Source organism: Aquarana catesbeiana, linkage group LG02 (assembly GCF_042186555.1).
Source record: "Aquarana catesbeiana isolate 2022-GZ linkage group LG02, ASM4218655v1, whole genome shotgun sequence".
NCBI classification, from domain to species: Eukaryota; Metazoa; Chordata; class Amphibia; order Anura; family Ranidae; genus Aquarana; species Aquarana catesbeiana.
In genome coordinates this window covers 796,872,519-796,930,673 of record NC_133325.1, presented here as the reverse complement: position 1 = coordinate 796,930,673, position 58,155 = coordinate 796,872,519, and the positions used below count along the sequence as shown (strand labels likewise).

The window sequence follows — 58,155 nt, the reverse complement described above, 5'->3', positions numbered from 1 at the left end:
CTCCACATCCCCCCTATATATCATCTCTATACCCCCACATCCCCCCTATATATCATCTCTACACCCCCCACATTCCCCCTATATATCATCTCTACACCCCCCACATCCCCCCTATATATCATCTCTACACCCCCCACATCCCTCCCTATATATCATCTCTACACCCCCCACATCCCCCCTATATATATATCATCTCTACACCCCCCACATCTCCCTATATATCTCATCTCTACACCCCCCACATCCCCCCTATATATCATCTCTACACCCCCCACATCCCCCCTATATATATCATCTCTACACCCCCCACACCCCCCCTATATATCATCTCTACACCCCCCACATCCCCCCTATATATCATCTCTACACCCCCACATCCCCCCTATATATCTCATCTCTACACCCCCCACATCCCCCCCTATATATCATCTCTACACCCCCCACATCCCCCCTATATATCATCTCTACATCCCCCACATCCCCCTATATATCATCTCTACACCCCCACATCTCCCCTATATATCATCTCTACACCCCCCACATCCCCCCTATATATCATCTCTACACCCCCCACATCCCCCCTATATATATCATCTCTACACCCCCCACATCCCCCCTATATATATCATCTCTACACCCCCCACATCCCCCCTATATATCATCTCTACACCCCCACATCCCCCCTATATATCATCTCTACACCCCCACATCCCCCCTATATATCTCATCTCTACACCCCCCACATCCCCCCCTATATATCATCTCTACACCCCCCACATCCCCCCTATATATCATCTCTACACCCCCCACATCCCCCCTATATATCTCATCTCTACACCCCCCACATATCATCTCTACACCCCCCACATCCCCCCTATATATATCATCTTTACACCCCCCACATCCCCCCTATATATCATCTCTACACCCCCCACATCCCTCCTATATATCATCTCTACACCCCTCCACATCTCCCCTATATATCATCTCTACACCCTCCACATCCCCCCTATATATCATCTCTACACCCCCCACATCTCCCCTATATATCATCTGTACACCCCCCACATCCCCCCTATATATATCATCTCTACACCCCCCACATCCCCCCTATATATATCATCTCTACACCCCCCACATCCCCCTATATATCATCTCTACACCCCCACATCCCCCCTATATATATCATCTCTACACCCCCCACATCCCCCCTATATATCATCTCTACACCCCCCACATCCCCCCTATATATCATCTCTACACCCCCCACATCCCCCCTATATATCTCATCTCTACACCCCCACATCCCCCCTATATATCATCTCTACACCCCCCACATCCCCCCTATATATCATCTCTACACCCCCCACATCCCCCCTATATATCTCATCTCTACACCCCCCACATATCATCTCTACACCCCCACATCCCCCCTATATATATCATCTCTACACCCCCCACATCCCCCCTATATATCATCTCTACACCCCCCACATCCCTCCTATATATCATCTCTACACCCCCCCACATCCCCCCTATATATCATCTCTACACCCCCCACATCCCTCCTATATATCATCTCTACACCCCCCCCACATCCCCCCCTATATATCATCTCTACACCCCCCACATCCCCCCTATATATCATCTCTACACCCCCACATCCCCCTATATATCATCTCTACACCCCCCACATCCCCCCTATATATCTCATCTCTACACCCCCCACATCCCCCCTATATATCTCATCTCTACACCCCCCCACATCCCCCCTATATATCATCTCTACACCCCCCACATCCCCCCTATATATCATCTCTACACCCCCCCACATCCCCCCTATATATCTCATCTCTACACCCCCCACATATCATCTCTACACCCCCCACATCCCCCCTATATATATCATCTCTACACCCCCCACATCCCCCCTATATATCATCTCTACACCCCCCACATCCCTCCTATATATCATCTCTACACCCCCCCACATCCCCCCTATATATCATCTCTACACCCCCCACATCCCTCCTATATATCATCTCTACACCCCCCCCCACATCCCCCCCTATATATCATCTCTACACCCCCCACATCCCCCCTATATATCATCTCTACACCCCCACATCCCCCTATATATCATCTCTACACCCCACATCCCCCCTATATATCTCATCTCTACACCCCCCACATCCCCCCTATATATCTCATCTCTACACCCCCCACATCCCCCCCTATATATCATCTCTACACCCCCCCACATCCCCCCTATATATCATCTCTACACCCCCCACATCCCCCTATATATCATCTCTACACCCCCCACATCCCCCTATATATCATCTCTACACCCCCCACATCCCCCCTATATATTTCATCTCTACACCCCCCACATCCCCCCTATATATCATCTCTACACCCCCCACATCCCCCCTATATATCATCTCTACACCCCCCACATCTCCCATATATATCATCTCTACACCCCCCACATCCCCCCTATATATATCATCTCTACACCCTCCACATCTCCCCTATATATCATCTCTACACCCAGAGATCGGTGTTCTGTAGTCCGGGATGTGCTCTCACCCTCATACACAGGAGAAGTGGGCGGGCGGCTCATGTCTCGGTCGGTCCTCTGCTCGGTGTCCGGAATTCTCTCAGGCTGAACACGCCTCTCAGGCTGAACACGCCTCTTATGCTGAACTCTCCTCTCAGGCTGAACACGCTTCTTATGCTGAACACGCTTCTTATGCTGAACTCTCCTCTTATGCTGAACTCTCCTCTTATGCTGAACACGCCTCCTCAGGCTGAACACGCCTCTTATGCTGAACACGCCTCCTCAGGCTGAACACGCCTCTTATGCTGAACTCTCCTCTTATGCTGAACTCTCCTCTTATGCTGAACACGCCTCCTCAGGCTGAACACGCCTCTTATGCTGAACACGCCTCCTCAGGCTGTCTAGATCACACCTTTATGGAGTTCACCCGGTTCAATACGTCACTCTTCTTCTTCTTCTTCTATATATAAGGAGCGCTCCGCTACTTTCCCAGCCCGAGTGATGAGAGAATCCCGGACACCGAGCAGAGGACCAATCGAGACATGAGCCGCCCGCCCACTTCTCCTGTGTATGAGGGTGAGAGCGCATCCCGGACTACAGAACACCGATCTCTGGGTGTACAGATGATATATATATAGGGGGGATGTGGGGGGTGTAGTGATGATATATAGGAGGGATGTGGGGGGTGTAGAGATGATATATAGGGAGATGTGGGGGGTGTAGAGATGATATATAGGGGAGATGTGGGGGGTGTAGAGATGATATATAGGAGGGATGTGGGGGGTGTAGAGATGATATATAGGGGAGATGTGGGGGGTGTAGAGATGATATATAGGGGAGATGTGGGGGGTGTAGAGATGATATATAGGAGGGATGTGGGGGGTGTAGAGATGATATATAGGGGAGATGTGGGGGGTGTAGAGATGATATATAGGGTGGGATGTGGAGGGTGTAGAGATGATATATAGGGGGGATGTGGGGGGTGTAGAGATGATATATAAGAGGGATGTGGGGGGTGTAGAGATGATATATATAGGGGGGATGTGGGGGGTGTAGAGATGATATATAGGGGGAGATGTGGAGGGTGTAGAGATGATATATAGGGGAGATGTGGAGGGTGTAGAGATGATATATAGGGGAGATGTGGAGGGTGTAGAGATGATATATATAGGGGGATGTGGGGGGTGTAGAGATGATATATAGGGGGGATGTGGAGGGTGTAGAGATGATATATAGGGGGAGATGTGGGGGTGTAGAGATGATATATAGGGAGATGTGGAGGGTGTAGAGATGATATATAGGGAGATGTGGGGGGTGTAGAGATGATATATAGGGTGGGATGTGGGGGTGTAGAGATGATATATAGGGGGAGATGTGGGGGTGTAGAGATGATATATAGGGAGATGTGGAGGGTGTAGAGATGATATATAGGGAGATGTGGGGGGTGTAGAGATGATATATAGGGTGGGATGTGGGGGTGTAGAGATGATATATAGGGGGAGATGTGGGGGTGTAGAGATGATATATAGGGGGGATGTGGGGGGTGTAGAGATGATATATAGGGGGGATATGGAGGGTGTAGAGATGATATATAGGGGGAGATGTGGGGGTGTAGAGATGATATATAGGGGGGATGTGGGGGGTGTAGAGATGATATATAGGGAGATGTGGAGGGTGTAGAGATGATATATAGGGGGAGATGTGGGGGTGTAGAGATGATATATAGGGGGGATGTGGGGGGTGTAGAGATGATATATAGGGGGGATGTGGGGGTGTAGAGATGATGTATAGGGGGGATGTGGGGGTGTAGAGATGATATATAGGAGGGATGTGGAGGGTGTAGAGATGATATATAGGGGGGATGTGGGGGTGTAGAGATGATGTATAGGGGGGATGTGGGGGTGTAGAGATGATGTATAGGGGGGATGTGGGGGGTGTAGAGATGATATATAGGGGGGATGTGGGGGTGTAGAGATGATGTATAGGGGGGATGTGGGGGGTGTAGAGATGATGCATAGGAGGGATGTGGAGGGTGTAGAGATGATATATAGGGGGGATGTGGGGGTGTAGAGATGATGTATAAGGGGGGATGTGGGGGTGTAGAGATGATGTATAGGGGGGATGTGGGGGGTGTAGAGATGATATATAGGAGGGATGTGGAGGGTGTAGAGATGATATATAGGGGGGATGTGGGGGTGTAGAGATGATGTATAGGGGGGATGTGGGGGGGTGTAGAGATGATATATAGGGGGGATGTGGAGGGTGTAGAGATGATGTATAGGGGGGATGTGGGGGGTGTAGAGATGATATATAGGGGGGATGTGGAGGGTGTAGAGATGATATATAAGAGGGATGTGGAGGGTGTAGAGATGATATATAGGGGGAGATGTGGGGGGTGTAGAGATGATATATAGGGGAGATGTGGAGGGTGTAGAGATGATATATAGGGGGGATGTGGAGGATGTAGAGATGATATATATAGGGGGGGATGTGGAGGGTGTAGAGATGATATATAGGGGGGATGTGGGGGGTGTAGAGATGATGTATATAGGGGGGATGTGGGGGGTGTAGAGATGATATATAAGAGGGATGTGGAGGGTGTAGAGATGATATATAGGGGGATGTGGGGGGTGTAGTGATGATATATAGGAGGGATGTGGAGGATGTAGAGATGATATATAGGTGGAGATGTGGGGGGTGTAGAGATGATATATAGGGGAGATGTGGAGGGTGTAGAGATGATATATAGGGGGGATGTGGAGGATGTAGAGATGATATATATAGGGGGGGATGTGGAGGGTGTAGAGATGATATATAGGGGGGATGTGGGGGGTGTAGAGATGATGTATATAGGGGGGATGTGGGGGGTGTAGAGATGATATATAGGGGGGATGTGGGGGGTGTAGAGATTATATATAGGAGGGATGTGGAGGGTGTAGAGATGATATATGGGGGGGGGTGTGTAGAGATGATATATATAGGGAGGATGTGGGGGTGTAGAGATGATATATATATGGGGGATGTGGGGGGTGTAGAGATGATATATATAGGGGGGGATGTGGAGGGTGTATAGATGATATATAGGGGGGATGTGGGGGGTGTAGAGATGATATATATAGGGGGGGATGTGGGGGGTGTAGAGATGATATATAGGGGGGATGTGGAGGATGTAGAGATGATATATATATATAGGGGGGATGTGGGGGGTGTAGAGATGATATATATATATAGGGGGGATGTGGGGGGTGTAGAGATGATATATAGGGGGGATGTGGGGGTGTAGAGATGATGTATATAGGGGGGATGTGGGGGGTGTAGAGATGATATATAGGGGGGATGTGGAGGATGTAGAGATGATATATATAGGGGGGGTGTGGAGGGTGTAGAGATGATATATAGGGGGGATGTGGGGGGTGTAGAGATGATGTATATAGGGGGGATGTGGGGGGTGTAGAGATGATATATAGGGGGATGTGGGGGGTGTAGAGATTATATATAGGAGGGATGTGGAGGGTGTAGAGATGATATATAGGGGGATGTGGAGGGTTGTAGAGATGATATATAGGGGGGATGTGGGGGGTGTAGAGATGATATATAGGAGGATGTGGGGGGTGTAGAGATGATATATAGGGGGGATGTGGGGGGTGTAGAGATGATGTATATAGGGGGGATGTGGGGGGTGTAGAGATGATATATAGGGGGGATGTGGAGGGTGTAGAGATGATATATATAGGGGGGATGTGGAGGGTGTAGAAATGATGATATATAGGGGGGATGTGGAGGGTGTAGAAATGATGATATATAGGGGGATGTGGGGGGTGTAGAGATGATATATAGGGGGATGTGGAGGGTGTAGAGATGATATATAGGGGGGATGTGGAGGGTGTAGAGATGATATATATAGGGGGGATGTGGAGGGTGTAGAGATGATATATAGGGGGATGTGGGGGGTGTAGTGATGATATATAGGGGGATGTGGAGGGTGTAGAGATGATACTATAGGGGGGATGTGGGGGGTGTAGAGATGATATATAGGGGGGATGTGGAGGGTGTAGAGATGATATATAGGGGGATGTGGAGGGTGTAGAAATGATGATATATAGGGGGATGTGGGGGGTGTAGAGATGATATATAGGGGGTGTAGAGATGATATATAGGGGGTGTGGGGGGTGTAGAGATGATATATAGGGGGGATGTTGGGGGTGTAGAGATGATATATAGGGTGATGTGGGAGGTGTAGAGATGATATATATAGGGGTGATGTGGGAGGTGTAGAGATGATATATATAGGGGGGATGTGGGGGGTGTAGAGATGATATATAGGGGGGATGTGGAGGGTGTAGAGATGATATATATAGGGGGGATGTGGAGGGTGTAGAGATGATGTGTGTGTGTGTGTGTGTGTGTGTGTGTATATATATATATGGGTGATGTGGGGGGTGTAGAGATGATGGATGGATGGATAGAGAGATGTGTAGAGATGATTATTTTCTAAATCTGTACTCAAGCAGGTGCTTAACGGACAAATTACTGAAATCCTATTTATATGCTATATATGTTATAACATAATTTATTTATCCATTTACTGTGAAATTACTAGTTGGAAGTTATAACTTCTGTTATAACATATATAGCATATAAATATGATTTAGCTTGAATATAACAGTACATTTTCAACAGAATCTGTTTCTCCCTCTTAACTGTTTGAGAAAAAACATGGGATTGTGGGTAAATCTTATACACATAAATACATGTTTTTTTTCCTTGTAGTTGGGCTGGAAGGGAGTATTTGTCTTTTAGACACGCCCCCTTCTATGACACTGCAGTGAGAGGTGTGCCCCCACTGCAGCTTTTTTTTATTGGACTGCTGAGACCAATGGTACTTTACCATTGGTCCAAGACTCCAAGCTGCCCATTGAGATCAGTGCCTCTGACAAGAAGTGTAGAGAGGCACTGTGAGCTCATCCTCTCGGTCTACTGCAAAGTGTGCCGACTTGTATTTAAACTGGCTGCTTTGACAGGCTGCGCAGAGAGCCCCGTATCTCTGGAACCATAGAGGATAGTAGCCCCACTTTTTTTTACCAGTGTTGGGGTAGGTCTTGGGCTTTATACCACCCAAATTTACGACCCTAAAAGCTAAAAAAAAATGGAATGTTCATGGCAGGTAAGGCCCTGCCTCCACTGACTGCAGGTCCCTGTGGTAGAAGAGTCCGGTCAGAGGTGAGGAAGCCGAGCCAGTGTATGAGTTCTCCAGGGTCCCGGTCCTCTCACATCGGATTCCAGGAATAGAACATCCTGAGCGCACCGCCTGTCATCTCATACATTGTATCCAATCCGCTTCCCCATCCATACATCGTATATAAACTCTACAAGCAGCACATGTCTCCTCCGATACATTGTATCCGCCCCGCTCATCACACGACCAATCAGCTAATTGGAACAGCGAACTCACATCCTTGGCTGGGAGGTGGCTCCTCCATCTTGTGACATCACCACACGGTCTCTCTTCTGTCTGGCGCTGAATTAACTTCCCTCCACATCTACTGACCAATCAGATCTGCATAGACAGGTCCCGCCCCTGTACTTATTTATTTCCCATTTGCTTTTATGGGACAAACTGAGAGGGGCCTGAGCTTCATTAGTATTCCCCATTATCAGAAGCATTCCTCCTTCCCTCCCTCCACTCCTCCCCATGTCTGACCCCCTGTACTCCTCTCCATACCATCCCATGTCTGACCCCCCCGTACTCCTCTCCCCTCCATACCGCCCCATGTCTGACCCCCTCTACTCCCCTCCATACCGCCCCATGTCTGACCCCCTCTACTCCTCTCCATACCGCCCCTTGTCTGACCCCCTCTACTCCCCTCCATACCGCCCCATGTCTGACCCCCTCTACTCCTCTCTATACCGCCCCATGTACTCCTCTTCATACCCCCCATGTCTGACCCCCTGTACTCCTCTCCCCTCCATACCGCCCCATGTCTTACCCCCTCTACTCCCCTCCATACCGCCCCATGTCTGACCCCCTGTACTCCTCTCCATACCGCCCCTTGTCTGACCCCCTCTACTCCTCTCCATACCGCCCCATGTACTCCTCTTCATACCCCCCATGTCTGACCCCCTGTACTCCTCTCCCCTCCATATTGTCCCATTTCTGACCCCCTCTACTCCTCTCCATACCGCCCCATGTCTGACCCCATGTACTCTTCTTCATACCCCCCATGTCTGACCCCCTGTATTCCTCTCCATATGACCCCATGTCTGACCCCCTGTTCTCCTCTCCACTCCATACCCCCCATGTATGACCCCCTGTACTCCTCTCCCCTCCAAACCCCCCATGTCTGACCCCCCCTGTATGCCTCTCCATACCATCCCATGTCTGACCCCCGGTACTCCTCTCCATATGACCCCATGTCTGACCCCCAGGTACTCTTCTCCATACCACCCCATGTCTGACCCCTGGTACTCCTCTCCATACCACCCCATGTCTGACCCCCGGTACTCCTCTCCATACCACCCCATGTCTGACCCCCCCCTGTACTCCTCTCCATACCACCCCATGTCTGACCCCCCCCCCTGTACTCCCCTCCATACCGCCCTATGTCTGACCCCCTGTACTCCTCTCCATGTGACCATGTCTGACCCCCTGTACTCCTCTCCCCTCTCCATACCACCCCATGTCTGATCTGTAAAGCCAGGGTTCACATTGTTCTCAGACCTACATGCTCCCCTGTGTAGCAGGAGAATGCCAGACCTCAGATACAGCACCAGATCAGAAATTCATGTATGAAGGGAAACCTGGGAGAGAATAGAATTCTGTGTGTCTGGGAAGAACTTGGAGATTATGAAAAGGCAGCTATAATGCGGCTGTGAGGTGATGAGATCTCATCTACTGTTTTGCACATCTCCCTGCACATGGCTTTATGAATCTGTCCCTATATTCCTGTATTGCCTTAAAATGTATTTCTATAAACAGCGCAGTTCAAGTCCTTAAAAGAAAAAACGAATAACCGTTTACAATCTGTCATTTTCCTGATTCCAGATCCGGTTCTCATCTCCAGTATAACCAGTACTGGGGGCTGGTTGAGTGAGGAGATGGCGGTGAGCGTCCAGTTCTCTGGAGAAGAGAGCGCTGTGACCTGGGAGGTGGACGGGGAGCCTCTCCCTGAAAGATACCGGCTGATAGATGACAATAGGACGCTGATTATCCCCAGTGTGCAGAGAGACGACGCTGAGAGGAGATTCCGGGTCAGGATCACAAACCCGGTCAGTGAGGAGATCCGGGAATACCGGCTGGAGATCAGAGGTGAGAGGAGCATTGGTTGTATTTAAAATTAACCATGTCTACTAGAATACTAATTTGCATTCAACCACATGGCAAGTCTTTGGTGTGTTATTTTGGTGCTGATCACTTTTTAAGGGGTTGGTTTTTTAAAATTTGCATAGCATTTCACCAAGTAAAAGTACATGTACATTCGTTCTGTGCAAACAAAGCGGGGAAAAGTGAATGTAAATAGGCTACATCCTGTGCTGTTTAAACATAATCATTGATTTTAAATGAAACATTATAGAATATATAAGTATTATAGAAAATTCTTGTCCAATCCTTTATAAATCAGCCTATAACATTTTAACTCCTTCCTGAAGAATAAACTTGTGGAGAAGGTTAAGAGCAGAACAGGATACAAAGTTACTACTTAACCGCTTTCCGACCGGCTCACGCCGATATACGTCGGCAGAAGGGCACGTACAGGCAGATTAACGTACCTGTACGTTGCCCTTTAAGAGGCAGTTTGCGGGCGTGCGTGCCGCGACCTCCGTGAGTGTGATCGCGGGTCCCATGGACTCTATGTCCGCGGGGATACCCGCGATCGGCTCACGGAGAGGAAGAATGGGGAAATGCTGATGTAAACAAGCACTTCCCTGTTCTGCCTAGTGACGGGACACTGACCACCGCTCTCTGTAATCGGGAGCAGTGATCAGTGTCGTGTCACACATAGCCACACCTTCCCACAGTTAGAATCACTCCATAGGACACACTTAACACCTACAGCGCCCCCTAGTGGTCAACTCCTTCACTGCCAGTCACATTTACACAGTAATCAATGCATTTTTAATCACACTGATCACTGTATAAATGTGAATGGTCCCAAAATAGCACCAAAAATGTCTAATGAGTCCTCCATAATGTCGCAGTCATGATAAAAAATCGCTGATTGCTGCCATTACTAGTAAAAAAAAATAATAAAAATGCCATAAAACTATCCCCTATTTTATAGACACTAACTTTTGTGCAAACCAATCAAACACTTATTTCGATATTTATTTTTTTTTTTTTGAAAAAAAAAGTAGAATACATATCGGCCTAAACTGAGGAAAATAACTTTTTTTATATATATTTTTTTGGGGATGTTTATTATAGTAAAAAAAAAATGCGTTTTTTTTTTTTTTCAAAATTGTCGCTATTTTTGTTTATAGCGCAAAAAATAAAAACTGCAAAAGGTGATCAAATACCTCCAAAAGAAAGCTCTATTTGTGGGGAATAAAGTACGTCAATTTTGTTTGGGAGCAACGTCGCATGACCGCGCAATTGTCAGTTAAAGCAACGCAGTGCCGAATCGCAAAAAACGCTCTGGAATTTTGCCAGCCAAATGGTCTGGGGCTTAGGTCGTTAATGGCCATTCTGGAACAGGCTAGTCTCATATAAGCTTTAAGATGGTAATGTAATGTTTTCTTAAAGTGTGTGTGTGTGTGTGTGGTGTTTTTTTTTTTTTTTTTTGTACCTATAGGCAGGGCTAGTGCTCCAGCTAGGCAGCTGCCTAGGGTGAACTGCTGCCTAGGGTGCGCAGCCATGGCCGCTGACTTCCCCATTAGCCTGGCCGGGGAATACGAGGGGTCATACACAGGGCTGGCCTTCTGACTGACTGCAGAGAAAGCAGCAGTCATGGAGGACTTCCGTCATGGTTGCTGCATAGGAGGTGAGGAGGGCAAAGCAGAGGAGGCGGGCACAGCCTCAACTCTTCTGGGAAGGCCGTCCACAAGGTTTAGGAGGGTGTCTATGGGAATGTTTGATCATTGTTCCAGAAGTTCATTTGTGAGGTCAGACACTGATTTGGTGGAGGGGGGATTATGGTGTGGGGGTTGTTTTTTCAGGGCTTGGCCCCTTAGTTCCAGTGAAGGGAACTCTTAACTCTTTAAGCATACTAAGATAACTTGGACAATTTCATTCACCCAACTTTGTGGGAACAGTTTGGGGATGGCCCCTTCCTGTTCCAACATGACTGCGCACCAGTGCACAAAGCAAGGTCCATAAAGACGTGGATGAGCAAGTTTGGGGGGGAGGAACTTGACTGGCCTGCACAGAGTCCTGACTTCAACCCAATAGAACACCTTTGGGATGAATTCGAGCGGAGACTGCAAGCCAGGCCTTCTCATCCAGCATCAGTGCCTGACCTCACAAATGCGCTTCTGGAAGAATGGTCAAACATTCCCATAGACACCCTCCTAAACCTTGTGGACAGCCTTCCTAGAGGAGTTGAAGCTATTATAGCTGCAAAGGGTGGGCCAACTCTATATTGAACCCTACGGATTAAGACTGGGGTGCCATTAAAGTTCATGTGTGTGTGTAAAGGCAGGCGTCCCAATACTTTTGGTAATATAGTGTAATGAGAACTGAATAACTGACAGAAGGCGCACATATGGAAGGCTGGCAGCACTGCTGATTGCTGGGCAGTGGTTTAGCATTGTCATCCTTCAGCAGGATGTGCTGTCACTGCCACAATTTCCAAGTAAGAAAAAAAATCACAAAAATGGATTTGCTGAAGAAAACGATATCCAGTGAGACCTGATGCCAAAGATACTGGAAAATAGGTGAAAACAAAGTTTTTATACACTTTAACCTCCTGGCTCTTTATGGGGTTTCAGATGCCGGGAGGCGGGGTAGGGTTTATCATGTGACCACCGTGATTGGCTGTCAGTGGTCACATGATTGGAAAGCTAAGTAGTGATCAGAGCTCTCAGTTAGCCGCTGGTAACGGTACCGGGAGTGCGCAGGGTGCACGCTCTCCGCACAGCTGTATTTACATTCTGGCACAAATATACAGCTGCTCGGTGTCGAGGCCCACCTGCCAAGAGCCCGTATATTTGTATACTGTGGGCACCAAGAGGTTAAACTAATATCTGATCCTGCAACATTCCACCCCTGGTTCCAAATCATTCTACGTTGTCACCCTGTCACCCACTCACTCAATGGAGACTTAGGCCCCTTTCACACTGGGGCGGTTTGCAGGCGTTATTGCGCTAAAAATACCGCCTGCAAACAGCCCCTAAACAGCCTCCGCTGTTTGTTCAGTGTGAAAGCCCGAGGGCTTTCACACTGAAGCGGTGTGCTGGCAGGAGAAAAAAAAAACTCCTGCAAACCGCTTCTTTGGAGCGGTGAAGGAGCGGTGTATTCACCGCTCCTTCACCGCTCCTGCCCATTGAATTCAATGGGACAGCGTGGCTATACCGCGCTGTACTTGTGGTTTTAACCCTTTTTCGGCCGCCAGCGGGGGGTTAAAACCGCACCGCTAGCGGCCGAATACCACGGTAAAACAGCGCTAAAAATAGCGCTGTTTTACCGCCAACGCCCCCTACCGCCCCAGTGTGAAAGGGGGCCTAAAGGCAGGTGTGCTGACAGATGGCACAGGCATGGTCCACTATTGTCACCATAAGGAAACCCACCCTGAGAAATGCTGCACAGCCATCGCTGGAGTCCTTGTAGACAAAGAGGCTGCAGGTGAAACCGCAGCACTGAGATACAACAAAGGATAGAATTTTATTTTATTTTTTTTAAATAATGCGCATTGTAAGGAAACCAAACATTATTCAGTGAGGCCGCTTGTACACAGTCCAGCTACAGTGGGAGAGACAGGTGCAGCATCCAGACCTGCTGAAGGCAGCTTGTCAAGGTCTATGGCAGACTTCCGCTAAAACTGGCAGAACAATGTACCAAGTGGTACTAGCGATTAGAGCCCGGTCTGTTCTGGAATGCGGAAGGTCTAAACGCCGGTACCACTCAGTGCAGCATCCAGCCGCAACCTGCCATAGATTTTCACAGGCTGTCTGCAGTGGGGCTGGATGCTGCACCTGTCCCCCTGGGTTCCCTGCATGGCCTTCTGTGCAAGAGGCGCTATGGTTTCATGTACCAGCAGGGGGCAGTGTAGAAAATGTCTTGTGCTAAGCTTGACTCCCACATGTAGAGGCAGAAGGATTATATAACTGGGCTGGTTGTGGCCAATCTGAGCCTAAAGGACTAAGGCGGCACACAATATTACTATATGGGAATAACACCCTGAACTGTATAGAACATGGGGGGGGGGGGCTGTTATAATATTGTGTGACATGGAATAGTAACAATGTCTGTTTTCTTTTGTTCTCCTCTGCTTCAGGGATATTACAGGTCAGTTTGATGTTTTATATAAAAATTCACAGATCTTTTTCTATACATTGTTAATCACACGAGAAAATAATATCTCACAAGTGTTACATTTGGTTTTAATTTATGACAGATTCTGAATTGAATTTCCGAACATTACCAGTACATCCCATGGCTGCTGGAATAAGTATCCACATTCAGGTGAGTTATATTTACATGTTAGTTCTCTAAATGATATCACTAAAGAGTGGACAGCTATTGTCCATTACCGCCAATACCTTCATGACATGCAGAGATTTAAAGTGATACTAAAGGTTAGTGTAAAAAAAAAAAAAAAAAAAAAACTAAACAAACTTGTTCTACTTGCCTCCTATGTGTAATGGTTTTGCACAGAGCAGCCCCGATCCTCCTCTCAGGTCCCCCACCAGCACTCCTGGCTCCTCCCGCTTGACCAGTGCCCCCAATAGCAAGCATTTTGCTATGGGGGCACTGTTGCATGCTCGCTCCCGTGCCCCACTCTATGTGTCCATAAGACAGTGTGCAGAGGTGAGCTGTGGACAAGGAATGCATATTTTATGGGTATAACCACTGTGGCATACGTCACTGTTTATACAGTACGTAGGCTCAAGCTTTAAGCCCCTCCCACTATTTGTGCAGTTTGCCACACCCACAATTCAATATGGCACACAGCCAAAAAATTCCCTATAATACTTATTTGGTTACAGGTTCTTCACCTCATTCATTATATGGGCGTCCTATGTGTGATCATATCACCTTTTGTATTTATACATGGAGATCATACCCCCCTCCCCCCTTTATGCATTTATACATGGTGATCACATTCCCCTTAAAATCCTCCTAAGGCTCCATTCACACTAGCGCGTTTTTTGATGCATTTTGCATTTTGCAGAAATGCATGGGAATTTTTTAACATGGGTTCCTATGGAACATGTTCACATCAATGCTTTTTTGTATCTCTGCGTTTTTGGAAAGGGTCGGGGACTTTTTTTCATGCAAAAAGCAGTGTTTTGCATGTAATGGATTTCAATGGACAAGCATCAAAAACGCAAGTGCACCGTTTTTGCACCGTTTTTGCACCGTTTTTGCAGCGTTTTTGCAGCGTTTTTGGTGCGTTTTTGGTGCGTTTTTGCCGTTTTTTTTTTTTTTTTTTTTTGTAATTTTTTTTAAGACTGTAAAAAAAAAATGAAAAAAAAAAAAAAAAAAACGCAAAACGCAAATCGCGGCAAAAACGCCGCAAAAACGCCGCAAAAACGCTACAAAAACGCTGCTCAAAAACGTGCCAAGCATGAAAAAAAAACCTCCAAAAACGCTCAAAAGCAACATGCATAGGTGTGAATCGAGCCTAAGGCTCGGTTCACACTACCGCGACTTGGGATCCGACTTGTAAGCCCTCAAGTCGCCCCAAGTCGCCCCAGAAAGAGATTCACATTACAGTGCATGGGAGCGTCTTAATAGACACTACTGAAGTCGCTCCGACTTCAGAGCGTACTCCCTGTACTACTTGGATCCGACTTTGATCCGACTTCAGCCTATTGACTATCATTGAAGTCGGATCGCCGTCTCGCATGATCCGACTTCGGCATGCGACTTGTGCTCAAATGGGGAACTCCGCGCCAAATTTTAAATAAAAATCCGGCATGGGTTCCCCCTCCAGGGGCATACCAGGCCCTTGGGTCTGGTATGGACCTTGAGGAGAACCCCCTACGCCGAAAAAACGGCGTAGGGGGTCCCCCCCAATCCATACCAGACCCTTATCCGAGCACGCAGCCCGGCCGGACAGGAATGGGGGTGGGGACGAGCGAGCGCCCCCCCCCCCCTCCTGAACCGTACCAGGCCGCATGCCCTCAACATGGGGGGTTTGGTGCCTTGGGGGAGGGGGGCGCGCTGCGGCCCCCCCCACCCCAAAGCACCTTGTCCCCATGTTGATGAGGACAAGGGCCTCTTCCCGACAACCCTGGCCGTTGGTTGTCGGGGTCTGCGGGCGGGGGGCTTATCGGAATCTGGGAGCCTCCTTTAATAAGGGGGCCCCCAGATCCCGGCCCCCCACCCTATGTGAATAGGTATGGGGTACATGGTACCCCTACCCATTCACCTAGGGAAAAAAGCATCAATAAAAAACACAGTACACAGGTATTTAAAATAATTTATTAGGCAGCTCCGGGATCTTCTTCCGACTCCGGGGGTCTCTCCGGCGTCTTCTCCCGGTGTCCGCATCTTCTGCCGGCTCCACCGCTATCTTCTGGCGCTCTTTTGCCAGCGGTGGTCCGGACCTCTGGATCATCTTCTTCCCTCTTCTCTTCCAGAGATGTTGACACGACGCTCTCCCCAGCCAGAATGGTTTCTGTGCGCTCTGCAAGGGACTTATATAGGCGGTGACCCCGCCCCCTTATGCCGTCACAGTCCCTGGGCATGCTGGGTCTGTGACGTTTTAGGAGGCGTGGTCACTGGGTGATGACCACGCCCCCTTATGATGGCACAGCCCCAGCATGCCCTGGGACAGTGACCTCATAAGGGGGCGGGGTCACCGCCTATATAAGTCCGTTGCGGAGCGTTCAGAGACCATTCCAGCTGGAGAGAGCGTCGTGTCAACATCTCTGGAAGAAAAGAAGAAGGCAGAAGTCCGGACCACCGCTAGCAATTGAGCTGCAGAAGATAGCGGAGGAGCCGGCAGAAGATGCGGACACCGGGAGGAGACGGCAGAGAGACCCCCGAAGTCGGAAGAGGACCCCCGAAGTCGGAAGAAGATCCCGGAGCTGCCTAATAAATTATTTTAAAAAACCTGTGTACTGTTTGTTTTATTGACGCTTTTTTTCCCCTAGGTGAATGGGTAGGGGTACCATGTACCCCATACTCATTCACATAGGGTGGGGGGCCGGGATCTGGGGGCCCCCTTATTAAAGGGGGCTCCCAGATTCCGATAAGCCCCCTGCCCGCAGACCCCGACAACCAACGGCCAGGGTTGTCGGGAAGAGGCCCTTGTCCTCATCAACATGGGGACAAGGTGCTTTGGGGTGGGGGGGCCGCAGCGCGCCCCCCTGCCCCAAGGCACCAACCCCCCCCATGTTGAGGGCATGCGGCCTGGTACGGTTCAGGAGGGGGGGGCGCTCGCTCGTCCCCACCCCCATTCCTGTCCGGCCGGGCTGCGTGCTCGGATAAGGGTCTGGTATGGATTGGGGGGACCCCCCACGCCGTCCTTTCGGCGTAGGGGGGTTCCCCTCAAGATCCATACCGGACCCAAGGGCCTGGTATGCCCCTGGGGGGGGAACCCATGCCGGATTTTTATTTAAAAATTGGCGCGGAGTTCCCCCTTAAGATTCATACCAAACACAGTGGCGGGGATCCAAGTCGGATCCCCGTTCATTGAAAGTCGGATCCACAAGTCGTGTTGAAGTCGGGTTGAAGTCGTGTTGCAAAGTCGCGTTGAAGTCGTGTTGCCCCTGTGTGAATCGAGCCTAAGAGAATATATTCAGTTCAGATAATCTTTACTCACAGCTGAGCTCCTCTCTCTCCATACACATCATCCATTAATCTGCACTAATTGGCTTCCTTCTAATGTGCACACAGCTCATATCTTCATATAAAGATTTCTGTGTATGCTCCTTCATATATGATGATAAGTACATTGTATATATCACATATGAAAATGTTTGTTTTATATGTATTTGTGTTTCTCTGGAGTGTTTTTTTTTTTTTGTTTTTTTTTTTGTTTTTTTTTATTTAAGATGTTTTGAAAAATAGGGTTGTGTTATTTCAGACATTACATTATTGGAAGTACAGTATGTATCTTTCAGACAATTATTCTTTTTCTGACTCCATTACAATGTTTCTAATTGTAAAAAGTAGAATCCTTTTATGTGTTATGGTTTCCCTCTAGTGGCTAGTTCTGGTATCAACCATAATTTTGCGAATGAGTAGATATTTTTACATGAGCAATCGCTACCAATAATTGGAAGGCCCCATTTTTAGTGTGGGTTTTTTTTTTTGCTCTTAATTCTTTTAAATGTCATTTTCTACAGCAGCTAATTTGTCTGCATTTTTTTCCCTCTATTTTCCTGCTCTCGAGCACTATATACACCATAGCGCCTCCATCAAAACTTTCGACTTGATGAAGCGTCCCCTGAAGACGTGCATTTGCATGAATTGCGTTGGGGCTAAACTACACGCTGACATCTCGCCACCACTTCCATGCTTGCAACTGGTGGCCCTCTTTGCAAGTGTACTTTTATTTGTCACGACTATCGTATTTGCATGCATTTAAATTCAACCTTTTTCCTTTATGTAAAGTTTTTTATACTTTTTTTTTTTTTTTTAAATATATATAATACTATGATTCCCTGCTTGTGGCTCCATGCAGTGAGCGCGTTTTTTTCCTAGACTGTTTCAAGCAAACCTGACTGTCCCCAGTGGTGAGAGTTGGTACTGCTGGGTGTCCCCATTGTGATTATGGAGCTGGTTGACCATGTGTGAAGGATCCTGGTGATTTAAATGTGCATGTTGCTGCTTCCCTCTGGCAGCTTTAATTTTGGTGAGCGCACTTTAGTTCTGTTGCTCACATGTGACGGGGTGGACTTGCAGTATCTGGTGGAAGACATTCTTTCTGCGGTGATCATTATTTCACACGTTGGACTTTTTCACTTTTGGACTTTGTTTATACTGATATACTTTTTCAGTATTAATTTTGAGTATTGTGGATGTTTTTTGCACATTACGATTATTTTATTCATATCACATGTTTTAAGCTTGTTATATTTTCAAGAGGGATATCACAAAAATGTGTCCACTTGAACTGTTGTGTATAGTTTTTGTTTTTTTTACACATTTTCTCTTTTATTATGCTCAGGAGATAAAAAGTAAATTTCCTAAGGATGGACAATACTAGACTTGGGGTTTTTCAAATTTTATACTGTATATGTACAAGCGATATAGCTCAAAGTCTTTTCACACATTTTACCTATTTACTCTTAGATGCTCTGTTGGAAAAAAAGCAGGCTAGTTGACAAAGTTTAATAGTTTAAGCTCCAATTTACACATACAACTGAAGGTATTACTTAGTCCCTCTGCCTGTTTAGATGCCTCCATACAAAGTTTTAGACAAAACAAAAGCATTTTAGAAACTACCTTGAAATGCCAGTTCATGTACATTATCTGGGGCAGCCCACCTGCTCTATGCCCTCTTGTATGTTCAACTTCAACCTGAATTATCTAAATACAATGTTGGAAGCTGTGGAGAAGGGGGAGGAGTTTGTGGGTAAGACGATCATCAAGACTGCATTCTTCCTTCCAGTACAAGTGTGAGATCTAATCAGCACAGCTGATACCTAAACTCTTATGATGGAGGAACATGACAAATACATTTTGGGAAATGCTAACCTAGAGTAATAAATATGATCGTGATGTCTTGTTCAAGCACCTGACCTGCGCTTGTCTTATTTTTAGACGTGTTGCAAAAGGGAAAGAAAAAATGTTCCTCTGAGTATAATGGAAGTTGGATATGAGCAACCCACCAACAACCAATCTTCATCCATCCATGGGATGCCTGAAGATCCTCCTCTGAATATCATGGAAGTTGGCTATGGGCAACCTATCCACAATGAATCCACATCCACCCATGGAATCCCTGAAGATCTTCCTCTGAGTATCATGGAGGTTGGCTATTCACAACCCATTCACAACAAATCCACATCCACCCATGGAATCCCTGATGATCTTCCTTAAGAGTATCATGGAGGTTGGATATTCGCAACCCATCCACAATGAATCCATATCAAACCATGGTATCCTTGAAGATCTTCCTCAAGCGTATCATGAAGGTTGGCTATTCGCAATCCATCCACATCCACTCATGGGATCATTAATGATCTACATCTGAGTGGAGTAATAACCCACCAATCTGAAATTATTCTACCCCAACAATGAGAAGGGATCCCTGTCTGGAGCTGAGGATGGAACTGTGCTTCATTTAAATAGATGGATATGACACCTGTGCCTTTTCCTGTCATGCCAGCTAGACTTCTGGGGGAAATGTATTGTTTTATCCTTGTTTTTTTTTTTTTAAGTTTGGAGTTTGTTTTTTGGAGACTTTAAGTGGAACACCAGCCACAACATTTTAATTGGGGGGAAGGGGAAAGCACCTAATGCAGGTTGTAGGTGTTGGGGAATTTTATTCTCATTTCCTGTTCTATTGACCTCACAAAGTGAGGGAATTCAGTCCAACACTGACGGGCTAAACCACCTTCAATCCTTAGGGAGCTGGTGCAAAAATCTGAATATTTAGATTTGAGTAAGTGTTGCAGTCGCATAAGGGTTTCTTTTTATTAAAATTTGCTGGACGAATGTTGCAAGCATTCGCCCAGCTGCCATAAATAGCCACTCTAATTTGCTTAATACATTTTATTTCCTACAATCGTTGGCCCCATCTAGTGGCCATAATGTGGTATTGGTGTGTTCCAGGAAAATACCACATTGTCACCACTAGATGGTGGTGACGATCATAGGAAATAAACGTCTTAGGTGGATTGTTTGTGGCGGCTGGGTGAATACTTGTAAAATTCATTGAGCAATTATTTATTTTTTTTAAATAAATCAGACCCCTTAAAATCTAATTGCTGATTTTACACTCCCAATTCCAAAGAGTGCACTAGGTAAGGTATGTATATAGAAGTGCACTGCACTTATTAAAAAAAAAAAGCCAAATCATCAAACTACTGTAAAGAGCAAAATTGTTGAAAAATAATCCATACACAATGTGCAAAATAATTTGTCCTCCTGTTGAAATCGCTTATGATGAAATGCTTTTGTCATCACGCACACCAGGAAGTCCCACTGTTGCAGAGCCTAGGCCAAAGGTGTTGCTAGGGAGGTACAGTCTGCACCCGGATGACAACAAGTGGAGGGGTGACACCCTCCCGACAGTGAGGAAAGCCCTGGTATTTTTTTTTTCTTTCAGCTGACCCGTTCACCCTGCAGCCCGCTGGGCTGGAACAACACACCTCCAGCGCCGCAGCCGCGCCTGGTGTGTCACTGTGTGAGTGTGTCCTCCTTCCTCCTCCCTACCCTACTGAGCCAGCGAGACTCAGCCTGTCACATCTCACACTGCACTGCAGACATGATGATGAGGTCACTACACACACTACTAGTGTATCGGCCCGGGCGGCGTGGTGGCTGCACGCTGGGAAGCTGCCCTCCTCTCCTCTCCAGACTCCAGCTGCCACCCGGCGCCCATATTCGGAACAGGTGTGGGGGGGTGTCCTGGTGTCCACCGCAGGCCCGAGCCCAGGGTGAGGTGTGTGTGTGTGTGTGTGTGTGTGTGTGTGTGTGTGTGTTTGCCATGGTACCGCACCAGGTGACACCAACCCTAATGACGCCACTGGCCTAGGTAGGGAATGGGGCAGCTGAGTGCATGTTCTGGTGATGGTACAGCACCTGTCCTGTAAGTGAGCTGTTTTTATGGGGTGTTTTGCTATGAAATGTGTGTTTTTTTGTTTTTTTTTTGTTTTTTTTAATGTTTTGCATCATCTTTGTCTAAATTTCATGGTTGCATGCTATAGAATGGTGTGTGTGTTTTTTTTTTTTTCCTCTCTCTCTTTCTCTCTCCCCCACCTTTTTAGAGCACATCAGTTTGGAGTCCATGGTCAATAAGGGACCTAGAATTATTGCTCTCATATTTTCGGTGATGAATGGCTTGTGCAATAGTTTACATTTACACCTCATGTACATGTTTGTTCTGTAGTATCGTTTTCTAAATTCCTCCAATCGGGAAAAATACAACATTTATGGTCACTAGATGACACAATCTTATGAGATTATTATATTACACAGAATACTGCGAGTTTTCTTGGAGCTGTGTGGATGTGTCCATTCCTTCCATACAGGACTCCTTAGAGTGAATATTACGATTATTACATGGACCAAAAATTGTGACTTTCTTCTTGAAAAGGAACAAGTTAAGAAAATGTGATATTAATGTGTTTGCACTTTTTAATGATCGTTCTTCTGATAATCAGCAATCCCAGTATCTGTGAGAGATGCACAAGATATGTGAATGATAAATATAGATATTTTTGTTGTGTTTGAGGAATGATCAGAGAAAAGATGTATTTTACTTACATAAAATCAGGAAGATTTTTTTCTATTAAAGTTTTGGAATCTGACATCTTGGCACTTTTCACCCTATCAGTTTACAAACTTCTGTTTTTCCATAATAATTATATTATGATGGCAAATTATTAAATGTTAGTATGTTTTGACCTTAAAACTATGGCGTTAACCTCCCTAACCCCCACTTTTAATCTGATTTTGCTTCTTTGGTGGGGGAAAAAAATGCAAATAGTGGTGTAGAGCTATTCATCCTGTGAAGCTACAGGCACATTGGTTCCGTTGGGGCAAAATCAAATATTAGCCTATTTTATGTAGTTTTAATGTTCTTCATAGAGTGAAGAGGAAAATGCCAGATTATGGCCAGTAGATGGAGCTGACAGTCATAGTAAATATTTATCTCCTATGCTCATTGGCTCCATCTAGTGGCCATAATGCAGTGTTTTCCTTATTCAGTTGTGTATGTATGAAGAACATTCCATCTACAGCAAAAATATCCTAACAACATTCTATTTTGACAAGAACTAATGCAGTTTGACAGGGCAAAAAGCACTGAACATTTTTATAAATATAACCAAGTGTTCAACACTTGCTGAAGAAATGCACCACAAACATCCCCCAACCTTTCCATATCAAAACTTTGTATAGAAAACCTCTCCGTATGCATTTTCTGTGTTGATGGCATAATCTGTAATGTGTGTATAGGGTTTCCCAATCATCTCAGGGTTACGATATTGCTCAATCTCAGGGGCTAATGCAATAAAGCTCTTATTAGATGGAATATGTGTAATATGCAGATGTGGACTATGTAAAGTGCACCTCTCTAATTCCATTAAAGGACTTTGGGTCCCAAAGTAGCTCATGAATTTATGAGGTGCATTGAGCCTACTGAGGCTTCTTTTATTGATAGAGGACAAGTACATGAACTAGGCTTATGGTCTGGCATCTTCCCATTTAATTTTATACAACTTTCCCCAGTACAGAGAATGCTGTAATCAAGGTACGGTAGAAGTTGTGCCCCCCCCCAAAAAAGCAAGCAGAGAACAAAGGACTAGTTATCAGTATTACCTGAAGTCTTCCAGCAGCACAGTATTTCTGCATTACTGACTTACCATTCCTTGTTCTGCAATGGATCTCTGTGTGGAGGTGGCCATCTTGGTAGGAGCAGGGTTTTGCTTCCCATGTCTGAGCTGCCCCCCACTGACAAGACATCTGATGACTGTGATCTATGCTTCATCATCATTACCCCATCAGACTGGATGAAACAGAAGCAGGGAGATCCCTCCATTGCAGATCCTAAAGGTACAGTTTCCTCTCCAGCAAGGAGAACAATGGGCAGCAGAATTGTGACATCACAAAATCTCCCTCCAATTCTCATGAGACTAGCGGTCATTGACAGCAGTGCCTTAGACGATCCCACATTGCAGATATATAGGTCAAGGTGCAGGAGGAAGTTACCCGCTATTTTTTTCAGAAGTTAAAAGCAGATATTCACTTTTTATGCTTGGTGATTTAGTTTATGAAAATATTTTAATATCTACAAGTGCTCAAATGACTGCCGATTGTCTACAGTAAATATGTGATTGCTGTGAAATAATGGATGGGGAAGTTCTACACAGAAAAGGGACACATTCTGAACAGTTGGAAGTTTGTGTGATAACGAGCACTGTGGACTGTCGGTGGTGCTCATTACTGCTGGTTAAGGAAGCCCAATATGGAGTGCAATGTGGAAGCTTCATCTAGGAGCATCAGCCTGTGTATGGTGACTACAATACTCAGATGTTTAAGAGAAACTTCAAGTAATAATATATATATTTTTTTTTAAATGTGTTGACTATGAACTGTGTTTTTTCTTTTTAATAAGAATGTATCATGTTCTAGACATAAATGTTGTTTTATCTATAATGGGGCTGTATTCCTAAGGACTTGTTCACACAGGTGGTATGGCCATGTTTAAACCACCAACCGGCCTCTACAACAGAGTACACAAAGCCTAACAAGGCAGATGGAGGGGGTCATTCACATGCAGCAGGCACAGGAAATGTAACTTGCCAAGCTTGAAAGGTGGCAGCGTTTCTCGAACTTGCCCATTGAAGGCAATGGGATCACACCAGCGTGGCAAGCCAAATTCTTGGCTCGCAGTTGCAGACAATTGCATGCAAAATAGCCATTTACCCCCAGAAAAAAAAAAAAAAAAAAAGCTGAGGCATTCAGGAGGTGGCAGTGTTGCCTCCTGGAAGCTGTGCTCTGCTGCCCTCTGGAGGGGAGTTACAGACTGCCACCTGTGTGAACTTTGCTGTTGGGGAGATTTCCTTGAATTTCCTGTTATCTCTCCAAGACAGGAAGTTAAAGGAAACCTCCCCATCGCAAAGTAACAAATAAAACCTAATAAGGGGTTATGCGAGTATCTACTGGTCTGGTGACATGTATTGTCACCAGACTGGTCAAATGCCACTTAGAAATAAGTTATCTATACATTAAACTTTTTAATAAAAAAAAAAAAAAAATCAATGTGTGTAGTTATGGTTCCACTTTTATTCTGATGTTGGTTACAAAAAAATAATCCTGTTAAAGGGCTGAAATGTTGGCCCATCAGCTGATGTAGTCTTTGTTCTAATGCCACCAGCCAATCATTGTCTCTGCCTCAGGTTGTGTATGGAAGTGAGGAGAGCAGCTGGTGGGGTCCAGGCACAGTCCTCACCATAGGAGAGGTAAGTGTTGTAATGTTCTAGCCGAGGTTTTTGTAACCGCTGCAGTGAAAACCAAATATTCAACATTAGGTCTTCTTAAAAAAAAAAAAAAAAAAAAAAAGAAGAAGAAGAAGAAGGTTCTGGAATTAGAGATCTTTCCCTTTTGGCACAAGGAACCACAGTGGGGTGTGTGAAGGTTCTCATTCATCCATGTCATGGTATAGCTAGCCCTAGTTATACAAAAACACCACACATGTAAATCAAACTAGAAGCTTTTTATTACATATAAACAAAAATACATTGCAATTAAAATACAAAAACTGTTAAAAGCACAAAAACAAACAAATCGGCTATGATTTCCCTAAGAAATCTATTAGGATAAAATTAGATCAATACAGGATTATACATAGACTTTTTCTATAGACCAAAGTGTAAATATGAGAGGGGGGTGGGGGGGGGGGGTTCTCACACCCCTCCACTTCCTGGTCTAGCAATGGGCAGCATTTTGGCCTGGAATCAAGCCTGTGTCTCGGCTGTCCCCCACCCCATACTACTGAACAGACCGTCTACTATCCTTCCTGAATGGAGCAACTGCTGTACCAGCTGTAATGACAGGTTCTCTTTAACACACTGACATTCCCCCTATTGGAACAATATTGAACTACAACCCATCTTGAATAGCAGAAAGTACTGTTAACAAACAAGAAAAAAAAAAAAAAAGATTCCATCTATATCTTATGTATTGATGATCAGGACTAAAAAAAATGTAATTCAAGGAAACCTGAAATGTTACATATGAAGTAATATTCCGTTTCTGGTTTAGGAGGTGGAGCTTTAGGCTTGCTTTCACTTTTTCCAAGCTTCTACCTTCCTGCTTTGTTTTATTAAAGCCTGTAAACAGAGCTCAGTAGCGTCAACTAAGAAAAAAAAAAAAACAACCACACCACATACTCATCCAGGCTTGTGGTCTTGGCCCCCTTCCTCCCTCCATGTAAGCACTAGTACAGCCCTCACATTTTTGTACATTTTTCCCTCCCCGGTGTCATGTGACTCGTTAGTGTTACAAGGTCTCAGGTGTGAATGGGGAGCAGGAGTGTTAAATTTGGTGTTATCGCTCTCTCTCATATACTGGTCACTGGAAGTTCAACATGGCACCTCATGGTAAAGAACTCTGAGGATCTGAAAATAAGAATCACTGCTCTACATAAAGATGGCCTAGGCCAGTGATGGTGGACTTTGGCACCCCAGATGTTTTTGAACTACATTTCCCATGATGCTCATGCACTCTGCAGTGTAGTGGAGCATCATGGGAAATGTAGTTCTAAAACATCTGCTGTGCCAAGGTTCGCCATCCCTGGCCTAGGCTGTAAGAAGATTGCCAAGACCCTGAAACTGAGCTGCAGCATGGTGGCCAAGACAGCACAGATTCCACTCAGAATAGACCTCACCATGGTCAACCAAAGGAGTTGAGTGCACGTGCTCAGCGTCATATCCAGAGGTTGTCTTTGGGAAATAGACGTATGAGTGCTGCCAGCATGGAAGGTGGTGGTGGTGGTGGTGGGGGGGGGGGGGGTCAGCTTGTCAGTGCTCAGACCATACGCCGCACATTGCATCAAATTGGTCTGCATGACTGTCATCCCAGAAGGAAGCCTCTTCGAAAGATGATGCACAAGAAAGCCCACAACCAGTTTGCTGAAGACAAACAGACTAAGGGCATGGATTACTGGAACCATGTCCTGTGGTCTGATGAGACCAAGATAAACTTATTTGGTTCAGATGGTGACAAGCGTGTGTGGGGGCAACCAGGTGAGGAGTACAAAGACAAATGTGTCTTGCCTACAGTCAAGCATGGTGGTGGGAGTGTCATGGTCTGGGGCTGCATGAGTGCTGCCGGCCCTGGGGAGGTACAGTTCATTGAGGGAACCATGAATGCCAACATGTACTGTGACATACTGAAGCAAAGCATGATCCCCTCCCTTCGGAGACTGGGCCGCAGGGCAGTATTCCAACATTATAATGACCCCAAACACCTCAAAGACAACCTCTGCCTTCCTAAAGAAGCTGAGGGTAAAGGTGATTGGACTGGCCAAGCAGGTCTCCAGACCTAAACCCTATTGAGCATCTGTGGGGCATCCTGAAATGGAAGGTGGAGGAGAGCAAGGTCTCGAACACACATTTTGAGTATGGTTCACATTGGTGCAATGCAAGAACCCTGCAAATCCACTGGGGGTTCCCGGATTGCACCCAACTCACAGGCAGTTCACACTGTCATATGCAAACCACTGGGAGCGTCAATACAAGTTAATAACACCCCCAGAGCGGTTCGCATATCAAAGTGCAAACTGTCAATTTGGACATGAATTGGATCGCATGGGTGTTCACACCATGCGGTCCGATTCTGGTGTGGACCAAAAGAAAAGGGTCCTGCTGGACTTTAGTCCAAATTTAGCCACGGCTGAATTCGCATCGCACAGACATCATATGTGATTTGCACAATACACTAATGTGAACCGAGCCTTAGGCCTGAAAATATCATTGTAGAGCGTCCCAGAGAGTCGGGAAAAGTCCTGTTCGGGGTTTCTCCAAGGCTCCTCTCATACGTTCAGTGATCTCTAATCCATGGTACGGTTTGGATCTTGGTCCTCTCCCCCAGGCCAATACCAGATTATACTCACCCGAGACAGACAGTCAGTGCTCTCAGCCTGGGAATCAGACAAGCCCTGTCTGAGAGCTAAAGATGTTGGTAAAAGCTAACAAGCTGTATATGTGGAAGCGGACAAGCTGTAGGCCTGCTCAGCCTGTTCGGAACTGTATGTTTGTATATTGAGTGCCCAGACACGGCTAGATTTTTGTTTTGTTTCCTGAGACACTGTGCAGCCCCTGTATATAGATTGTGAATATCACAAATGCTGCACTGTTTAATTACTACCTTCTTGGATTTGGTATCTATGTCCGAGAGAGACTGCTTATCCCAGGGAGCTTTGTACCTTCTACCCGCTCACATCACAAAATATTCTGAAAGCAGACAACATGTAGAACCTGATGGTATACAAAAGGCATTTTTCTTCAGAATAGAGCGCTCAGCCACAATAGCTCTACTGGAAAAAATAAAATACAATGTGTTAACGTGTATCCAATAAATAGAAACTAAGTGTCTCTTTGAGAAAATAGTCACATCTCGCTTCCAATACTCATACCTCCAACCATGTGCAACAATGTATCCAATACATAAAAATTATTAACAAAAGTGTCTCTTAGGCTGGGTTAGCAGGAGATTGTGACTGGCTCTCTATGGAGCCGGTTCACATATCTCCGCAGGGGCTCCGGTGCAAATTGCGCAGGAACACTGTGCGTCTTTTGGTCCATTTCAGACCAAAATTCAGGCTGAAATCGGACCTAAAAATGGTGAACGAGGACACACCGGACTCTGAGCTGCTGCATGCTCATATGTGAACCCAGCCTTAAAAAAACAGCCCACAGATGTCAAAAAATGCTCACTCCTCCGAAAAAAAGAGTGCCATTGACGTCGGCGGACATCAAATTCACATAGGTCACACCCATGTTTTCCAATGAGTACTGTTCATATCCAAGCAACTTCAGGAGTAGTTCATTCACAACTTTGGCCTGACTTTCATACAACTTGAGGGCCATAGACTTCAATGTTAACCCTCAAACGTTGCACCTGAATGTTTTACATGCAACAGTTGTCCATTATCATTGGTCAAAGCCATCCAAAGTTGTACAAGTGTGAACGGAGCCTAAAAGACAGACTCCTTAACATTGGCATCCCTTTCATCCAGCTTTATCAAAGCTCCAGGCAGCCCTGCACCATCAAGATACTACAGCCCCCCCCCCCCCCACTGAAGGCCCAGAGAGGGAGTAGGAACTCAGGTCTCACCAGCCAGGGGGGGCTTGAGGAGTTCACCCCTACAAGATTTTAGGAGTCAAGATCCTGGAAAACAGAAAGGGCTCACGGAACTACTCAGAAAAGCCAAAGCAAGGCATGCCCATCAGATCTACATCCAGAGAGGGACCACTGACCCAATTGTCACACAGTCAGGATAAAACAAACTGTTGCCTCTCTCTGGGTGGTAGGAAACAGTCTAAACTGAGGAGGTGGCGTTTTCACCGTTCTTATTGGGTTTCCTGTAGGGGAAGGAACCAATCATCTCTCAGGTTGCCATTTTGGAAAATAGGAGGAGACCGTGGCAAAAGTGTCCCATTGGAAAAATGAAAAAAAAATTACTTCCTGTCTCATAGGTAACCCAAGTAGTGAGTGGGGGAATCCCTGGTTGTCACTCAAGCTAGTGTCCCCCATTGGAAGATATCCCCACTATTCCTGTCCTGGGGACAAAATTTGGGATTTTCTTCTACTTGCACGTTTTGTGATAACAGTAGGGTTGTCCCGATACCACTTTTTTAGGACCGAGTACAAGTACCGATACTTTTTTTTCAAGTACTCGCCGATACTTTTTTTTTTATGTCATGCGACAGTGTTTTTTTTTTTTTTTTTTTTTGGGGGGGGGGGGGTGAACAGTGTGTGTGTTTTTTGTTTTTAATTTACAATTTTTATTTTTTACAATAATTTTTTTTTATTCTTTATTGCAATATGTGTTTTTTTTTTTTTTTTAATCAGCCCTGTTGGGGGGCTTTGGTGAGATATCAGGGGTCTTAGACCCCTGAAGTCTCCCCCTTGATACAGAGAAAGAGACAGAGGATAGAGATTCCCCAGTCCCTTTCTCTGCAGCCTCAGCTGCACTGAGAATGAATGGAGAGAAGACAGCGGCTTCTCTCCATTCATAAACTGACACATTGTAATCACAGGAGATTACAATGTTTCAGTTATGTGAATGGACAGAGTCAGCTGACTCTGTCTATTCACAAAGGAAGGAGGAGGATGGCGGGGGACAGAAAAAAAAAAAAGGGAGAGAGAGGAACGGAGGGGGACAGGGGAGGGGGACAGAAAAAAAAAAAAAAGGGAGAGAGAGGAACGGAGGGGGACAGAAAAAAAAAAAAAAAAAAAAAAGGGAGAGAGAGGAACGGAGGGGGACAGAAAAAAAAAGGAGAGAGAGGAACGGAGGGGGACAGGGGAGGGGGACAGAAAAAAAAAAAGGGAGAGAGAGGAACGGAGGGGGACAGGGGAGGGGGACAGAAAGGAACGGAGGGGGACAGGGGAGGGGGACAGAAAAAAAAGGGGAGAGAGAGAGAGGAACGGAGGGGGACAGGGGAGGGGGACAGAAAAAAAAAAAAGGGGAGAGAGAGAGGAACGGAGGGGGACAGAAAAAAAAGGGAGAGAGAGGAACGGAGGGGGACAGGGGAGGGGGACAGAAAAAAAAAAGAGAGAGAGGAACGGAGGGGGACAGAAAAAAAAAAAGGGAGAGAGAGGAACGGAGGGGGACAGGGGAGGGGGACAGAAAAAAAAAAAAAAAAGGGAGAGAGAGGAACGGAGGGGGACAGAAAAAAAAAGGAGAGAGAGGAACGGAGGGGGACAGGGGAGGGGGACAGAAAAAAAAAGGAGAGAGAGGAACGGAGGGGGACAGGGGAGGGGGACAGAAAAAAGGAGAGAGGGGAACGGAGGGGGACAGCAAAAAGGAGAGGGGAACGGAGGGGGACAGAAAAAAAAAAAAGGGAGAGAGAGGAACGGAGGGGGACAGAAAAAAAAGGGGAGAGAGAGGAACGGAGGGGGACAGAAAAAAAAAAGAGAGAGAGGAACGGAGGGGGACAGAAAAAAAAGGGAGAGAGAGGAACGGAGGGGGACAGGGGAGGGGGACAGAAAAAAAAAAAAGGGAGAGAGAGGAACGGAGGGGGACAGGGGAGGGGGACAGAAAAAAAAAGGAGCGAGAGGAACGGAGGGGGACAGGGGAGGGGGACAGAAAAAAAAAGGAGAGAGAGGAACGGAGGGGGACAGGGGAGGGGGACAGAAAAAAGGAGAGAGGGGAACGGAGGGGGACAGCGGAGGGCGACAGAAAAAAGGAGAGGGGAACGGAGGGGGACAGCGGAGGGGGACAGAAAAAAAAAAAAAAAAAGGGAGAGAGAGGAACGGAGGGGGACAGAAAAAAAAAGGAGCGAGAGGAACGGAGGGGGACAGGGGAGGGGGACAGAAAAAAAAAGGAGAGAGAGGAACGGAGGGGGACAGAAAAAAGGAGAGAGGGGAACGGAGGGGGACAGCGGAGGGGGACAGAAAAAAGGAGAGGGGAACAGAAAAAAAAAAAAAAAAAAAGGGAGAGAGAGGAACGGAGGGGGACAGAAAAAAAAAGGGAGACAGAAAGGAACGGAGGGGGACAGGGGAGGGGGACAGAAAAAAAAGGGGAGAGAGAGAGGAACGGAGGGGGACAGGGGAGGGGGACAGAAAAAAAAGAGAGAGAGGAACAGAAAAAAAAAAAAGGGAGAGAGAGGAACGGAGGGGGACAGGGGAGGGGGACAGAAAAAAAAAAAAGGAGAGAGGAACGGAGGGGGACAGAAAAAAGGAGAGAGGGGAACGGAGGGGGACAGCGGAGGGGGACAGAAAAAAGGAGAGCGGAACGGAGGGGGGACAGCGGAACGGAGGGGGACAGCGGAACGGAGGGGGGACAGCGGAACGGAGGGGGGACAGCGGAACGGAGGGGGGACAGCGGAACGGAGGGGGGACAGCGGAACGGAGGGGGCATGGAGGAGGATGCAGTGACAGTCAGCGGTGAGCAATCACCGCTGTATGTCACTAAAGCAGCTGAAAGCCACTGGGGGAGAATCTTGTAACTCCCCCACGCGCCGATCACAGCTGTTTTCCAGGTATCGGTGGAAGCATTGGGAGCATTTGCCTGAGTACAAGTACTTGGGCAAATGCTCAGTATCGGTACCGATACTAGTATCGGTATCGGGACAACCCTAGATAACAGTAAACAGGACTCAGGGCTCATGTACACAGACTAGGTTGACCGCCGGCTGCGGGAAAATGTGGCAAAGATCGCACCACGATTTTGCTGCATTTTGTCAGTCAAAACATTCCTTTTCTGAACGTGATTCTTCTGTACTCAGGAGAGGGAGGTCGAACCTCACTTAACTGCAGCAGCTTCTAAACTCTTGTAAAAGCCTGTGTGTGCATGGACACAGGCTTTTATGGAGTATAAAACCTGCTAGTGTACATGAAGCCTAATTGTTTAAGAGATTCACCTTCTAAGACCATAAAAACCTGAGGTGGTTTATTCCACCCACTCCAAAGCCAAAAAAAAAAACCCCACACGTTTTGCCTTTATTTAAACTTTAAAGAACCAATATCTGGGTCTTTACTATCCAAGTCTAATCTTAAAAAAGAAGTATCAAGGCCTGAAGAAAGATTCTGAAGACCTCCAAAAAAAAAAAAAAAAAAAAAATAAAAAAAAAAAAAAATTAATTGATCTAGTTATTGGTGCTCACCAGGATAGGCAAGGTTAAAAAAAAAATAAATAAAATCGTGAGTTTGGCCTCTACCAGTGCATCATTGGGCAGATTGTACAAATAAAGGCAATGCAACACCACTGTTACCAGCAAAGGTCATACCAAGAACAAGGTCTGATACTCCGGGAGATCTCAAAGAACACCAAGCTAACATCTAAGGAATGAAGGACATCTCTTGCATTTGCGAGTGTCAGGGTTCATGAGCCTATTAATTAGGAGGTCGACCGATATGGTTTTACTCTGGCCGATGCCGATATTTAGAAATCGTGGCGGCCGATGGATGATGCTGATTTTTTTTGGGCCGACACGTTAGGCTTATTTTTTTTTTTTTCCACTTTCATCTCATAAAACCTAATGGCCCGTACACACAGTCGGATTTTCCGACGGAAAATGTGTGGGCTTCATCACACAATTTCTATCGGATTTTCCGACACACAAAGTTTGAGAGCAGGCTATAAAATTTTCCGACAACAAAATCCTTTGTTGGAATTTCCGATCGTGTGTACACAAATCCGACGCACAAAGTGCCACGCATGCTCAGAATAAATAAAGAGATTAAAGCTATTGGCCACTGCCCCGATTATAGTCCCGACGTACGTGTTTTATGTCACCGCGTTCAGAATGATCGGATTTTCCGACAACTTTGTGTGACCGTGTGTATGCAAGACAAGTTTGAGCCAACATCCGTCGGAAAAAATCCTAGGATTTTGTTGTCAGAATGTCCGACCGTGTGTACAGGGCATAACAGTTAGACCCCTTTCACAATGGGGCGTTTTTCAGGCTACAAATAGCACCTGTAAAGTGCCTGCAAAACAGCTCCCCTGCAGTCTCAGTGTGATATCCCGAGTGCTTTCACACCGAGGCGAAAAAAAAAAACAAAAAAAAAAAAAAAAAAAAAAAACAGTAAAGTTTTTTTTTTTTTTTAATTCATTAGTGTATTTTTTCCAAACAAATTGCATTTGAAAGACCGCTGCGCAAATACCGTGTGACATAAAATATTGCAACAACCACTATTTTATTCCCTAGGGTCTCTGCTAAAATAATATATATAATTTTTGGGGGTTCTAAGCGATTTTCTAGCAGAAAATACAGGATTTTTACTTATAAACAACAAGTGTCAGAAAGGATTCAGTCTTTAAATGGTTAAACTGAGAACTCCTACACACAAGTTCAGTCCATTGATAACTATAAACATTGTATCTCTTCAGGTTCTTTTCTCAGACTTGGCAGGCTGCCCAGAGAGGAGAAACAAAGTCGCTCCACGGGAAGACTTCAGGCAACTTGCATTGACTTCTATTACAGAAGTCATTTGCAAGTCGCACTGAAGTTATAATCGGCCTTTTCTTTATCAAAAAAGCCAAATATCGCCGATATATGGGCCGACCTCTACTATTAATCAGGAGAATACTGAACCACAATGGTGGTATGGTAGACCTGTCATTGTCAAAGCCACAAGTTTCTGTCCACCTACTGTTTGCTAAAGACCTTATGGATAAGTCAGAAGGCTAAATGAAACCTGGTGGTGACAGTTTTATACAGTCCCAGACTGGGACAAACAGGCCTGCATTTTCAGGCCAATTCCTCTGGGGGGGTCCGATGACTGTACACACAAGGAGCCGATCCCCTGCACTGCAAACGCAAAAGGTACTGACCCAGAGGGGGCTGCACTGCAATGATTACATTGCACACGCGACCCCCCCCCCCCCCCACACAGCAGAGGAATGTCCCTAGGTCTCCCCCAGTAGACAAACAAGTGGGTGATCCACCTGCTTGTCAACATGAAAAGACTCCCACTCTCCAGCTCCTCCCGTGCTGCCCCCCAACAGGACAACACCACCGATGGGGTGGGAGAGGAGACACAGTCTTGGCCACACAGCGGGAGGAGTGTGGTGACTGCAGCCTGTCACATGGCCCGGTCTCCAACAGGCCCCATGACCAGTCTGGGCCTGGCATCATGTTTGCAGGAAAGTGTCAAAGTATCTGTCTATAACTGATGGCGAACCTTGGCATCCCAGATGTTTTGGAACTACATTTCCCATGATGCTCATGTACTCTGCAGTGTAGTTGAGCATCATGGGAAATGTAGTTCCAAAACATCTGGGGTGCCAAGGTTTTTTTTTTTGGTTTGCATTCCAATTCCAATTGTTGAAGGCAATAAAGTGTTCAGATCATGTGAAGAAACATCCTGGCTGAAAGTGTACTGTAAAAAGAGGAAGGGGCAAAACTTCTTCCAGCCGATGTGCAGAACTGATAAACTGCTGGAAACATTTAGTTGCAGGTCTTGCTCTTAAAGCGGATGTGCACTCGATTTTTTTTTTTTTACACTTAAAAAATTCCCATCTTTCAAATGTCACACTCACTTTTTGCGTTGATTTGCTCCCTAGATGTCCGTTTTTCTTTCAAATCGTAACTTATATCAAATGTTTACTGCCGTTTTCATCTTGTTTGTGGGCATTTGAAGCCCACAAGCAATCACTTCCTGGTTCCAGTATTGTAGATGTACCAGCATTCCTTGCTGGTTCCCGCGCATGCTCAGTCGTAACGGTGCGGAGCAGCGTAAACATCTTGGTTGTCATCACAACGGGTGGCGCCTTAGGAAGGTCCTGCGAGATTTCGCAGCGACCCTCCGCACCGACTCCTGGGAGCAATGACACGAGGACAGGAAATGACGATCATACCCGCAAAATCCCCGCCCACAGCCGCAGAGACATTATGCAGCGAAAACAGACCGGGCCACACACACACATAAAAAAAAAAAAAAAAAAAGTCCATTGAGCACTCTATGCTCCATTTAAAAACTGAGCTAAAGTTGAAAAATGGTGTGAAGATCCGCTTTAAGGGCACACCAGTTACTGAAACCAAAACCTCCATGTAAAGTACCTGGATGGATTATTTTCTTCAATACAGTAAGTGAAAAGGCATTTTGTCTCCATTGTTTAATTGGTTTATCAGGTTTTGGGACTCACATTTCAGGTCATATTTATACAGAAATACTAAAATTTCAAAAAAGTCTTTACAAACAGTAAACCGCTGTAGTTTCAGCAGACGGCGCACACTGTCTATTAATACAAGTACAGCCCGGAACACTATATGCTGCCTGATAACGTTCCACCATATGCAAGACATTGTGAGAGCAGGCCAGGGTCTGAGATAAACTACTGCCATAGTGCTGAACTATAAGGATATACACGCCTCCTGCATGTATCATTACCTGTCAAATGTCTCCCCTTTAGCCGTTTGGAGCCCCCAAAAAATGCTGGATTCAGTGGGAGTGTCTTATTGGCACTCTGTGGGCGGAGTCATGAGAGCAGACTCCCACCCACCTCTACACTCCCCTTGGCCAGAGCGTGCACAGGAGAGGCAGAGTGCGTTCTGGGTAAAAGCAGAGTGTTCTCACGGCCCCCTGTCAGTCCTGCAATCTGCACACATGAATGTCCAGTGACAGTCGGGGATGATCGGTACAATGGAGACAGCTGTGAGCACCGATCTCCCTGCATGGCTTTTCATCATCGGCTTCTCCTTTCCCTCCCGCGCCTTTCACCTGAAAAGCCATGCAGGGAGATCGCTGTTCACAGCTGTCTCCATTGTACCGATCATCCCTGACTGTCCGCATAGGCGTGCGCACAGGGTGTGCCAGGTGTGCCTTTCCTGGGACTGGGAAATCTCTGTCCTCAGTCCATTTCTCTGTCTCAAAAGTGAGGCTGTTCAGACCCCTGATATTTCACCAAAGTCCCCCAATGGGGCTCCTAATAAATTGTAAAAAAAAAAAAACAATAAATTGTAAAAAAAGTTATATTAACCACTTGCCGACCGCCGCACGACTATATACGTCGGCAGAATGGCACGGGCAGGCAAAAGGACGTGTATGTACGTCCTTGCCTGCCCGCGGGTGGGGGGTCCGATCGGACCCCCCCCCGGTGCCTGCGGCGGTCGGCAAATCTTCTCCGGCGATCGGAGGTGAGGGGGAGGCCATCCATTCGTGGCCCCCCCCTCGCGATCGCTCTCAGCCAATGGCATCATTTCCCTGCCTCTGTATTGTACACAGAGGCAGAGGAAATGATGTCATCTCTCCTCGGCTCGGTATTTTCCGTTCCGGGCCGAGGAGAGAAGACTGCAATGTAAGTGCACAACACACACACACACAGTAGAACATGCCAGGCACACAAAACACCCCGATCCCCCCCCCGATCGCCCCCCGATCCCCCCCCAATCACCCCCCCCCCTGTCACAAACTGACACCAAGCAGGTTTTTTTTTTTTTTTTTTTTTTTTTTTTCTGATTACTGCATGGTGTCAGTTTGTGACAGTTACAGTGTTAGGGCAGTGAGTGTTAGGCCCCCTGTAGGTCTAGGGTACCCCCCTAACCCCCCCTAATAAAGTTTTAACCCCTTGATCACCCCCTGTCACCAGTGTCGCTAAGCGATCATTTTTCTGATCGCTGTATTAGTGTCGCTGGTGACGCTAGTTAGGGACGTAAATATTTAGGTTCACCGTCAGCGTTTTATAGCGACAGGGACCCCCATATACTACCTAATAAATGTTTTAACCCCTTGATTGCCCCCTAGTTAACCCTTTCACCACTGATCACCGTATAAGTGTTACGGGTGACGCTGGTTAGTTTGTTTATTTTTTATAGTGTCAGGGCACCCGCCGTTTATTACCGAATAAAGATTTAGCCCCCTGATCACCCGACGGTGATATGCGTCGCCCCAGGCAGCGTCAGATTAGCGCCAGTACCGCTAACACCCACGCACGCAGCATACGCCTCCCTTAGTGGTATAGTATCTGTACAGATCAATATCTGATCCGATCAGATCTATACTAGCGTCCCCAGCAGTTTAGGGTTCCCAAAAACACAGTGTTAGCGGGATCAGCCCAGATACCTGCTAGCACCTGCATTTTGCCCCTCCGCCCAGCTCGGCCCAGCCCACCCAAGTGCAGTATCGATCGATCACTGTCACTTACAAAACACTAAACGCATAACTGCAGCGTTCGCAGAGTCAGGCCTGATCCCTGCGATCGCTAACAGTTTTTTTGGTAGCATTTTGGTGAAATGGCAAGCACCAGCCCCAGGCAGCGTCAGGTTAGTGCCAGTACCGCTAACACCCACGCACGCACCGTACACCTCCCTTAGTGTATAGTATCTGAACGGATCAATATCTGATCCGATCAGATCTATACTAGCGTCCCCAGCAGTTTAGGGTTCCCAAAAACGCAGTGTTAGCGGGATCAACCCAGATACCTGCTAGCACCTGTGTTTTGCCCCTCCGCCCGGCCCAGCCCAGCCCACCCAAGTGCAGTATCGATCGATCACTGTCACTTACAAAACACTAAACGCATAACTGCAGCGTTCGCAGAGTCAGGCCTGATCCCTGCGATCGCTAACAGTTTTTTTTGGTAGCGTTTTGGTGAACTGGCAAGCACCAGCCCCAGGCAGCGTCAGGTTAGTGCCAGTAGCGCTAACACCCACGCACGCACCGTACACCTCCCTTAGTGGTATAGTATCTGAACTGATCAATATCTGATCCGATCAGATCTATACTGGCGTCCCCAGCAGTTTAGGGTTCCCAAAAACGCAGTGTTAGCGGGATCAACCCAGATACCTGCTAGCACCTGCGTTTTGCCCCTCCGCCCGGCCCAGCCCAGCCCACCCAAGTGCAGTATCGATCGATCACTGTCACTTACAAAACACTAAATGCATAACTGCAGCGTTCGCAGAGTCAGGCCTGATCCCTGCGATCGTTAACAGTTTTTTTGGTAGCGTTTTGGTGAACTGGCAAGCGCCAGCGGCCTAGTACACCCCGGTCGTAGTCAAACCAGCACTGCAGTAACACTTGGTGACGTGGCGAGTCCCATAAGTGCAGTTCAAGCTGGTGAGGTGGCAAGCACAAATAGTGTCCCGCTGCCACCAAGAAGACAAACACAGGCCCGTCATGCCCATAGTGCCCTTCCTGCTGCATTCGCCAATCCTAATTGGGAACCCACCACTTCTGCAGCACCCGTACTTCCCCCATTCACATCCCCAACCAAATGCAGTCGGCTGCATGAGAGGCATTTTTATGTCCTCCCGAGTACCCCTACCCAACGAACCCCCCCAAAAAAGATGTTGTGTCTGCAGCAAGTGCGGATATAGGCGTGACACCCGCTATTATTGTCCCTCCTGTCCTGACAATCCTGGTCTTTGCATTGGTGAATGTTTTGAACGCTACCATTCACTAGTTGAGTATTAGCGTAGGGTACAGCATTGCACAGACTAGGACACACTTTCACAGGGTCTCCCAAGATGCCATCGCATTTTGAGAGACCCGAACCTGGAACCGGTTACAGTTATAAAAGTTACAGTTACAAAAAAAGTGTAAAAAAAAAAAAAAAAAAAAAAAACACAAACAAAAATATAAAATAAAAAATAATAGTTGTAGTTTTATTGTTCTCTCTCTATTCTCTCTCTCGCTCTCTATTCTCTCTATTGTTCTGCTCTTTTTTACTGTATTCTATTCTGCAATGTTTTATTGTTATTATGTTTTATCATGTTTGCTTTTCAGGTCTGCAATTTTTTATACTTTACCGTTTACTGTGCTTTATTGTTAACCATTTTTTTGTCTTCAGGTACGCCATTCACGACTTTGAGTGGTTATACCAGAATGATGCCTGCAGGTTTAGGTATCATCTTGGTATCATTCTTTTCAGCCAGCGGTCGGCTTTCATGTAAAAGCAATCCTAGCGGCTAATTAGCCTCTAGACTGCTTTTACAAGCAGTGGGAGAGAATGCCCCCCCCCCCCCCCCACCGTCTTCCGTGTTTTTCTCTGGCTCTCCTGTCTCAACAGGGAACCTGAGAATGCAGCTGGTGATTCAACCAGCTGACCATAGAGCTGATCAGAGACCAGAGTGGCTCCAAACATCTCTATGGCCTAAGAAACCGGAAGCTACGAGCATTTTATGACTTAGATTTCGCCGGATGTAAATAGCGCCATTGGGAAATTGGGAAAGCATTTTATCATACCGATCTTGGTGTGGTCAGATGCTTTGAGGGCAGAGGAGAAATCTAGGGTCTAATAGACCCCAATTTTTTCAAAAAAGAGTACCTGTCACTACCTATTGCTATCATAGGGGATATTTACATTCCCTGAGATAACAATAAAAATGATTAAAAAAAAAAAAAAAAATGAAAGGAACAGTTTTAAAATAAGATAAAAAAGCAAAAAAATAATAAAGAAAAAAAAAAAAAAAAAAAAAAGCACCCCTGTCCCCCCTGCTCTCGCGCTAAGGCGAACGCAAGCGTCGGTCTGGCGTCAAATGTAAACAGCAATTGCACCATGCATGTGAGGTATCACCGCGACGGTCAGATCGAGGGCAGTAATTTTAGCAGTAGACCTCCTCTGTAAATCTAAAGTGGTAACCTGTAAAGGCTTTTAAAGGCTTTTAAAAATGTATTTATTTTGTTGTCACTGCACGTTTGTGCGCAATTGTAAAGCATGTCATGTTTGGTATCCATGTACTCGGCCTAAGATCATCTTTTTTATTTCATCAAATATTTGGGCAATATAGTGTGTTTTAGTGCATTAAAATGTAAAAAAGTGTGTTTTTTCCCCAAAAAATGCGTTTGAAAAATCGCTGCGCAAATACTGTGTGAAAAAAAAAAATGAAACACCCACCATTTTAATCTGTAGGGCATTTGCTTTAAAAAAATATATAATGTGTGGGGGTTCAAAGTAATTTTCTTGCAAAAAAAAAATAATTTTTTCATGTAATCAAAAAGTGTCAGAAAGGGCTTTGTCTTCAAGTGGTTAGAAGAGTGGGTGATGTGTGACATAAGCTTCTAAATGTTGTGCATAAAATGCCAGGACAGTTCAAACCCCCCCAAATGACCCCATTTTGGAAAGTAGACACCCCAAGCTATTTGCTGAGAGGCATGTCGAGTCCATGGAATATTTTATATTGTGACACAAGTTGCGGGAAAGAGACAAATTATTTTTTTTTTTTTTTTTTTTTGCACAAAGTTGTCACTAAATTATATATTGCTCAAACATGCCATGGGAATATGTGAAATTACACCCCAAAATACATTCTGTTGCTTCTCCTGAGTACGGGGATACCACATGTGTGAGACTTTTTGGGAGCCTAGCCACGTATGGGACCCCGAAAACCAAGCACCGCCTTCAGGCTTTCTAAGGGCGTAAATTTTTGATTTCACTCTTCACTGCCTATCACAGTCTCGGAGGCCATGGAATGCCCAGGTGGCACAAACCCCCCCCAAATGACCCCATTTTGGAAAGTAGACACCCCAAGCTATTTGCTGAGAGGTATAGTGAGTATTTTGCAGACCTCACTTTTTGTCACAAAGTTTTGAAAATTAAAAAAAGAAAAAAAAAATTTTTTTTTTTGTCTTTCTTCATTTTCAAAAACAAATGAGAGCTGCAAAATACTCACCATGCCTCTCAGCAAATAGCTTGGGGTGTCTACTTTCCAAAATGGGGTCATTTGGGGGGGTTTGTGCCACCTGGGCATTCCATGGCCTCCGAAACTGTGATAGGCAGTGAAGAGTGAAATCAAAAATGTACACCCTTAGAAATCCTGAAGGCGGTGATTGGTTTTCGGGGTCCCGTACGCGGCTAGGCTCCTAAAAAGTCCCACACATGTGGTATCCCCGTACTCAAGAGAAGCAGCAGAATGTATTTTGGGGTGCAATTCCACATATGCCCATGACCTGTGTGAGCAATATATCATTTAGTGACAACTTTGTGCAAAAAAAAAACAAATAAAAAAATAAATTGTCACTTTCCCGCAACTTGTGTCAAAATATAAAATATTCCATGGACTCAACATGCCTCTCAGCAAATAGCTTGGGGTGTCTACTTTCCAAAATGGGGTCATTTGGGGGAGGTTTGTGCCATCTGGGCATTTTATGGCCTTCAAAACTGTGATAGGTAGTGAGGAGTAAAATCAAAAATGTACGTCCTTAGAAATCCTGAAGGCAGTGATTGGTTTTCGGGGCCCCGTATGCGGCTAGGCTCCCAAAAAGTCCCACACATGTGGTATCCCCATACTCAGGAGAAGCAGCTAAATGTATTTTGGGGTGCAATTCCACATATGCCCATGGCCTGTGTGAGCAATATATCATTTAGTGACAACTTTTTGTAATTTTTTTTTTTTTTTTTTTTTTTTTTCATTATTCAATCACTTGGGACAAAAAAAATGAATATTCAATGGGCTCAACATGCCTCTCAGCAATTTCCTTGGGGTGTCTACTTTCCAAAATGGGGTCATTTGTGGGGGTTTTGTACTGCCCTGTCATTTTAGCACCTCAAGAAATGACATAGGCAGTCATAAATTAAAGACTGTGTAAATTCCAGAAAATGTACCCTAGTTTGTAGGTGCTATAACTTTTGCGCAAACCAATAAATATACACTTATTGACATTTTTTTTACCAAAGACATGTGGCCAAATACATTTTGGCCTAAATGTATGACTAAAATTGAGTTTATTGGATTTTTTTTAGAACAAAAAGTAGAAAATATCATTTTTTTTCAAAATTTTCGGTCTTTTTCCGTGTATAGCGCAAAAAATAAAAACGGCAGAGGTGATCAAATACCATCAAAAGAAAGCTCTATTTGTGGGAAGAAAAGGACGCAAATTTCGTTTGGTTACAGCATTGCATGACCGCGCAATTAGCAGTTAAAGCGACGCAGTGCCAAATTGTAAAAAGTGCTCTGGTCAGGAAGGGGGTAAATCCTTCCGGGGCTGAAGTGGTTAAAAAAAATGAGAGAGATGACAGAGAGAGAGATGACAGAGAGAGAGATGACAGAGAGAGAGATGACAGAGAGAGAGATGACAGAGAGACAGAGAGACACAGAGAGACACAGAGAGACACAGAGAGACACAGAGAGACACAGAGAGACACAGAGAGACACAGAGAGAGACAGAGAGAGACAGAGAGACAGAGAGACAGAGAGACAGAGAGACAGAGAGACAGAGAGACAGAGAGACAGAGAGACAGAGAGACAGAGAGACAGAGAGACAGAGAGACAGAGACAGATAGATAGATATAGATAGAGAGAGAGATAGAGAGAGAGATATATCTTTAAGCTTTGGGGTGCACACCCTAATGCACTAGGCTGCGCACAACTATGACTGTCCCCCATGTCTTCCTCATCCAGCGCTCCGCATTCTCCTCCCCCTTATCTTGTCCCCCTCCGTGATTCCACATCCGCCCCGCTGTGTCTTCCTCCTCCGCCCCCCTCGTCCCCCCACAGCCGGCTTCCTCCTCTCCCATTGGGCTATGGAGGGGGGAATCTGTCAGAATGGAGAGCGAAGAAAGGGGTCGGTATGTCATTCACCAGCCACTTTCTTTTCTGAATGGGACACACAGAGCGTTCATTATCGATCGCTCCTGTGATAACAGAGCAGAGTTAACTGTGTGTTACTCTGCTTCAGTTTATGAAGAAAGGAGTGGGGGAGGGAATTAAAAAATAATGCATTTGTCTTAGGCTAGTGCACGAGATATGTAAATCACCTGTCACTCACATAGGGTTGCCACCTTTTCTTCGAGCCAAACCCGAACACTTCAGCGGGGCTTGGCATTTTTTTTGTAGCATACACAATGAGATTGTAAAATACCTGGGACATCTGTGTGCCCTAGGGGAGTATTAATGCGGCACGCGCAGCTTTGAACAGTGGGTGTAGCCAATTGCATATAGTGCAGGTGTGTAATGTACCATATAGTGTCTATAGAGCAGGCGTGTGTATATAGTGTAGGCGTGTGTAATGTACAATATAGTGTATATGTAGTGTGTAATGTTTGGTGGGGAGCCTCCCAGTGTAATTTTGGGGGGGTGGGGGGAGGTCTCCTTGTGTAGTATGGGGGGACAGGGGGGGGCCTGACAGAGGAGAGGGGGGGGGCTGACAGAGGGGGCTGACAGAGAGGAAGAGGGGGCTGACAGAGGAGAGGGGCTGCCGCTGCAATCATACCTTTGGGTTCCCGCATCCCGCTGTGCTGACAAGGTCTCGGGCTCCCATGTCACCTCTTGTCTCCCACGGTCCCCAGCTGTGGTGGAGCAGGAAGAGAACGAGGCCGAGGCTCCATGAGATGAGGACCGTGAGGTCAGTCGGAGCTCGCCTCTTACACAGACACAGCCCCCCTCTGTAGTGTAGCTACACCAGCGGTCTGTGATATGGAGCAGAGAGGCGCGCGCCGCACAGCCGCCCTGGCCACATAATAAATACAGAGCTATGGGGCGGAGGACGGGACACAGACAGAGGCACTGGATATTAGTTGTGCCCGGGTTTCCAGGGGACAGAAACCCAGGCACAAGTTGCCAAACCCGTACTGTCCGGGTCAATCCCGTACGGGTTTGAAAAAAAAAAAAAAAAGGGATTGGCTCAGAGATGGATTAACTTTGTGGCAAGACTGAGCTCAAATGATAGGAAATCTTATACTCTACATTAGGACATCAAAAAAAAAAAAAAAAAAGTCAGGTTTACATCAACTTTAATGTCTAAACCGCTGGCAACAAAAGTCAGTACACCCCTAAGTGAAAAGGTCTTCCCTCCCCGGTGTCATGTGACTTGTTAGTGTTACAAGGTCTCAGGTGTGAATAGGGAGCAGGTGTGTTAAATTTGGTGTTATCGCTCTCACTCTCTCATACTGGTCACTGGAAGTTCAACATGGCACCTCATGGCAAAGAACTCTCTGAGGATCTGAAAAAAAAAAAAAGAATTGTTGCTCTACATAAAGATGGCCTAGACCAGTGTTGCTCAACTCCAGTCCTCTATGCACCCTAAGCCCCGGTTCACACTGGGACGACTTGTCAGGCGACCTAGTCGCCTGACAAGTCGCCTCCCGTTCTGTGCTATGGAACCGTTCTAAGGGGAGCGACGCAAGAAAAAGAAAAAGGTTCCTGTACTACTTCGGGGGCGACTTGCATAGACTTCTTTACAGAAGTTGTTTTGCAAGTCGCCCGGGCAGTCGTTTGCAGGTCGCCTCGGTGAGGCGACCTGCAAGTCGTGCCGCCTCTGGTGTGAACCGAGGCTAACAGGTCATGTTTGCAGGATTTCCATTATTTTGCACAGGTGATTTGATCAGTTTCACTGCCTTAGTAATTACCACAGGTGTTTCATCTGAGGGGAAATCTTGAAAACATGACCTGTTGGGGCGCCTTGAGGACGAGTTGAAACACTGGTCTAGGCTATAAGATTGCCAAGACCCTGAAACTGAGCTGCAGCATGGTGTCCAAGACCATACAGCGGATTAACAGGAGAAAATATATTTTAAAAAATGTGAGGGGTGTACTTACTTTTGTGAGATAGAGATCACACACACACACACACACACACACACACACACACTTTCTGCTTTAAAACATATCCAAAAAAACCTTCATAAATTTAGGCCAATATGTATTCCGCTATATATTTTCTGATAAAAATTAAATCCCAATAAGCGTATATTGATTGGTTATAGCGTCTACAAACCTTGTTACAGAGGTCGATCGATAAATCGGCCGATTTTTGGCATTTAATTAATCGGCATGGCATCGGCCGATCGTGCTGATAAAAAAGGCAGATTTAAAACTTCAGCCTACCTGCAAATGATTTCCATAATAGAAGTCAATGCAAGTTGCCTGAAGTCTTCCGGTGTCTCCTATCTGGGCAGCCTGCCAAGTCAGCAAAGAGATACAGGCTCCATGCACACTGGAGCTCATAAACGGATGTTCTGAACGTCGAATTGCTGGCAGGAAAACGCTGCTTTAAAAATGTGATTTTATCTGCGTTTTGTATTGCCGTCAATGCACGTTTAGCGGCGCTAGCTTTTCACCGCGTTTCTCTGCTTCTATTCAAAATCAATGGTTCCCTATGGGAGCCCATTGATTTGAATAGAAGTCACACCGCAAGTCGCATCATCATGATGCGACTTGTGTGCTGAGGATCTTGTGTGCAAGCAGCATCTTTGGAGCGATGTGTATACCGCTCCTCCACCACTCCTGCCCATTGAAATGAATAGGCCGCGCTACACGGGTGCATTTAACCTCTTCAACGGCCGCTAGCTAGCTTATAAGCGCCCCGCTAGCAGCCGAACAGCGCCGCTAAAATGACGGTAAAGCGCCGCTAAAACTAGCAGTGTTTTACCGTCAACGCATGCCCGCTCCACTGTGAAAAGCAACATTAAGTGATACAGAAAATGTCTTACATTTATTAAACAAAACAAACCTCCAATCAGTTCACTTGTATGTATAATTTAGATTTAAGAAAAACTATATCTTAAATATTAAATACACAAAAGCAGGTAATCAAAACTTTTGGACGAAAAAAAAAAAAGGGCTAACTTTACTGTTTAGTTTTTTTTTTTTTTTTTTTTTAAATTCATTAGTGTATTTTTTCCAAAATAATTGCGTTTGAAAGACCGCTGCGTAAATACCGTGTGACATAGAATATTGTAACCGCTATTTTACTCCCTAGGGTCTCGATAGATATATATATATATATATATATATATATATATATATATATATATATATATATATATATATATATATACACACACACGATTTATGTAATTTTTTTGTAAAAGTAATAGCGGCAATCAATGACTTATGGCGGGACCTCGATATTGCAGCAGACAAAACACTGACACTTTGCAGGAACCCGGTGACACCAATACAGTGATCAGTGCTAACAATATGCACTGTCACTATCAATGACACTGGCAGGGAAGGGGTTAAACCTGTAGGGTGATCAAAGGGTTAAATGTGTGACTAGAATGTATTTATGTACTGTGGGAGGTGCTTTGCAGGGACACAAACTCCATCCCTTCCCCCATCAGAACAGATCTGCCTTGTTTACATAGGCAGAGACAGAACCAAGCTCTGCCTAACGATCAGCAAGTGCCGGCGGACATTCAGTACCCGACACTCTGCAGATCGGCTTCTGCTGTAATTAATCACATTCACAGCAGAGGCACCCCCTGTAGGCAGAAGTGCAGAATCACACACACACACGTGTGTGATCCTACACAGAAGGGCCACCCTATAGCAGGATATCTGCTTTAGGGCAGTCTGGAAATGGTTAAGAGCCCTTTCACACTGGGGCGGCGTCGGCGGTAAAACGCCGCTATTATTAGCGGCGTTTTACCGTCGGTATTCGGCCGCTAGCGGGGCGGTTTTACCCCCCGCTAGCGGTCGAGAAAGTGTTAAATACCACCGCAAAGCACCTCTGCAGAGGCGCTTTGCCGGCGGTATAGCTGCGCCATCCCATTGATTTTAATGGGCAGGAGCAGTAAAGGAGCGGTGTACACTCCGCTCCTTCACCGCTCCGAAGATGCTGCTGGCAGGACTTTTTTTACCGTCCTGCCAGCGCATCGCTCCGGTGTGCAAGCCCTCGGGGCTTTCACACTGGATACACAGCAGCGCCACTTTCAGGTCCGTTTGCAGGCGCCATTATTAGCGCAATAGCGCCTGCAAACCGCCCCAGTGTGAAAGGGTTCTAAAGGATAACGGTACGAAAAAACAAAACAAAAAAACAAACACACACACACACACACACACACACACATTACAACCAACAGCTTAGCCTCTCTATGTACCGGTGTGTTCTGTATTCATACATGAGAGCCAGAGATAGAGATCAGAGCCCCATCCTCTCCAGGGGGTCAGTCTGAAGGGAGCTGAGAGGTGCTGCTCTGCCCCATAGTGTCCAAGTCAGGACAGAGCAAGGTCCGAGCCTCAGAGAGTCCATGAGGGACAGAAGCTGTAAGGAAGGTGCAGAGTCTGTGCATAAACCAGGGATCTGCAAATCACAGGCACCAGATCACCATGGCGACTACAAATTTTCAGGCACCTGGGCTTTTGTCAGCCTATTGAAGAGAGAAAAAAAAACAGCAAGTGAATGAGGAAGCTGGCCGGTACCTCTACTGCTCCAAAGCATTCACTGGAATGCAACCATGGACCACAGCAAGGTCCTGCCTATCAAGCCTGCTACCACAGCAAGGTCCCACCTCTCAAGCAAGTGTATATGCGCAAACCGGGCAGAAGAGGAAGTACAAACAGGGTGGAGGATGGGCACCAGTTAGGTGTAAAGTCGGCCTGCGGTTGAGGACAAATAGGCGCAAGGCGAGTGGTAAAGGTGTGAGATCGGTGACAAATAGACGTAAACAGGTCATCAGATAGTGACTGGGATGTTCCGCACCGGTGAGTCTATAGGAGAAAACTCCACATATCACCCCTAGCAGAGTGGATCTAGGATGACGGGCAGAGTCCCAGCGATCTTATTGGCTCGGATATCTGCCTAGTGTTGTAAAATAAAAATAAAAAACCCCCACACACACACACCCACCTGCAGGACACAAAGGCATAATGAGCTAGTATGCAGCACTACTTACCTTAGATCGAAGCTGTTGCATTGTTCAGATGTAAAATAAAGAGATTCACCCCTCTGCCCACCATCGATGTTGGCGCTGTAGTAGACATGTGGATGCTATATCATATCTATTGGTCCTGCCCTCTGATCATCCCCTATTGGCGGACGGTACACTCCTTACTCCATTCCATCTTTGGCTCCTGGGTGCCGTTCATCCCTAAAACTTTCCTCCTGGGCCTCCCACCTCCCTCTTTTTATAGGATTGTATAAAAAGCTCCTGGCCCAGGTGATAACTGCTGTGCGATGATTGGTAGCCCTGAAATGGAAAACGAGGGAACTCCCCCCTCCCCCCTCTTTGTTGGACCTGCACTCCGGGATCAGAGATGTGAAGCGGATGGAATATTTGGCAGCTTCCTTAGACAATACCCCTGATACACATAACCAGGTCTGGGAGCTGTGGGATCTGTTGGAGGCCCCTATAACCTGATGAACCCTTGTCTTGGGGAGGTGGCCTGTGGTTGGTGACCCCGGGCAGTGGATGGGTCCTGTGGCGGGTGGTTGTCCTCTACTATTTTTTACTTCCACTCTTCTCTCTTGCTTTCCCCTAATTTGCTTCCTGTATTACCCTCCTTCTCCATTCGCCTACACGCTCTTTTGCGGTTCAGACTTGGCCGTAACACAAGTTCTGAGCCGTACTCCATCGATATAATGTTGCCATATATTGTCTTTGGCCATTTGATTTACATCTTAACAGAGTTTTACCGCTGGCAATATTGTACGTAGACACCATGCCGGGTCTGTTTTTCTACAACGCGTGTCTTCTTGTATTTTCTGTTGGAAATTGTTGAAAACCAATTAAAAAAAAAAAAAAAAGTCAGTTTTCAAAAAAAATAAAGGAGATACAAAGTAACATTACTACATTTATATCTACTGGGTTACTATTATCTGCAGATTAAAGTAGAACTATAGTCAAAACTACTCCGAGTTTGGATAGAGCAGGAATAGGCAACCTTAAAGGAGGTGGAGATCTACATGAACAACATGGGAGAAGTCAAAGATCACCGGGCACAGAGTCCCCTCCGAACACCAGTTTTAAACCTGTAATTGCCGTACTACCATGTCGCAGTCACGTTCTATGCACGGCAATCATGGGTTTAAATCAAGCGGTGAGGATACAGGTATCTGTCCAATACAGGTATATGCTCCCACTTCCAGCGAAAGATCGCTGCAGAATCTCTGGTGATCTACGCCATGTCCAGCCCCTCTTCTGGGAGACACGGGTCCCAGAAGACAGCAGGGACCAGTCAGAACGTGCAGAGTGACTCGCGCATGCACAGTAGGGAGCCAGGCTGTGAAGCCGCAAGGCTTCACTTCCTGATTCTCTTACTTAAGATGCCGGCACCCCCATCTGGGAGCTGAGGGACGGGTCGGCTTCAGATGAGGACATCGTGGGCGCCCTGGACAGGCAAGTGTCATTATAGAAGTCAGCAGCTGCAGTATTTGTAGCTGCTGACTTTATAAAAAAAATAATAAAATTTGCAGGTGAAACTCCGCTTTAAGTGACAAAAAAAAAAAAAAAAAAAAAAAAATTTGCCTTAAAAATCCCATAAAATGATACATACTGTGACATCCCCCCTCCCGCCGCCATCTGGTGCTTCTCCTGGCTCTCCCGTGTCATCGGGGACCAAGAGAAAGAATCAGCCGCCGCATGACGAGCAGAGAGATTTCTGGTGACCAGATGGTCAACGGTCATCTCCATGTATATAAATAAACAAGATTGGTGCGCCATTACCAGTGTGATCAAGCACAGTGCCACTTATGTTTGTAAGAAAAACAATAAAAATAAATGAACTACCATAAAGTAGAATATAAATGTGCTATGAAGACTTTGTGTCAAAAACAAATATTTGTAGTATAATATAAAATATGCAGAGCTGCGAGGAACTTCTATATCAAAGACATGAATTGACAAAACTAAAAAAGTTTTATAAATGGTCCCATATGATGCTGTTGCCCCTAGCAACAGAAAACTAAAGACAATTAAATAGGCATAGGATAGTTACTAATGATCCAGTATTAGGGGTGCAACAGATTAAAAAAAAAAAAAATATATAAAAAACTCCCCCACTGAAATATCCACATCATCTCCCCCACTGTAATATTATATTGGCAGAGTATTGGCACTGCTGCCATCCGATCTCTCCTCTCCACTGTACAGATCAGTACACAGAGGGGAGAGAGGAATCTGCGTCATGACATGACGCCGGTTTGTTTACAAGTGATTGCTCTGTCATTTGATGGAACAATCACGTGATAAATGGCCGCCGGGTGTACCAAGATGGCCGCCACTCTGGAGCTAGGCCGAAGCCGCAGCCTTTCCTAAGGCTGAGGCAGCGGCACGCTCCGCGGAGCGCATGTGCACCGATCCGAACAGGTTGAACCGTTCGGATCAGTCGCGATCCGTTGCACCCCCTATCCAGTATACATCTGCCGATCCACCTGGCTCCAGTCTCAGATGAAAAAACAATCGGGCTGATTTGACCACTTTGTCTTTCTTTATGAAGAAACCAATAATTGGCCATGGATCCGGTTTTATCCAAACAACTGCGATAATAAACAGCAATAACAACAAGGGTTCCAATAACAGCACCACCGATCACTCCGATCGAGAGACCATTGCCTGGTGGATCCTAAAACAAATCCCTCCAGCAGCAGCACGCTGTCCTCGGTCACAGAGCTTCCACTTCACCTCAGTCTTTGTCGGCTGCCAAGAACCTCCATTCAGAGCCGCTCCATACGACACCGGAAAGGTATATGGGGGGGGGGGGTGAGTCTCCTCCTAAAGCATGTAGACTGATCCTCATGCCGTCCTGTCCCCTCCCCGATGCGTATTCCATACAGGAAGTTACGTAACTACTTCAGGGGGAAAAACATCTCTATGACCGTTGGAGGCCCGGGCACAACGTTATGACGTCACATCTGGGCCGCGGATGTAAACAAACCCACGATCACAGCTGGTAAGCATGAGATCGTGGATTTTATCCGACCTCACGCTTTCCAGCCTGGAGGAGAGATGTGGGGTCTTATTGACCCCGCATCTCTCCATAAAGAGGACCTGTCACATACCATTCCTATTACAAGGGATGTTTACATTCCTTGTAATAGGAATAAAGGTGATGGAAAAAAAAAAAAAAAAAAGTTGTAAAAGAAAGTAAATATAATTTAAAAACGCCCCTGTCCCTGGTAGCTCGCGTTCAGAAGCGAATATGTACACGCTGTTCAAACCACACATGTGAGGTATTGCCGCGTGCCTTAGTGCGGGCAACAATTCTAGCACCAGACCTCCTCTAACTCTAAAGCGTGAAATGTTGGAGAAAATATAATAAAATAGAATATTAAAATATATAAGTGGTTAACTTTTTTGTTAGTTTTATGCAAAAAGTGAAGCGCTCCACACTACAAACATGAAAGTAAAATATGAAAACATGAAAATACTACAATAATGCAAATAAAAATAAGTCCTAAATAAAGTCCCAAATGCCACACTCCCGATAGAAAAAAGAACAAAAAAAAAAAAAACCACAAACACTAACCACACTTCCATACAATTAACCACACCTTACTTGCAACTAACCACAGTTCATTACTTTGCTTATGACCAATCACAGTATACTCTGGCAAAATGTTATACCTAATCTGTCATTCTGAGTATACTGTGGTTAGTAACACGTACTATTTGGGTTTCTTATCCTGAGTGTTATTTAGCTTTCAATGTTAAATAAACCCAACAATTTACACTCTGAAGCCCCTTTTTTGGGATTCTCACATTCTGTACATTGCTGAGGACCAAAAATCTGGAAATGATCTCTGGATGCTGTCCACAGGCTGTATGAAGAAGTCCTCATTGACCTTTTCATGAATGAGATCGGTGGTACAAGGCGAGGAGACACCGATCGGTGGTACAAGGCGAGGAGACATCGATCGGTGGTACAAGGCGAGGGAGACACCGATCGGTTGGTACAAGGCGAGGAGACATCGATCGGTGGTACAAGGCGAGGAGACATCGATCGGTGGTACAAGGTGAGGAGACACTGATCGGTGGTACAAGGTGAGGAGACACCGATCGGTGTACAAGGTGAGGAGACATCTATCGGTGGTACAAGGTGAGGAGACATCTATCGGTGGTACAAGGTGAGGAGACATCGATCGGTGGTACAAGGTGAGGAGACATCGATCGGTGGTACAAGGTGAGGAGACGTCGATCGGTGGTACAAGGTGAGGAGACATCGATCGGTGGTACAAGGTGAGGAGACACCGATCGGTGGGGGTCACGGTTGGTTCTCCAGGGTGTTTTACACACATTTGTATTCCCTGAATTGCTGAAGATCACTGACTGTCTTGTATAAAGATATAAAATTGGACTGTATATGGCTCCTCACTTCACATTTGTGGCATTTGGAACTTTATCTAGGACTTTTCTTTTCACATTGTTGTATTTTACACTTTCATGTTTGTAGCTTTTCTCCAGATTACGATTCCTTAGAGCAAAAACTACACTGTATATGAGCACCGCAAACCAAAAGTGTCATTTAATTCTGTAATATTCAAAGCAAATCCCCCCCATCCATTGATGTCTCCAGGATTTATTTTACTGAGAAATCTTCTAAAAAACCCCTCCTGGCATTTCTGGCTGTGACTGGCATAGCGGGTGCCATGGAGGATGGGGGATGGAGGATGGAGGAGCCGACACATCCGCTCTCCTCTCCTCCTTGTTGCCGACCCGGAAACTGATGTCACTTCCGGGTCCCCATGTTAGTAGGTGCGGGAAAGAATGGAATGCTGTGTTGAATACACGGGAGACATTGGGGGTCTTTTGGACCCCAGATGTCTTATTAAAGAGAGCCTGTCAAAAATTATATACACATACTGAAGGGGGCAGTGCTGTGTGCACGAGGGGGTGGATGTGGAGGGGGGGGGGACAATTTGTGATGTGGAGGGGGGGGGGGGGGGACAATTTGTGATGTGGAGGGGGGGGGACAATTTGTGATGTGAGGGGGGGGGGGGGACAATTTGTGATGTGGAGGGGGGATTGAATGATATGATGGGGGGAGGGGATTTGTGATGTGATTGGAGGGGGGGGAGGGATATATGATGTGATGTGAAGGGGGGGAATATGATTTGAAGGGATCTTCCCAGAAATGTGTGATTCGGTCCTCTGCTGGATGAAGATTTGACCTCATTACTCCTCTAATCTCGGGTGTTTATTTGCATAAAAACCCTCAAAACATTTTCTGAAATCTTCAGGTCCAATTTTATTTTTTTTAAATATGTGAGAAAAAAAAAAAAAAAAAAAAAAAAAAAAAAAAAAGCTGCTCTGGCAGTGGAAGGGTTAATGGCTTCAAATGTCAAGTCTGCTCCTCACCTGGTAAGTGTCTCCCCTCTTCCCCCCCCAGAATTCCTAAGTCACTGCAGGACAGGACGACACCTGAGAAGGGGGAGGGGAGTACAGAATCCTGATGACGTCAGACTTCTGTACAACCAATGGCTGCTTCCCCACAACTTCCACCTGCAACATACCAAACACCGCGTCACTGCGGCCCCGCCCCTCGAGATCAAAATTCCCGCTAAATTCAGCGCGGGAAACCGGTGTTGTGAAGTTTGAGACGTCTACCTGACAACACCACACGATGGCTCCGCCCTCGCCGCCTTCGATTGGTTAATATAGCGAGCCCCCGGCCAAACAGCCAATAAGATTACAGTTCTTCCCTTCATCTTCCACCTGAGTCCAGCAAGTGACAGCAACATGAGCGCCCCGTCCACCGTCCGAGGAGGTGAGTGTGATATATGGGGGGCGGGTGGATGGAATGCGGGACTAATGACATCCGACCTACCAGAGAGATCAGAGGAAGGTTCTACCTGGATGTCATCTAGTGATACAGAATATCAGATCCATCCAGGAATAGAGATTATAGAGGATCCTTCTACCGGGATGTGATACAGAATATCAGATCATAAGAGTTACACAGGGGGGTCCTTTTATACAAAGCCCCCCATAGAGAATGATACCCGGATGTCCCCCCCCCCAGTGGATTCTTCTACTTTGAGATGATTCACGAGATCTGGTGATAAACATCAGATCCATCCAGAATAGTTTTTATTTTGTGCTCCAAATTTTGTTAGTTGAACTTTGTAAATAAGTTCTCCTGTACTGATTGGCACTGATGCCATCCCTATTGGGGCACCAATTGGCATCCTCAATGGGTCTGCACTGATAAGGAGAGCAGCCGATTGGCTCTACTCTCACCAGTCAATGTGAGTGGAGGAAAACACACCAACGATCGCTGCGTGCGGCTTATCCTGCTGGACGTCATGACAGCCAATCAGAATAATGAAACCACTTTACACATCATATTTCTATATGGCGGCAGGAAGTGGTTAAGGAGGATCCTTCTACCTGTATGGGGTCTAGCGATACATAATGGATACCAGTGGAAGGAGGTTACGGCGCCAACTTACACAAGTATTAGTGCCGGTGTTCTGACGAGAAGTGTTCTCCTATCGGATAGTGTCCGCCCCGTACTGTGCAGGCGCAGCGCTTGTGCAGTACGGAGGACAAGGAGACGCCAAAAGTCTCCGAAGTTGACCAGCTGACTATCAGCTGCACACGGCGCTTGGGCACTTATTAGTGATCGTTTTGTAAGAGGGCCCCTCGCTTCGCTCGCCATGCTTCGGGCACGTCCTCGCTGCGCTCGGCATCTCCACTCCACTTGTATAGTGGGGTGTGAACCTGGACTCGGGGCGCCGCGTACAGATGATGATCAGCTGTTGAACTTCGGAGGACTTTCGGCGTCTCGTTTGTCCTCCGTACTGCGCCTGCGCAGTACAGGGCGGACACTATCCAATGGGGGACAGTATTCGACAAGACACCAGTTCACATTGGTGCGAATCCACTGCGGGTTCTCGCATCGCACCCGACTCGCATGACAACTCACACTGCCATATGTAAACTGCTGGGAGTGTCAATACAATGTTAATGACACAACCACCCCACCCCCCCCTCCCCAATTTCAGCTCACATATCGCACTGAGAACTGACAGTTTGGACACGAATCGGAGCACATAGGTGTGACACCCATAAAATCCGATTCTGGTGCGGACCAAGGGGAAAAAAAAAAAAAAAAAAAAAGTCCTTTGCGAGTTTGGTCTGAAGGCGCTGCAAATTCAGCCACACTATCTGTACGGCTAAAATCACATCACACAGACAACACATGTGACTTGCAGTGTGAATCGCATGCAATCTTGCAGAGCGCACCTATGTGAACCGGCACTAAGTGATCGAAATATGTCAAACCATCAATATGTATTTAAACTAGGGTTGTCCCAATACCGATACTGAGCATTTGCACTCCGATGCTTCACCCGACACCGGGATAGTCAGGGTGATCGGTGCGGAGGGGGGAGTTACAAGCACCAAATTCAATAAAGCCTGACAGCTGTTTCTCCTCCTCTTCTCCCCTCCCCCTCCCCTCCACTGATGTGAAGGTGGGAGGGGAGGGGGGATTTTGTGATGTAAAGGGGGGGGGAGATTTGTGACGTGAAGGGGGGGGAGATTTGTGACGTGAAGGGGGGGGGGAGATTTGTGACGTGAAGGGGGGGGGAGATTTGTGACGTGAAGGGGGGGGGGAGATTTGTGACGTGAAGGGGGGGGGAGATTTGTGACGTGAAGGGGGGGGGAGATTTGTGACGTGAAGGGGGGGGGAGATTTGTGACGTGAAGGGGGGGGGAGATTTGTGACGTGAAGGGGGGGGGAGATTTGTGACGTGAAGGGGGGGGGGAGATTTGTGACGTGAGGGGGGGGGGAGATTTGTGACGTGAAGGGGGGGGGGAGATTTGTGACGTGAAGGGGGGGGGAGATTTGTGACGTGAAGGGGGGGGGGAGATTTGTGACGTGAAGGGGGGGGGGAGATTTGTGACGTGAAGGGGGGGGGGAGATTTGTGACGTGAAGGGGGGGGGAGGGATATGATACGATGGGGGTGTGATGTGATGGGGGGATAGAATGATGTGATTGGAGGGGGGGAGGGGATTTGTGATGTGATTTGAGGGGGGGAGGGATATATGATATGATGTGAAGGGGGATATGATATGATGGGGATGTGATGTGATGGGGGGGGGTAGAATGATGTGATTGGAGGGGGGGGGGGGGGATTTGTGATGTGGAGGGGGAGAGGGATATATGATGATATGATGTGATGTGAAGGGGGGGAATATGATATGATGTGATTGGAGGGGGGGGATATATGATTATGATGTGATGTGATGTGGGGGGGGAATATGATATGATGGGGGGGAGATATGATGTGATGTGGGGGGGATGATATGAAGGGGTCTTCCCAGAAATGTGTGATTCGGAGCTCTGCTGGAAGAAGATTTGACCTCCTATAATATAAATTCATTACTCCTCTAATCTCGGGGGTTTATTTTTATAAAAACCCTCAAAACATTTTCTGAAATCTTCAGGTCCAATTTTATTTTTTTAAATATGTGCGAGAAAAAAAAAGTTGCTCTGGCAGTGGAAGGGTTAATGGCTTCAAATGTCACGTCTGCTCCTCACCTGGTAAGTCTCCCCTCTCCCCCGCCCCAAATTCCTCCTTGTCACCCGACTCGCATGACTACTCACACTGCCATATGTAAACTGCTGGGAGTGTCAATACAATGTTAATGACACAACTACCCCACCCCCCCTCCCCAATTTCAGCTCACATATCGCACTGAGAACTGACAGTTTGGACACGAATCGGAGCACATAGGTGTGACACCCATAAAATCCGATTCTGGTGCGGACCAAAGGGGAAAAAAAAAAAAAAAAAAGTCCTTTGCGAGTTTGGTCTGAAGGCGCTGCAAATTCAGCCACACTATCTGTACAGCTAAAATCACATCACACAGACAACACATGTGACTTGCAGTGTGAATCGCATGCAATCTTGCAGAGCGCACCTATGTGAACCGGCACTAAGTGATCGCAATATGTCAAACCATCAATATGTATTTAAACTAGGGTTGTCCCAATACCGATACTGAGCATTTGCCCGAGTATTTGTACTCCGATGCTTCACCCGACACCGGGACAGTCAGGGTGATCGGTGCGGAGGGGGGAGTTACAAGCACCAAATTCAATAAAGCCTGACAGCTGTTTCTCCTCCTCTTCTCCCCTCCCCCTTCCCTCCCCTGATGTGAAGGGGGGAGGGAGGGGGATTTTGTGATGTAAAGGGGGGGGGGGGGATTTGTGATGTAAAAGGGGGGGGAGGGGGAGAGGGGGATTTGTGACGTGACGTGGGGGGGAGGGGGGGATTTGTGACGTGACGTGGGGGGAGGGGGATTTGTGACGTGAAGAGGGGGGGGGGGGATTTGTGACGTGAAGAGGGGGGGGGGGGGATTTGTGACGTGAAGGGGGGGGATGGGGATTTGTGACGTGAAGGGGGGGGATGGGGATTTGTGACGTGACGTGGGGGGAGGGGGATTTGTGACGTGAAGGGGGGGGATGGGGATTTGTGACGTGAAGGGGGGGGATGGGGATTTGTGACGTGAAGGGGGGGGGGGGGGGATTTGTGACGTGAAGAGGGGGGGGGGGATTTGTGACGTGAAGGGGGGGGGGGGATTTGTGACGTGAAGGGGGGGGGGGGGATTTGTGACGTGAAGAGGGGGGGGGGGGGATTTGTGACGTGAAGAGGGGGGGGGGGGGGGATTTGTGACGTGAAGAGGGGGGGGGGGGGATTTGTGACGTGAAGAGGGGGGGGGGGATTTGTGACGTGAAGAGGGGGGGGGGGGATTTGTGACGTGAAGAGGGGGGGGGGGGATTTGTGACGTGAAGAGGGGGGGGGGGGGGGGATTGTGACGTGAAGAGGGGGGGGGGGGATTTGTGACGTGAAGAGGGGGGGGGGGGGGGGGATTTGTGACGTGAAGAGGGGGGGGGGGGGATTTGTGACGTGAAGAGGGGGGGGGGGGGATTTGTGACGTGAAGAGGGGGGGGGGGGATTTGTGACGTGAAGAGGGGGGGGGGGGATTTGTGACGTGAAGAGGGGGGGGGGGGATTTGTGACGTGAAGAGGGGGGGGGGATTTGTGACGTGAAGAGGGGGGGGGGGATTTGTGACGTGAAGAGGGGGGGGGGGATTTGTGACGTGAAGGGGGGGGGGGGGGATTTGTGACGTGAAGGGGGGGGGGGGGGGATTTGTGACGTGAAGGGGGGGGGGGGGGGGATTTGTGACGTGAAGGGGGGGATTTGTGACGTGAAGGGGGGGGGGGGGGGGGGGGGATTTGTGATGTGAAGGGGGGGAGGGATGATTTGTGATGTGAAGGGGGGGAGGGATTTGTGACGTGAAGGGGGGGGAGGGGATTTGTGACGTGAAGAGGGGGGGGGGGGGGATTTGTGACGTGAAGAGGGGGAGGGGGGATTTGTGACATGAAGAGGGGGGGGGGGGGGGATTTGTGACATGAAGAGGAGGGGGGGGGATTTGTGACATGAAGAGGAGGGGGGGGGATTTGTGACATGAAGAGGAGGGGGGGGGATTTGTGACGTGAAGGGGGGGGGGGGATTTGTGACGTGAAGGGGG

At 46.8% G+C, this 58,155-nt stretch overlaps 1 protein-coding gene across 1 annotated transcript; it reads left to right on the top strand.

The window, feature by feature from the left end:
• The first annotated feature begins 2,955 nt into the window (after positions 1–2,955).
• LOC141129455 (uncharacterized) lies at positions 2,956–23,400 on the top strand. The gene is made up of 4 exons (XM_073617492.1): positions 2,956–3,139; positions 9,606–9,869; positions 14,113–14,180; positions 19,437–23,400. Exons 1-4 carry the CDS (start codon positions 3,106–3,108, stop codon positions 19,713–19,715), a joined length of 645 nt encoding a protein of 214 aa, XP_073473593.1. The 5' UTR covers positions 2,956–3,105; the 3' UTR covers positions 19,716–23,400.
• Positions 23,401–58,155: the final 34,755 nt, after the last annotated feature.

Coding starts and splice junctions, on each gene's coding strand:
- LOC141129455 (XM_073617492.1), top strand. CDS start 3,106: ATGAGCCGCCCGCCCACTTCTCCTGTGTATGAGG. Junction 9,870..14,112: donor ATACCGGCTGGAGATCAGAG/GTGAGAGGAGCA, acceptor AATTTATGACAG/ATTCTGAATTGAATTTCCGA. Junction 14,181..19,436: donor GAATAAGTATCCACATTCAG/GTGAGTTATATT, acceptor TCTTATTTTTAG/ACGTGTTGCAAAAGGGAAAG.